General features: G+C 41.3%; 2 protein-coding genes across 3 annotated transcripts; both read right to left on the bottom strand.

Moving 5' to 3' along the window:
- Positions 1 to 35,006: 35,006 nt before the first annotated feature.
- Positions 35,007 to 70,127, bottom strand: LOC115865311 (zinc finger protein 709-like). 2 transcript variants are annotated; one of them, XM_030879976.2, is made up of 5 exons: positions 70,076 to 70,112; positions 45,568 to 45,644; positions 38,749 to 38,875; positions 38,484 to 38,544; positions 35,007 to 38,073 (listed from the first exon to the last, which is right to left on the bottom strand). In XM_030879976.2, the coding sequence occupies exons 2-5, from the start codon at positions 45,568 to 45,570 to the stop codon at positions 36,087 to 36,089; spliced, it is 2,178 nt and encodes a 725-aa protein (XP_030735836.1). In that variant the 5' UTR covers positions 45,571 to 45,644; positions 70,076 to 70,112; the 3' UTR covers positions 35,007 to 36,086. The 2 variants fall into 2 exon arrangements, with proteins under 2 accessions (XP_030735836.1, XP_060152945.1); XM_060296962.1 differs by lacking the exon at positions 45,568 to 45,644 and having other exon boundaries at positions 70,076 to 70,127.
- Positions 65,102 to 70,474, bottom strand: LOC115865312 (zinc finger protein 709-like). The gene is made up of 3 exons (XM_060296963.2): positions 70,352 to 70,474; positions 70,076 to 70,136; positions 65,102 to 68,235 (listed from the first exon to the last, which is right to left on the bottom strand). The coding sequence occupies exons 1-3, from the start codon at positions 70,383 to 70,385 to the stop codon at positions 66,672 to 66,674; spliced, it is 1,659 nt and encodes a 552-aa protein (XP_060152946.2). The 5' UTR covers positions 70,386 to 70,474; the 3' UTR covers positions 65,102 to 66,671.
- Between the last annotated feature and the right edge of the window lie 1,615 nt (positions 70,475 to 72,089).

The raw sequence follows: 72,089 nt of genomic DNA, 5'->3' as shown, positions 1-72,089 counted from the left end.
CCACCAGGGAAGCCCACTCTCGTAGAATTGTGTCAAGCAAAATCATTCTTCAAAAATAAAGAAGAAATTAAGGGGGACTTCCCTGGTGGTCCAGTGGCTAAGACTCTATGCTCCCAATGCAGGGGGTTTGGGTTCAATTCCTGGTCAGGGAACTAGATCCCACATGCTGCAACTAAGAGTTTGTATGCTGCAACTAACGATCCTGCATGCCGCAACTAAAGATCCTGTATGCTGCAATGAAGATCCCATGTGCTGCAACTAAGAACCGACGCAGCCAAGTAAATAAATTTTTTTTTTTTTTTTTTGGTAGGCTGGCCTCTCACCGCTGTGGCCTCTCCCGTCGCGGAGCACAGGCTCTGGACGCGCCGGCTCAGCGGCCATGGCCCACGGGCCCAGCCGCTCCGCGGCATGTGGGATCTTCCCGGACCGGGGCACGAACCCGTGTCCCCTGCATCACCCCTGCCGACTCTCTACCACTGCGCCACCAGGGAAGCCCCTAAATAAATATTTTTTAAAAAAGAATAAGGACCTTCTGAGACAAAAATTGAGGGAATTTGTCATTAGTACACCTACTTTGAATGAATGTTCAAAAATTCATCAGAAAAAATGTAAATGACAACTGTGGAGGATTATAAAAGGAATAAAGGATGGTAAAGTATCTTTGAGATTTACTGTCATTAATGTAACAGATGGTACTTTTTTAAAAATAATATTAGCAACAATGTATTTGGTAATAATAAGCTTATAGATAAGTGAAATAAATGACAGCAATATGACAAGGGACAGGGGAGGGGGAATTGGGAACAATGTGGTATGAGCTACCTGTACAACCAGTGAAATGGTATAATGGTACAGACACACCTTGAAGTTATTTTGGGCGTGGTTCCAGACCACCGTGGTAAAATGAATATTGCAGTGAAGCCATTAACATGAATTTTTTGGTTTCCCAGTGCATATAAAAGTTATATAAACACTATACTGTAGGGAATTCCCTGTTGTCCAGTAGTTAAGACTTGGTGCTTTCACTGCCAAGGGCCCAGGTTTAATCCCTAGTCGGGTAACTAAGATCCCACAAGCTGCATGGTGTAGCCAAACAAACGAACAAATGAAAAACTATACTGTAATCTGTTAAGTTGCAATAACATTATGCCTAGAAAAAATGAACATATCTTAATTAAAGGATAATGGTGTTAGGGCTTCCCTGGTGGCGCAGTGGTTGAGAATCTGCCTGTTAATGCAGGAGACACAGGTTCGAGCCCTGGTCTGGGAAGATCCCACATGCTGCGGAGCAACTATGCCCATGAGCCACAACTACTGAGCCTGTGCGTCTGGAGCCTGTGCTCCACAACAAGAGAGGCCGCGATAGTGAGAGGCCTGTGCACTGCGATGAAGAGTGGCCCCTGCTTGCCACAACTAGAGAAATCCCTCGCACAGAAACGAAGACCCAACACAGCCAAAAATAAAAAAAAAGAAAAAGAAAAAGATAATGCTGTTAGAAAAATGGTGCCAATAGCTTGCCTGCCAGAGTTGCTACAAATGCAATATCTGCAAAGTGCAATAAAGCAAAGCACAGTAAAATGAGGTATGCCTATACTTGACAGAGAATGTGGCTTAGTTGTAAATGTACACTGCAAACTCAAAGGCAACCACAAAAAATATTTTTAAAAAATGTGTTATTGATATGTTAAGAGCAGATAAAAAAAATGAGTCATGCAAATTGCTCAATTAAAGCCAGAGAAGGCAGGAAAAAGGTGGAAGACAGAAACAAAAAACAAGGACAAGGGACTTCCCTGGTAGCGCAGTGGTTAAGAATCCACCTGCCAATGCAGGGGACACGGGTTTGAGCCCTGGTCCAGGAAGATCCCACATGCCATGGAGCAACTAAGCCTGTGCTCTAGAGCCTGCAGGCCACAACTGCTGAGCCTGTGTGCCAAAACTACTGAAGCCTGCATGCCTAAAGCCGGTGCTCCACAACAAGAGAAGCCACTGCAATGAGGAGCCTGTGCACCGCAACGAAGAGTAGCCCCTACTCGCCACAACTAGAGAAAGCCCGTGTGCAGAAGACCCAACACAGCCAAAAATAAATAAAAATTAAATGAACAAACAAACAAAAACAAGGGCAAGAAAGAGAAAACAGTAACAGGTGTGGTTAATATTCACCTGACCTGATCAACAACTTTAATCATCAATGCTCTCAATACAGTTGAAAGACAGATGCAGTAATATCAGATATAAAAAATCACAGTTATATGTTGCCTATAAGAAACCCACTTTAGGGATTTCCCTCGTGGTCCAGTGACTAAGACTCCATGCTCACAATGCAGGGGGTCCGGGTTCGATCCCTGGTCAGGGAACTAGATCCAACATGCTGCAACTAAGAGTTTGCAGGCCACAACTAAAGGTTCCACATGCTGCAACTAAAAGATTTGGCATGCTGCAACTAAAAACTCTCACATGTTGCAACTAAAGACCCTGCATCCCACAACTAAAGATCCCGCATGCTGCAATGAAGATCCCATGTGCTGTAACTAAGACCAGGCGCAGCCAAATAAATATTAAAAAAAAAGAAACCCACTTAATTTTATTTATTTATTAATTTTTTAATTTTTTATTTTTGGCTGCATTGGGTCTTCATTGCTGTGTGCAGGCTTTCTCTAGTTGTGGTGAGCAGGGGCCACTCTTCCTTGTGGTGTGTGGGCTCTAGGTGCGCAGGCTTCAGTAATTGTGGCATGTGGGCTTAGTAGTTGTGGCTCACAGGCTCTAGAGCGCAGGCTCAGTAGTTGTGGCGCACGGGCTTAATTGCTCTGCAGCATGTGGGATCTTCCTGGACCAGGGCTCGAACCCGTGTCCTCTTTATTGGCAGGGGGATTCTTAACCACTGCGCCACCAGGGAAGCCCAAGCAACCCACTTTAAATATATAAAGACTCAGATGAAAGGTAAAGGAATGGAGAAAAATGTCCCACGCCAACACTAATGAAGGAAAGCTGGTGTAGGCGTATGAATTTCAGGCAATGCAGATTTCAGACCAAGGAAAACTCACAGATGAAGAGGGCATTACATAAAGACAAAGGGGCCCATTCTCCATGAAGGCATAGCAATCCCTCATGTGTACATGCATAACAACAGAGGGGCATTAGAATGCAAGGAGAAAGGAGCTGATAGAATGCAAGGAGAAACAGATGAATCCACTACTATAGTGGAAGACTTCAATGCCCCCTTACCATAAATTATAATTTCCAACAGGAGAAAATCAGGACAGTTAAACTGATCAGCACAATAAAACAACTAGATTTAACTGTGATCTATGGAATACTTAAGGCAATAACAGCAGAATATACATTCTTTATAAGTTCACATGGAACGTTCACCAAGACAGACTACATTTTGTAACACAGAACACACCTTAATAAACTGAAAGAAAAGAAACCATATGAAATATGCTCTCAGTCCACATTGACATATTCTAGAGATAAATGACAGGAAGATAGCTGGAAACCCCTAATATACATGGCAATTCAATAACAGAATTCTAATAATACATGGGATCACAGAAGAAGTCTCAAGAGAGACTATTTTGTGACTAAAGGAAATGAAAATACACCTTATTAAAGGCTGTGGGATGCAGCATAACTAATGTAAAGAGGGAAGTTTAGGCTATCAAGTTTCTAGGCTACACGAGAAGTTTCTAGGCTACACTAGAAAAACCCAAAGATCTATATTCAATAACGTAAGCATCTAACTGAGGAAGCAATAAAAATAACAGCAAATTAAAATGGGAGTAAGCAGAAGAAAAGAAACATTTAAAGTTAAAAGAGGAATCAGTGTAATTATGGGAAAGCAATAGAGAAAATTAACAAAACCAAAAGCTGGTTCTTTGAAAGATTAATTTAATAAAATTGATAAACATCTAGTCAAGATTACCAGGCAAAGAGGGAAGACGGAAATTATTAATATCAAAAATGAAAGGAGAGGGAAATAAAAAATGAAAAAAGATTTGATACAATCTAACATCCACTATGATAATAAACTAATAATAGAAGGGAATTCTCTGTTCTTAAAAAAAAAATCTACACAACACTTGTAGTTAATATTGTACTTAATGGTAAGAAACTGGATGCTTCACGGGGAATATAAGAACAGGGCAAGGAAGCATCTATCCAACATTGTACTGGAAGCTCTGGCCAATGCAGTAAGACATGAAAAGAAAATAAAAGGTACATAGACTGGTAAGCAAGAAATAAGACTGTCTTTGTTCTATATGACATGATTTTCTATGTAAAACATCTGATAGCATCCACAACAAACAGACATAACTCTGGGAATTAATAAAAGTGTACAGCAAGGCTGAAGAATATAAATATCAATTGCTTTCCTGTAAACACACAAAAAATGTATTCAACTGATCTTTGACAAAGAAGTAAAGGCAATTCAACGGACACAAGAAAACTTAAAAAAATAGTTATGGAAATAACAGATAGCCACATACAAAGCACACACACACTCACATATGTACATACAAAAGGAAGGTAAACACAAGCTTTTCACAAAAATTAACTCAAAATAGATCAGAGATCTAAATGTGAAATGCAAAAGTAAAAAATCCTAGATATAACATAAGAGAAAATCTAGGTGACCTTGTCTGTAGTGATGACTTTTCAGATACAACACCAAAAAAACAAAAAGTCCACAAAGAAAAAAAAGTTATACTTCTTTAATATGAAAAACTTGTGTCCTGGGAAAGTGTTAAGACAGGTCACAGACAAGGCTAAAATCTTTGTAAATATCTGATAAATGACTGGTATCCAAAATATACAAAGAACTCAAACTCAACAGTAAAAATACCAACAACCCAGTTAAAAATGGGCTAAAGATCAGAACAGACACCTCACTAAAGAAAATACACAAATGGGAAATAAGCAGTATGAAAACATGCTCAACATATGTTCTTGGAGAATTACCAAAAAAGAGAGAGAAAGAGATGTCCCTACACACTTATACATGGCTAAAATGAAAAGACTCAGAACACCAGATACAGCCAAGACGTGAAGCTGCAGGTAATTCTCATTCACTGCTGGTGGGAACAGAATTTGGTATGCCTACGTTTGAATTTAGGAATTTTATGTCAAAACTAATAATACTCTTATATAGTAAGATCCAGCAATCACACCTTGGTATTGACCTAAATGAGCTGAAACCTTATATTCACAAAAAACCTGCATATGAATGTTTGTATGTACTTTATATTCATAATTGCAAGAGTTAGAGGTAAGGAAGATATTCTTCAAGAGTCGAATGGATAAACAATCAGTGGCATATCCATACGATAAAATATTGTTCAGTTAAAAAAAAAAGAAATGAGGTATCAAGCCATGAAAACACATGGAGGAAACACAAAAGCATATTGCTAAGTGAAGGAAGACAATCTGACAAGGCTATATACTGTATGATTTCAAATGTAAGACATTCTGAAAAAGACAAAATTACAAGCTAGTAAAAAGATCTTTGGTTGATAAGGACTTGGGGATTGGAGGGAGGAACGGATGAACCAACAGGTGGAGCTTAAGGGATTTGACGGAAATGAAACTACTCTATATACTACAGAAATGATGGATATATGTCATTAAACGTTTGCAACCCCAGAGAGCATATAACACAAATAGTCAAGAGTAATGTAAACTGTGGACTTTAACACACGAATATGGGTTCAGTAATTGTAACAAATGTACTGTAGTAATACAAGATGTAAAAAGTAGTGCAAACTGTGTGGATGCAGAGGGGTTATTTTTCTACTAAGGAAAAGAAGAATGACAGGAACACAATATTCAATAGATAAAGGAATCCAAAGGAAAGAAAGCAAATATTTGAATCAGCTGAGATAAGCACACCACTTCCCTACAGTTCAAAACAAAAACTCACATTCAGAAAGTTAAACATGTTCTTAAAATTGTGGTCCAGACACTCCTGGCTGAGATAGAAACCCTAGAAGTGAGTCTGTCCCTGGTGAAGAAGAGTAGGGACCCAAAAATAAAACTCTGGCAGCAGTACATACTCTTCTCTTGCCTGGCGGTATGCAAGCCCTTCCTCCCTCAGGCTTCCATTCTCACAAGTGAGGATTTCTCAGCAGGTTCCAACCCAAATGAACTCCCAAATTCCTAAACACTTTGACAAGGAGACAGAACACCAACCTCCACAGACTACCCTGTGCACAAATTACACTGAATGCACCGACATTATGTATGCGACACTCAAAAAAATAATGTCTAAAAATGTCTAGGTCTAAGGAAACCACAACTACAACCCCCTCGCCCCCATGTGCACTTGCTTTCCCAGATTTCCAGGGCTCTGTAGTTTCACTCCTTCCATGGTGGGTGTGACCAGGTAGGAGGTAGGCTCCCCAAGAAGAACCAACTGGACCTTCAAGTACTTCCCTTTGCAGACTTAAGGAGGCATTAACTTGGGTCGCTGACCACAGTCCTCTACACCCCACTGGAGTTGTTTGGGACCTACTTTTACATTTTAAACGACACAAACCCAGTGTTTGAACAATTCAGCAAAATCATTCAAACCCAGTATTTTTGCAGAAAGGAAGGAAGAAAATCATAAGGCACTTTTACTAGTTCAACCAGAAAACTCCAAATATCTATTTATTTATAAAAGAAGATGTCAGTTATTATCATTTTCATGGTAATACACTGTTTTGTAAATAATTAACCACACTTGAACACTTCTGATTTTCAAGTCTAAGTCCTGGAATTCCTATTGAAATCATCCAAAAATAAAGTACGCACCTCAGAAACTTACTACCCATTCTCAGGGGAAGAAAAAAGTGAAACCACAATCCTTTCCTTTTTTGAGAAAAGAAAGCATAAAGCGCTTTTATTGCAATAATAAAACTTGAAACTCATATGTAGTGTAGGGGGTGGGGATAGGGGTGGAGGAGTAGGCAGAAATTTCTCTCACCAAATCGCTACACCGGACAGCAAAGGGGTGAAGGGGGGAAGGCAAAGCCAGGAAACTCTGAGATCAGCAGGCGGAGATGAGCATCAAAAAACAAGAGATGCTGAAGCTGTGATGACCAACATCATTTTCTTAAGACAACACTCAAGGATTTGTCATGATGGCTGGGGTTTCATGGGTGTTAAGTGTCCACAAACAGCAACTTCAATTTAACTTTCAATTAAAGTTCTTAAAATTTACAAGTGGAGCTTGGATAGCTATGAGATTACAAAAATCCTGAATATCCATTAGAAAAACTACAGGATGAAAAAAAAAAAAAGCCAGGCCCTGAAGAAGGCTTCAGAGGTCCCTGCTGGCCCAGGGACAGACACCTGTAGTGTCCAACATCTCAGTGAAAACGATCTGCTTTCAAAAGGCAGAGGGTTTAAGGGGAGGGTGAAGGTGGGGCAGTGGAGGCAAAGACTCTCCCCCTTCCCACTTTAGTGAAACCACAATTCTTAACAAATGGAATGTAATCCTGGGATATTTTCTTTTGGCTTAAATTCACCTCGTTCTTGCCTCTTCGAAAATCTCTTACATTGTCTTTCAAGCTCTATAAATTAGATACATTTCACCTCTATTGAAAGAGAGACTTAAATAAGTGAATAAATCTTTTCAAGGTGACAAACTCAGAGGGGGTAGTTCTTACAGGACAGTTCACCCAGGAAAGTTCTAAAGAAGAACCTCATCAAAGGATTTCCCATAGGATGTTTGTCCCTAGAAAATAAATTTGGAGAAAAGATTTCATACAACAAATTCCAGGTGGTTATTCTCTGCTTTCCTCTCACGTAAAATACCCACAGACAAAAAAAAAAAAAAAAAAAAAGCCAACCATGGCTCAGTGTTAAAGGATATACAGTTAAAATATTGGACCTCTTTGAGATGAACCCCGAAAATGGACAGTTGGTAATGCTGTTGTGAGTCAGTGTGGTGAAGAGTGTTTTGGGAATGCGGGGACTGATCTGGAAATTTAGGCATTTGTTGCCAGCTACTCTGGGGGGACAGCATCGTGGATTTGAAATCTTGCTTCCCAAACAGTTGGAAAACACAGGAGGAAAGTGGTCCCCGTGTCAAAAAGGAGAGGCTGGGAACCCACAGACCACAGATCCTTCCATGCACGAACCCCTGGAGACCTAGTCAGTACTGTCCCCTGATGGCCCTCCCCGTGGTCACAGCACAATCTGAGGGATACGCGGGGCTGCGGGCACAGAGCTGCCCAGAGAAGCCCCGGGGTCAGGGCCCCAGTCGCCGCGCGCAGGCCCCGCTACCGGCCCCGCCCCCACGCTGCGAGCCGGAGGGAATAAGGTCTGAGCGGCGCCGCAGGGGTGGACTCGGTCCGCAGACTCGGGAGTTGACCGCGGGGAGGCCCGGGTCCCGCCACGGCCGGTTCCAACCAGCCTCTCCTCTCCGTCTCCGCACGCCAAGGGGCAGCACACTCACCATTTCTAGGTTTCCTGGGTCCCTCCTAACGACCAGTGCAGATCACAGCGCTACACTGTGGCAAAGGAACTAGCAACGGTGAAGGGCACAGAAGAGTCGACCCTGGGGTGGGCCAAAGCGAGTGGATAAAACCAAGTCGGGAAGCTGTGTAGCACCACTCACCTGGCCCACCGGCGCCCCTGATTGGATAGACGTATGCTGCACCCCTTGGAGAAAGCTTTGCTCTGCAGAATTCTCTGTGGCCTGTGGGGAGAGCCTGTCTCCACCTGGCACATTTGATTTTTTTTTAAATTTATTTATTTGGCTGCCTGGGGTCTTAATTGCCGCATGCGGGATCTTCTGTTGTGGCATGTGGGCTCTTTCATTGCAGCTGCGTGGGCTCTGTGTTGCAGCGTGCCGGCTTCTCTCTAGTTGTGGTGCGGGGGCTCCAGAGCGTCTGGCCTCTGTAGTTGAAGCACGGGCTCTCTAGCTGTGGCATGCAGGCTCAGTTGCCACGCGGCATGTGGGATCTTAGTTCCCGGACCAGGGATGGAACCCGCGTCCCCTGCATTGGAAGGTGGATTCTTAACCATTGGACCACCAGGGAAGTGCGGGTACATTTGATTTTAAACCGAACTTTTATCTGGTCTGGGCTACTTTTGATTGTGGTAATATACATGCAATAAAAATTTACATTGTCATTATTTTTAAAGTATATGGGTAAACATTGTGAAATACATTAACATTGTGAAACCAACCTCCGGAACTATTTTCGTCTTCCAAAACCACAACTCCATACCCACTAGACAACAACTCCTCATTCTCCCTGTCACCCAGCCCCTGGCCAAAAGCCATTCTACTTTATGTCTTTATGAATTTGACTATGCCAGGTAACTCATACAAGTGGAATCATACTGTTTCAACTTTTTTGACAGGCTGATTACAATTAGCATAATGTCCTCAAGGTTCATCCATGTTGCAGCAGGTGTCAGATTTGCTTTCTTTTAAAAGCCTAACAACACTCTGATGTGTGTATGTGCCTCATTTCTTTGATCCATTCAACCATTGATGGATGCTTGAGTTACCTCCACCTTTTGGTTATTGGGAATAATGCTGATATGAACACAATTGGATATGTATCTTTCAATTCTAGTCACTGTTTTCAATTCTATTTCAATTCCCTGAAGTAAATTTGCCAGATGGTAACTCAGTTGAAATTTTTTGAGGAATCGCCTTGTTGTTTTTCATACCATCAACAAGATTTTATATTCTCAATAACAGTGCACAAGGGTTCTGAAGGGTGTTTTCACTTTCTGGATGGTTATCTTTGAAGCACAAAAGTCATTAATTTTTTTCTTCCAGTTTCATTGAGATATAATTGATATACACCACTGTGTAAGTTTAAGGTGTACAGCATGATTTGACTTACGTTCATCTTGAATCGATTATCACAATAAGTTTGGTAAACATCAATCATTACATGTAGATACAAAATTAAAGAAATAAATTTTTTTCTTTGTGATGAGAACTCTTGGATTTACCCTCTTAACAACTTTCATCATATATATCATATATTTATCTATTGTATATTACATTCCTAGTAATTACTTATAACTGGAAGTTTGTACCTTTTGACTACCTTCGTCCAATGACGCCTCCCCCATCCCTACACCCCTGCATCCCCCACCTATGGTAACCACAAATCTGATCTGTTTTTCTGTGAGTTTGTTTGTTTTTGAAGTATAATTTACCTACAACACTATGTTAGTTCCTGTTATGCAACATACTGATAGATATTTCTATACATTTCAAAAGGATCACTGTAAGTCTAATTACCAACTGTCGCCATGCAAAGATTTTACATAATTATTGGCTGTACATTTCATACCAGTGACATTTATTATTACTATTTTTTAAATTATCTCCCCTCTCTCTTTTTTTAAAGATTTTTCTTTTGTGATGTGGACCATTTTTTTTTTAAAGTCTTTATTGAATTTGTTACAATACTGCTTCTGTTTTATGTTTTGTTTTCTTGGCTGAAAGGTATGTGGGATCCTAGCTCCCTGATCAGGGATCGAAACTGCACCCCCTGCATTGGAAGGTGAAGTCCCAACCACTGGACCGCCAGGGAAGTCCCTATACCAGTGATATTTATTTTGTAACTTAAAGTTTGTACCTCTTAATCTCCCTCACCTATTTCTCTCCTCCCCTCACTTCCCTCCCCTCTGGCAATCACCTGTTAGTACCTGTATCTATGACTCTGTTTTTGTTTAGTTATGTTTGTTCATTTGTTTTTTAGATTTCACATATAAGTGAAATCAGAGTATTTGTCTTTCTGTGTCTGACTAATTTCACTTAGCATAATACCCTCTAGGTCCATCCATGTTGTCTCAAATGACAAGATTTAATTCCCTTTTTGGCTGAGTATTATTTCATTTTACATATATATACAGTCTTCTTTATCCATTAATCTATTGATAAGTACTTAGGTTGCTTTCATATATTGGCTATTGTAAATAATGCTGCAATGAACATATGGGTGCAAATATCTTTTTGAATTAGTATTTTCACTTTCTTTGGATAAATACCCAGGAATGGAGTTGCTGCATTGTATGGTAATTCTATTTTTAATTTTTTGAGGAATCTTCATACTGTTATCCATAGCAGCTACACCAATTTACACTCCCACCAACAGCACACAACAGTTCCGTTTTCTCCATGTCATCACCAACACTTGTTATTTGTCGTTTTGAAAATGGTCATTCTGAAAGGTGTGTGGTGATATCTCATTGTGGTTTTGATTTGCATTTCCATGATGATTAGTGATGTGGAGCATCTTTTCATGTGCCTGTCGGCCATGTGTATGTCTTCTTTGGAAAAATGTCTATTCAGATCGTCTGCCCACTTTTTAACTTTTTTTTATGTTGAGTTGATTGATTTATTTTTATATTCTGGATATCAATCCCTTATTGAACATATCATGTGCGAATATCCTCTCTCATTCTGTAGGCGGCCTTTATGTTTAGTGGATAGTTTCCTTCACTGTGCAAAAGCTTTTTAGTTTGATGTGGTCCTATATGATTATTTTTGCTTTTGTTTTCCTTGCCAGAGGAGATGTATCCAAAAAAAATATTGCTGAGACCAATGTAAAAGGTCAGAATGACTATATTTTCTTCTAGAAGTTTCATCATTTCAGGTCTTACATTTAAGTCTCTAATCCATTATGAGTTTATCTTTGTATATGGTATGAGAAAGTAGTCCACTATGATTCTTTTTGCATGTAGCTGTCCAGTTTCCCCAACACCATTTTATTCCCCTATTATATATTCTTTCCTCCTTTGTCATAGCTTATTTGCCTATGTAAGCATAGGTCCACCTCTGGGCTATCTATTCTGACCCATTGATCTATGTGTCCGTTTTTCTGGCAGTACCATTACTGTTTTGATTACTGTAGCTTTATAGTATAATTTGAAATCAAGAAGCATAATACCTCCAGCTTTGTTCTTTTTTTTTTAAGATTGTTTTGGCTCTTCAGGATCTTTTGTGTTTCTATACAAATTTTAGAATCATTTGTTCTAGTTCTGTGAAAAAATGTCATTGGTATTTTGATCGGAATTACATTGAATCTGTAGAATGCCTTCAGTGGTATGGTCATTTAAACACTGTTAATTTTTCCATTCCATGAGCACAGTATATCTTCAGTTTCTTTCATCAGTGTCTTATAGATCTGAGTCAGGGCTTTTCCTCCTTAGTTAGATTTATTCCGAGGTATTTTATTCTTTTTGATTCAGTTGTAAGTGGGATTGTTTTCTTAAATTCTCTTTTGGATACTTTGTTGTTAGTGCATAGAAGTGCAACAGATTTCTGTATATTAATTTTGTAGCCTGCAAATGTATGCATTTATTGATGAGTTCTAGTAGTTTTTTGGTGGTATCACTAGGGTTTCCTATGTGTAGTATTATGTCATCTGCAAACAGGGACAGTTTTATTTCTTCCTTTCCAGTTTGGATTCCTTTTGTTTCTTTTTCCTGTCTGATGTGGCCAGAACTTCCAATACTATGTTGAATAAAAGTGGTGAGAGTGGGCATCTTTCTGTTCTTGATCTTAGAGGAAACTTTCAGCTTTTCACTGTTAAGTATTTAATATTAGCTCTGGGCTTGTCATATATGGCCTCTATTATGTTGAGGTATGTTCCATCTATACCTCCTTTGCAGAGAGTTTCTATCATAAATGGATGTTGAATTTTGTCAAAAGCCTTTTCTGCATTTGATGAGATGATCATATGGTTTTTATTCTTCAATTTGTTAATGTGGTGCATCACATTGATTGATTTATGATATTGAACCATCCTTGAATCCCTGGGATAAATCTCACTTGATCATGGTATATTATCTTTTTAATGTATTGTTGAATACTGTTTGCTAATATTTTATTGAGGATTTTTGCATCTGTGTTCCTCAATGATATTGGCATGTAATTTTCTTTTTTGTGATATCTTTGATCTGGTTTTGGTATCAGGGTGGTGCTGGTCCCATAGAATGAGTTTGGAAGCATTCATTCTTTGAAATTTTTAGAAATAGTTTAAGAAGGTTAGGTATTAACTCTTCACCTGTGAAGCTATCTGGTCCTGGATTTTTTAAAATTAATTAACTAATTTATTTATTTTTGGCTGTGTTGGGTCTTTGTTTCTGTGCGAGGGCTTTCTCCAGTTGTGGCAAGTGGGGGCCACTCTTCATCGTGATGCGTGGGCCAATCACTGTCGTGGCCTCTCCCATTGCAGAGCACAGGCTCCAGATGTGCAGGCTCAGTAGTTGTGGCTCACGGGCCTAGCTGCTTTGTGGCATGTGGGATCTTCCGGACCAGGGCTTGAACCCGTGTCCCCTGCATTGGCAGGCAGATTCTTAACCACTGCACCACCAGGGAAGCCCTGGTCCTGGATTTTTGTTTGTTGGGATTTTTAAAAATCACTGATTCAATTTTTTTTACTGGTAATGGGTCCGTTCATACATTCTTGATTCAGTCTTGGGAGAATGTACATTTCTAGGAATTTGTCCATTTCTTATAAAAATTAGCTTATAATTGTTCATAGTAATCTCTTAGGATACTTCCTTTTTTTTCTGTGGTGTTGGTTATAACTTCTTTTTCATTTCTGATTTTATTGATTTGAGCCCTCTCTTTTTCTTTTCTTTCTTTTTTTAAATTTATTTTTGGCTGTGTTGGGTCTTCATTGTTGCACACGTGCTTTCTCTAGTTGTGGCAGTTGGGTGCTACTCTTCGTTGTGGTGCACAGGCTTCTCATTGTAGTGGCTTTTCTTGTTGCAGAGTATGGACTCTAGGCATGCAGGCTTCAGTAGTTGTGGCACTCAGTCTCAGTAGTTGTGGCACATGAGCTCAGTAGTTGTGGTGCACAAGCTCTAGGGCATTCAGACTTCAATAGCTGTGGCACATGGGCTCAGTAGTTGTGGCATGTGGGTTCAGCAGTTGTGGCTCAGGGGATCTAGAGAGCAGGCTCAGTAGTTGTGGTGCATGGGCTTAGTTGCTCCATGGCATGTGGGATCTTCCTGGACCAGGGATTGAACCCGTGTCCCCTGCATTGGCAGGTGGATTCTTAACCACTGTGCCACGAGGGAAGTCCCACTCTTTTTTTCTTTATGAGTCTTCCTAAAGGTTTATTAACTTTTTATCTTTTCAAGAAACCAGCTCTTAGTTTCATTGATCTTTTCTATTGCTATTTTAGTCTCTATTTCATTTATTTCTGCTCTGGTCTTTATGATTCTTTTCCTTTTACTAACTTTGGGTTCTGTTTGTTCTTCTTTTTCTAGTTCCTTTAGGTGTAAGGTTAGGTTGCTTAGTTGAGATTTTTCTTGTTTCCTGAGGTAGGCCTCTATCACTATAAACTTCCCTCTCAGAACTTCTTTTGCTGCACCCCATAGATTTTGGATCTCTGTGTTTTCATTTTTACTTCTCTACAGGTATTTTTTGTTTCCCTCTTTGATGTATTCAGTGACCCACATGTTGTTTAGCCTCCACATGTTTGTGTTGTTTGCATTATTTTAATTGTAGTTGATTTCTAGTCTCATAGCTTTTTTTTTTTTTTTTTTTTTTTTTGTGGTACACGGGCCCCTCACTGTTGTGGCCTCTCCCGTTGCAGAGCACAGGCTCTAGACGTGCAGCTTCAGTGACCATGGCTCACAGGCCCAGCGCTCTGCAGCATGTGGGATCTTCCCGGACTGGGGCACGAACCCGTGTCCCCTCCATCGGCAGGTGGACTCTCAACCACTGCGCCACCAGGGAAGCCCTCTAGTCTCATAGCTTTGTGGTTGGAAAAGATGCTTGCTATGATCTCAGTCTTGTTAAATTTACTGAGACTTGTTTTGTGGCCTAGCCTGTCATATGTCCTGGAGAATGTTCCATGTGCACTTGAAAGGAATGTGTATTCTGTGGCTTTTGGATAGAACGTTCTAGATATAGCTATTAAGTTCACCTGCTCCAATGTGTCATTAAAGGTCAATGTTTCCTTATTGATTTTCTTTTTTTCTTTTAAAAATATTTATTTTGGCTGTGCTGGGTCTTAGTTGCAGCACATGGGATCTTTGTTGCAGCATGCGGGATCTTTAGTTACAGCATGTGGGATTTTTTTTTTTAGTTGTGGCATGAAGGCTTCTTAGTTGTGGCACGAGGACTTCTTAGTTGCGGCATGTGGACTTCTTAGTTGTGGCATGCGGTCTTCTTAGTTGTGACGTGCAAAGTCTTAGTTGTGGCATGCATGTGGGATCTAGTTCCCCACCCAGGGATCGAACCTGGGCTCCCTGCATTGGGAATGTGGAGTCTTACTCACTGGACCACCAGGGAAGTCCCTTGATTTTCTTTTTGGATGATCTGTTCATTGATGTAAGTGGGGTGTTAAAGTTTCCTACTATGTTTGTGTTTCTGTCACTTTCTCCTTTTATGTCTGTTAATATATTTAAAAAATATATTTAGGTTCTTCTATGTCAGGTGCATATATATTTACAATTGTTATATCTTCTTGAATTGATCCCTTGATTGTTATGTAATGTCTTTCTTTGTCTTTTGTCCAGTCTTTGTTTTCACGTCTATTTTGTCTAAGTATTGCTACCCTTTTTTGTTTGTTTCCATTTGCATGTAATACTTTTCCATCCCCTCACTTTCAGTTCATGTGTGTATTTAGATCTGACGTGAGTCCCTTCGAGGCAGCATATATATGGGTCTTGTTTTTGTATCCATTCACCCATTCTATGTCTTTTTATTGGAGAATTTAGTCCATTTACATTTAAAGTAATTGATAGGTATGTACCTATTGCCATTGTGTTATTTATTTTTGGATTTTTTTGTAGTTCTTTTTTGTCCCTTGCTTCTTCCTTTGCTCTCTCCTCTTGTGCTTTGATGACTATGTTTAGTGTTATGTTTGAATTCCTTTATCCTTTTTGTGTGTGTATCTATTATAGATTTTTGGTTTGTGGTTGCCATGTGGTTTATATGTAGCCATATAAGACTATTTTAAGTTGCTGATCTCTTAAGTTCAAATGCATTTTAACAACCCTGCATTTTTACTACCCCCATCAATGTTTACTGTTTTTGACATCATACTTTATATCTTTTGTTTTGTGTATCCCTCAACTACTTACTGTGAATATAGATGATTTTACTACTTTTGTCTTTTACACTTCCTACTGGCTTTATAAGTAGTTCATCTATTATCTTTACTGTATATTTGCCTTTGCCAATGAGATTTTTCCTCTTGTAACTTTCATATTTCTAATTGTGGTGTTTTCTTTTCCACTAGAGAAGTCCCTTTAACATTTCTTGTAAAGTTGATTTGGTGGTGTGTTGGGGAAGCTAGTAAAGTAGTCTTATTCAGGCTTCAGAGGTGGCACTACACCTCTCTCTGACTGGGCAACAAGCCTAAAAACTGGTTATGTGTCAAGCTACATGCAGGCCAGCAGGGGTGGTGCCAGCACACCTTGTAAATCATTAGATAAGATAGGGAGTAAGTCTGGAGGCTTCTTGAATGCTGAGGGCCTGGCCAGCCCCAGGGGATCAGAGAACACTCCAAGACTTTATGAGTTAAGACCAAGGCATTTATAACAATAACCAGAGCTGCAAATTTGCACGTAGGCCGATTGTTATCACTCTGGGCCTGGTGCCAGAAGTGGGACTCCTTTGAGTAACAAATTGAAGTCTCACCTGTGGGGTAGACACACTGCTTGGGGCTTTTTCCCACATGGGACTCCAGATTGCTCTTCCAGGGACTTCCCAGTGCTGCTTGGATCTGGATGTAGGTGCTTCACCAATTTGGTGATGTATAAACGTCTATTATTCTTTCTTAATTAGTTATAATACTCTTTTCTTAATTGATATACTGTATTCTTGTGTTAATCCAATAAACTCTTTAAATTTTTGCTTAACTTAGTGTGGAGTGGTTATTTGCCAGTGAATCCTATTAACCTGAAATGAAAGTAAAACTTTCAGCAAAACATGGTGCTAAACCCTTTTAGATTTTTCTTCTCTACAAAACTTTCGATCTCTTCATGAAATTTAAATGAAAGCCTTACCAGGTAGAGTATTCTTGGTTGTAGATTTTTCTCTTCAGCACCTTAAATATATTGTGGCACTCCCTTCTGTCCTGCAGAGATTCTGCTGAAAAGTCAGCTGATAGCCTTGTATGCAATTTAGAGCTTTGCCCTTACTGTTTTTAATATTCTCTTTAAGTTTTTCCATTTTAATTACAATATGTCTTGTGATCCTTTTTAGGTTAATCCTGTTTGGGACTCTCTGTGCTTCTTGAACCTGTATGTCTGTTTCCTGTCCCAGTTTATGGATGTTTTCAGCTACTATGTCTTTAAATACATTTCTGCCCCCTTTCACTCTCTTTTCCTTCTGGGACCCCTATAATGTGAACATTAGTAGGCTGTATGTTGTATCTTATACTGTCCTTATTTTAAAAGATTTTTTTGTTGTTTTTCTGTTCAGCTTGAGTAATCTCCACTGCTCTCTCTTCCAGTTTGCTAACCTGTTCCTCTGTATCAACTAAACTACTGTGCCTTCCTTCCAGTGTATTTTTTATTCCAGTTATTGTATTTTCAGCTCTTTTTGATTCTTTATATTTTTTTGCCTTTGTTAGAAAATTCTAACTTCTCACTGTGTTCACCCATTCTTCTCTGGAGTTCTTTGAGCACCATTATGATTATTACCTTGAACTTTTTATCAGGTAGATTGCTTATATGAACTTCACTTAGTTCTACTTCTGGGGTTTTATTTTGCTCCTTCATTTGGAAAATTTTCCTCCATTGCTGCATTTTGCTTAATTCACTGTTTTTATATCAATGAATTTGGTAGGTTGCTTATGTTTCCCAATCTTGGAGAAGTGGCCTTATGTAGAAGACATCTTGTGTTGCCCAGCAGCACACTCCCTTCTGGTCACTAGAGCTATAGGCTCTAGGGGTGCTATCCATGTGGGCTGTGTGGGTCTTTCTGTTTTAGTTGGATGACTACTATGGGCGTGTTGGTAGGTATGGCTGGCCCATGGTCTAGTTGGTTGCCAGGAAAGCCTTGTGCAGAGAGGTTGATAGCTGCTGACGGTTGAGGCCAGGTCATGGCACATCCAGGGGAGTCTTGGTCCTGGCCCATTGGTGGGCAGGGCCAGGTCATGACAAGACTGGCTGTGGAGCCCATGGATTCTGGGGGCTAGTGCTGGCCCACTGGTTTGTGGAGTCATGTCCTGGGGTGCCTGGCTGCGGGGCCAGTGTTCTTGGAGCTAGTGTCAGCCTGAAGGTGGATGGGACTATGGCACAGAGAAGGGGTCCTGGGGCTGGTGTCAGCCTGCTAGTGGTTGGTGCTGGTTCCTGAAACAGCTGGCTGTGTGGTCCAGGGAGTCCCAGAGCAGGTCTTGGCCTTCCAGTGAGTGGGGCCATGGCCCAGGGAAACCCAGAGTGGTACTAGCCTGCTGATTGTAGGCCAGGTCTTCACACAGCTGGCTGCAGTGGTCCTGGGGTTTGTATCTGCCAATTGGTGGGTGTGGCTAGGGCTCAGGGTTTCTCAGTGCTGGTGCCCACCCTCTAGTGTGTGAAGTCAGGTCCTGGGGCTAGTATCAGCCCATTGGTGGGTGGAGCCAGGTCCAGAAATCTCTGGCTGTGAGCCTGTAGGAATCCTGGTACTATTTCCAGTTCACCGGTGCATGAGATTGGGTCTTGGACCCTCTGGTGGGTAGGGTCAGGTCTCAGGGCAGCTGGAGGTTCAGGGGGTCTTAGAGCACCTGGCCTGATGGTTGGTGGGGCTGTGTCCCTGCTTGGCTAGCTGCTTGGCCTGGGGTGTGCTAGGACTGGTGCCAACCAGCTGGTATGTGGGGCCAGGTCCTGGCACTAATAAGCTAGAGGGAGGATTCCAAAATGGTGTTTGCCAACACCAGTGTCGTCATGCTAATATGAGCCCACCAAAATGGCTGCTGCCAGCGCCTTGTCCCCAGCATGAGTCCCAATTGCCTCCTGCCTCTCTGGGAGACTCTCCAATGTCAGTAAGTGGGTCTGACCCAGGTTCCTTTCAAATTACTGTGTCTACCCTGGGTCTTGGAGCATGTAAGATTTTGTATAAGCCCTTTAAGACTGGTCTCTCTTTCCCACAACCCTCTAGCTCTCCCCAAAGTAAGCCCCCATGACTTTCAAAGACAAATGTTCTGGGGGTTCTTCAACCTGGTGCAGTATCCCCGGGCTGGGGAGCCCAATGTGAGGATTGGACCCTTGCTCCTTGGGAAGAACCTCTGAAATTGTAATTATCTTCATGTTTGTGAGTCATCTATCTATGGGCATGGGTCTTGACTATACTGCATCTCTGCTCTTCCTACCCAACGTGTTGTGGTTTCTTCTTTATATCTTTAGTTTGTAGAAGATCTTTTTTGCTAGTCTTCAGGTTGTTCTCATCAATAGTTTCTCTGTAAATACTTGTAATTTTGGTGTGCCCATGGGAGGAGGTGAATTCAGGGTCTTCCTACTCTGCCATCTTTGCCAAACCCCAAAAGTCATTGATTTGATGAAGTCCAAACTACCTATTTTTTCCCCCATTTTTGCTCCAGCACTGCTCCCCTTTGGGGCAAAAGTGCCAATACTGAGAGGGGGGAGAGCACACACTTAGAGGGAATGGAACCAACTTGAACTGGACCCTGAGGGTTTCTGCTCCAGTACCTTTGGACGTGATCCCACCCTGATAGGGCAGTATTGTCTACTCAGCATATGAGAAGCCCTGGCTCACACCCAGCTCTGGCTTCAGCCCCTCTGCCTCTAGCCCCATTGACCACCAAGGTGATAGCTGCCAACACACCCTGAGGTGACGTGATGAGATAAAACTAGTGGTCACTTCAGGTCCAGCTCTCAAACCAAAGCCACTGGGCACACAAGAATGTATAGGGACTTTCCCACACAAGACACACATTTAACCTTGGGATAAGTAACTGTTTCACCCAATATCATAGAGACAGAGAAAGTTAAGCAAAATGAAAAGACAGAGAAATATGTTTCAAACAAAAGAACAACAACAAAAAAGAAACCCCTGAAAAAACAACTAATGAAACAGAGGTGAATAATTTACCAGTTAAAGAGTTCAAAGCATTAGTAATAAGAATGCTAACTGGGGACCTCCCTGGTGGCACAGTGGATAAGACCCTATGCTCCCAATGCAGGGGGCCTGGGTTCAATCCCTGGTCAGGGAACTAGACCCCACATGCATGCCACATCTAAGAGTTCTCACATCACAACTAAGGAGTCTGTAAACCACAACTAAGGAGCCCACTTGCCACAAATAAGACCCAGCACAACCAAAAAAAAAAAAAAAAAAAAGAATGCTAGCTGAACAAGGAAAAAGAATAGATGGACAGATGGACACAGTGACAATTTTAATAAGGAGCTAGAAAATATAAAAAAGAAGCAGTCAGAGCCAAAGAATACAATAACCAAAATGAAAAATACACTAGAAGGAATTAACAGCAGACCAGGTGATACAGAAGAATGGATAAGGGATCTGGAAGATAGAATAATGGAAATAATCCAGAACAGCAAAAAGAAAAACAAATTAAAAAAATAAGAACAGTAAAAGGGACCTCTGAGACAACAAAAAGCATACTAAAATTTGCATTATAAGAGTCCCAGAAGGAGAAAAGAGGGAGAAAATGGCCAAATATGTATTTGATAAAATTATGGTTGAAAATATCCTGAACCTGAAGAAGGAAACAGATACCTAGGTACAGGAAGCACAAAGAGTCTCAAATCAGTTGAACCCAAACAGACCCGCACAAAGACATATCATAATTAAAATGGCAAAATTTAAAGATAAAGAGAGAATTCTAAAGGCAGCAAGAGAAAAACAAAGAGGGGACTTCCCTGGAAGTCCAGTGGTTCCACTGCAAGGGGTGTGGGTGCAAACCCTGGTCAGGGAACTAGGATCCTACATGCCACACAGCATGGCCAGAGAGAGAGAGAGAGAGAGAGAGAGAGAGAGAGAGAGAGAGAGAGAGAAACAAAGAGTCACATAAAAGGAAACCCCTGCAATGCTATCAGCTGATTTTTCTTCAGTAACTTTGCAGGCTAGAAGGGAGTAGCAAGATACATTTAAAGTACTGAAAGGAAAAAACCTACAACCTAGAATACTCTACCCAGCAAGATTATCATTCAAAATGAAAGGAGAGATAAAGAACTCAGACAAGAAAAAACTAAAAGATTCATCAATATTAGACTGATTCTAAAAGAAATGTTAAAAGATCTCCTCTAAGTGGAAAAGAGAAGGCTGATATAAGAAGTAAGAATTCATAGAAAAGGAAAAATCTCTGCAGTAAAAACAAATATACAGTAAAGGCTGTGGATCAACCACTTAAATAAGCTAGTATGAAGATTAAAAGAACTTAAATGACTATCAGTTTAAAACAAGTAGATCTAGTTAGCAGTCAACATATATAAACTCCATGGTAACCACAAACCCAAAATCTACAAAACACAAAAGCTAAGGAGAAAGGAACACAAGTATACCATTAAAGAAAATCATCAAACCACAAGAAAAAGAAAAGAACAGAGAAGAACTACAAAAACAACCAGAAAACAAGGAACAAATGGCAATAAGTACATACTAATCAATAATCATTTTAATAAAATAATGATTTAAACGTCAATGGACTAAGGCTTCAGTCAGAAGACATGTTATCTGATTGGATAAAAAAACAAGACCCATCTATATGATGCTTACAAGAGACTCACTTAAGATCAAAAGACACACAGGACTGAAAGTGAAGGGACAGAAAGATATTTCATGCAAATGGAGACAACAAGAGAGCTGGGGTAGCAATACTCATATCAGACAAAATATACCTGAAAACAAAGTCTATAACAAAAGACAAAGGAAGGCATTATATAATGATAAAGGGTTCGATACAAGAAGAGGATATAACACTGGTTAACATATATGCACCTAATATAGGAGCACCTAAATAAATATAGCAAATCTCAACAGTCATAAAAGGAAAAATTTACAGTCATACAATAATAGTAGGGGACTTTAACATCCCAGTTACATCAATGGACAGATCTTCCAGAGAGGAAATTAATATGGAAACAGTGGTCTTAAATGACACATTAGACCAATTGAACTTAATAGATATCTACAGGACACTACATCTCAAAATAGCAGAATACACATTCTTTTAAGTGCACATGGAATGTACTCCAGGATAGATCACATGCTAGGCCACAAAACAGATCTCAACAAATTTAAGAGAACAGAAATTATATCAAGCATTTTTTCCTGACCACATGGTATGAAACTAGAAATTACAGGAAGAAAAATGGGAAAAACACAAACACATGGAGACTAAACAACATGCTACTAAAAAAAACAATGAATCAATGAAGAAATCAAAGAGGAAATCAGAAAATACCTCAAGACAAATGAAAATAAAAAGACAACTTGGGAATTCCCTGGTGGTCCAGTGGTTAGGACTCCACGCTTTCACTGCAGGGGGCACGGGTTTGATCCCTGGTTGGGGAATTAAGATCCCACAAGCCATGTGGTGTGGCACAAAAAAAAAGAAAAGAAAAGAAAAAAAAGACAACTTTCCAAAATCTATGGGAGCGGCAAAAAGAGTTTTAAGAGGGAAATTTATAGTGATATAGGCTTACCTCAAGAAACAAGAAAAATCTCAAATAAAAAACCTAACCTACCATCTAAAGGAATTAGGAAAAAAAAACACCCCAAAGTCAGCAGGAGGAGAGAAATGATAAAGATCAAAGAGGAAATACATAAAACAGAGAGAAAAAACAAGAGAAAGAAAAATCAAGCAAGAGTTGATTTTTTGAAAATATAAATAAAATTGATAAGCCTTTAGCCAGGCTCATCAAGAAGAAAAGAAAGGTGACCCAAATAAAATAAGTAATAGGGCTTTCCTGGTGGTGAAGTGGTAGAGAATCTGCCTGCCAATGCAGGGGACACAGGTTCAATCCCTGGTCTGGCAAGATCCCACATGCCGTTGAGCAACTAAGCCCATGCACTACAACTACTGAGCCTGCATTCTAGAACCCATGAGCCACAACTACTGAGCCCACGTGTCACAACTACTGAAGCCCACATGGCTAGAGCCTGTGCACTGTAACAATAGAAGCTACCACAATGAGAAGCCCACACACCACAATGAAGAGTAGCCCCCGCTCGTCGCAACTAGAGAAAGTCATGCGCAGCAACGAAGACTCAACACAGCCAAAAATAAATAAATTTATTTAAAAAATTAAGTAATAAAAGAAGAGAAATTACAACTGATATCACAGAGACACAAAAATATCATAAGAGAACACTACAAACAGTTATATGTCAAAAAATTGGACAACACAGAAGAAATGGATAAATTTCTAGAAACTTACAATCTTCCAAGACTGAATCAGGAAGAAACAGACAATCTGAACAGACTGATCACTAATTGTGAAATTGAATTAGTAATTTAAAAAACTCTCCTAAACCAAAGTCCAGGACTGTGCAGCTTTAAAGGGAAATTCTACCAAACATATGAAGAAAAGCTAATAACTATCCTTCTCAAACTATTCCAAAAAATTGAAAAGGTGGGAACACTCCCAAATTCATTCTGTGAGGGCACCATTACCCTGACACCAAAATCAGAAAAAGACATTACAAAAAAATTTACAGGTCAATATCACTGAGGAATATAGACACAAAAATCCTCAACATAATATTAGCAACTGAATTTAACAATGTATAAAAAGGATCAAACACCATGATTAAATGCAATTTATTCCAGGGATGCAAGGATGGTTCAATATCTGCAAATCAATCAGTCTGATACACCACATTAACAAAAGGAAGGATAAAAATCATGTGATCATCTCAATGGAAGCATAAAAAGCATTTAATAAAATTCAACATCCATTCATGATAAAAACTTTACCAGAGTTGGTATAGAAGGAAATATCTCAACATAATAAAGGCCATTTATGACAAACTCACAGCTAATATCAAACTCCGTGGTGAAAAGCTGAAACCTTTTCCTCTAAGATCAGGAACAAGACAAGGATGCTCACTCTCACTACTTTTATTCAACATAGTACTGGAAGTTCTTGCCACGAAAGTCAGAAAAGAAAAAGAAATAAAAGGCATCCACACTGAAAGGGAAGAAGTAAAACTGCTACTATTTGCTGATATGATACTTTACTTAGAATACACTAAAGTCTCCACCAAAATCTATTAAAACTAAGAAATAAATTTGTAAAGTTGCAGGATTCAAGATTAATATACAGAAATTTGTTGCATTTCCATACACTAATAATGAAATATCAGAAAGAGAATTTAAGAAAACAATACCATTTACAATTGCATCAAAAAGAACAAAATACTTGAGAATAAATTTAACCAAGGAGGTTAAAGACCTAGAGTCTGAAAATGATAAGACAGTGATGAAGGAAATTGAAGACAATACAAATAAATGGAAAGATACCACATGTTCAAGGATTGGAAGAATTAATATAGTTAAAATGTTCCTATTATGGCAAGCAATCTACAAATTTAATGCAACCCCTATCAAAATACCCATGACATTTTTCACAGAACTAGAACAAATAATCCTAAAATTTCCTAAAATTAATAAACTATTAATAGAATAAACGTTAAAATCTAAATGATCATCTCATTAGATGCAAAAAGCTATTGACAAAGTTCAGTACCCCTTGACGAGGAAAATGCAATAAACTATGACTAGAAGAGAATTTCCTCGACATGAAAAAAGGCATCATTAGAAAGCTCAGAGGTAACAACATACTTCACAGTGAGCCTGAACACCTTCTCTGTAAGATCAGAAGCAAGACAAAGATGTCTGCTCTAACCAGTTCTATTTAACATTGTAAGGGAAGTGCTACCAGGGAAATTAGGCAAGAATATGAAATAAAAGCATTCCAGATTTCATAGGATATATACACATAACTCCACAGGCAGACACACAAAATCATACGGATGTTGTCAAGGCACATACAGGAGGACACACGCAGACACAGACCCAAAATCCTCAGAGTCAATGGCTCAGACACACAGATGCTCCCATAGACACATGGATCTCAAGCCCTCTGCACTCCTCCCCAGTTTTCTTTTTCTGTTTAGGACTAATCACAATCAGATATGCTATAATTTTACTTAGATATCTTCTTTCTTCTCTATTAGAATGTCAGCTTTTAAGCACACAGGGATATTTCTTTGGCTTTGTTCACCACACCACCTACTAGTAGGGCACCCACGCTTCTATAATCACTTCCAGAAAAGCACCGGTCACAATGTGACCGTTCCTCACTTTATTTTCCCATTGGAAGCTCATGAGGGCGACAAAGGTTTCTGTGTTCTCACTCGGCCTCCATGTCCTTGTCCTCTGAGAGGTCTCCTCCGTACGGTATCCATCACCCCCCAGGTCTCACCTGCCCACTGAGGTCGCTCCGGTCCGCCTCACAGGCCGTCCCCACCGAGCCCTTGATCGCTGTCCACTACTTGAACTTCCACTGATGGGGAGAGAGGCGGCCTCCAGACCTCGGACCCCAGGTTTCCCAGCCACACAGAGAGCACTTTCTGGGACCCTGGAAAGCACTGAAAGCTGTTGCAAGAGCAGGTGGGGACATGGCTCCGCCCATTTCTGCCTCTTGAGAAACCTGGAGCTTGTCCTCCGATTAAGGAGGAGGCACCACCTCCGGCGCCTGTGCACTTCAGGGATCCCGGGCGTTTCGCGCATCTTATTTGGAGACAGTGTCGCGTTGCATTCTAGAGTTCTGGGAAGCAAAGGGGCCCCAGAGGCGGAGGGTCTGGCTGAGATCACTATTTCCCACAGGCCACGGGTCAGGAGTTCTGCAGAGATTTTCCTGCACCAGGAAAGGGTAGACACCAGCCTCAGCAGCAGAGAGCCAACTCTCTGTGGAGGCAGACACTGAGGTGAGGAAGCCGCGCGTGGTCGGTGCATACGCTGCCGAAAGCACGGGGTAGTATGTGCCAGAGAACAAAGCGAGGGTGGTTTGCTGACAGTGGGGTCTGCCTGAGTGATTACTAGACTTAGGACAAGGCAGGGTGTCCCTTTATGACATTATTGTTTTGAGACTATTGTGGAACCATGCTTGTTGGTGCAACGCTGTTGTTTATGTGACAACGGGGAATATTGTGTCTGAGGGTGCTGAGCTTCATGACATGGGTTCTGGGTTTTGTCACTGCTTCACCTCACAGTCACCTGGAGTTACAACAAAGAAAACTGCCAGAGTGAGACAGTGTTGCATTTAAACGTGTTTACTGGTAAGAAGGTGCAGAGTATGCTAGAGATGGGAAATATAAGCTGGAAATGGTCTCAAGACCAGCTCTGGGAACACGTGATGTTGATGTCCAAGGATTAGATTAGGACACACCCAGCCATATTCCACTTGGGGAGGTCTGTTACATGCACCTTTCTGTCAGGCCACAGCATTGCCAAGATATGACTCGAGAAACCTGGAGTCAACTCAGAGGTGGACTCCGAGAGCTCTATTACTTTCTCACCAGTTATGTGAATGACAGCGAGAGCAGACGTAGCCCTGGAGCGATTTTCCTAAATCAGATTTGGTACCAAGAAAAGTCCTGTTGTGGCCCATTCCTTTCCTAGTCCTTCCATTCTTCTGAAGAACGATCCCAGAGGGTAGAAGAAATTGTGGAACATGTAAAAATCATGGTTTCGGAGAGTTTAACATTCTCCTAGCACGTGAAAGCGTTTTTGTTGCTTTCTATTAGTTATTAAGTAGTATACACTGTTGGGGCCAAAATGTGCCTCAATTTTATATTGATTAATTTGGATTTTTTTTTTTTTGGCCACACCATGCAGCATGCAGATCTTCCCCAGCCAGGGATCGAAGCTGTGCCCCCTGCATTGGGAGCAGGGAGTCTTAACCACTGGACCACCAGGGAAGTCCTAATTTGAATTAAAGTTACTTAAGAAATGGATAGGGGCCTCCCGGGTGGCACAGTGGTTAAGAATCTGCCCGCCAATGCTGGGGACACGGGTTCAGAGCCCTGGTCTGGGAAGATCCTGCATGCCGCGGAGCAACTAAGCCCATGTGCCACAACTACTGAGCCTGCGCTCTAGAGCCCGCAAGCCACAACTACTGAGCTCACGTGCCACGACTACTGAAGCTTGCGGGCCTAGAACCCGTGCTCCGCAACGAGAAGCCACCACAATGAGAAGCCTGCGCACCACAACAAAGAGTAGCCCCCGCTTGCGCACAACCAGCTCCCCCCACAGCAACGAAAACCCAACGCAGCCAGAAATAAAAAATAAATTAATTAATTAAAAAAAAGAAAAAAGAAAAAAGAAATGGATAACGCAAGAGGGATACTCTGACTCTTCCTTAAAGCAGGAAAGAAATCTCTTACGTGAAGGGTCTACTGCTTGCATATGGAGGTAGCAGGATACCCTTATGACCCAAGATAGAGAATTCTGGTGAAGAAGCCTATAGAAATGAACCCTGTTACTTCTTTAATTCCCTACCCCAAGCCCAAACTCTGTTTAGATTCTTCACTAATTGGGCACCCAAAACCTAAGTTTCTTTGTCCTGTCAATTCCACACAAGTTTATTATTTCTTTGTCTAAAAAGTATAAAAGCTGCCTGCTTTGGCTACTTCTTAGGGCCCATTTCTATGGGACTTCCATGCGCGTGAATTAAAATGTTTTCTTTTCTCATGTTAATCTGTCTGCTATCAATTTTATTATTAGTTTAGCCACAAGAACTCAACACAGGTAGAGGGAGAAATTTCCCCCTCCTAACAATATATATACTATGTTAAGTGTAGTTGTTAGTTTTCACAAATGTATAGTTATACCACCATCAAGATGGAGGACACTGTCACCCCAAAAGAACTCTCCTGTTTGTACTGAACCCTTCCCACCCTTAACCACTGATCTGTTTTAGCTTCCTATACCTTTGCCTCTTCCAGAATGTCATACAAATTGACCAGCATATTGCCTTGAGTCTTAATGGAAAATTTGACTCTGTTATCTGTAAAACTGCATATTGATACAAACTTTGTGTTCTTCTGAGTTTGCGATTTTTGGCATTGCCCAGAAGAGTGGCACACATTATGCTTTCAAAACTGAGAGATTTCATTGTTATCAGCTATATGAATTAAGTTAAGACCCCATGCTTAACTTTCTTCATTTGTATGTGGGAGGAATGATGGGGACAGATCAAATGAGATACTAGTAATTGTAAAGTCACATGTCAACACTGCTAAGAAAGCATAAATTAGTACTGAAAAATAAGGGGAGCAAGTTTGAACTTCCACCGCTGTCTAATGAAACCAAACTCACCTTTTACCCTACCTTCCATAACATGTGAAAATGTAAACACGGATATGATCCCTGAAAACAGAAAAAAAATGAGCTTTGAGGGCTTTGTGCATAAACCTCCCAGCTACTCCTCTTATAAGAAGGCATAGAAAATATCCTAGTTTGAGGACGTCAAATATACCTCTTTTCCCACTCCATTCAGATATTACTCAAAATGATACCTCTGATTGCAGCTTACCTCATTTACTCCTTGGATAATTGCCCTCTAAACAGCCATAGCTATTTTTGGTGTTTCAACGAGGAAATCATATTGGACTTGCACAGATATCACTCTACTCATAGGAAAACTAATGATGAGCTACAGCTGTGCAGATGACCTTTACTCAAACCCAAAGGAACTCGGAAGTTTCATGGGGTACAAATTGTGTCCCTCGGTCTAAATAGCAGCAAAATGATAATGCCAAATCAAAAGGCAATTTCAATTCCCTTCAAATGCTAATCAGAAACATAAATACTATGAAAACTGATAGCCAAAAGCAAAGGGGAAACTCACATCCCAGATACCCATGTCCAAACTCATGATCAAACAGCACATGCACTAAAACTTTTAACCATGGCTAAAATGAAGATGAACCATGTCTATACCAACCATTGCTGCTAATCCCAAGAACGCAGGACTGAAGTATTGTTTACATTCACATCCAAGCAGTTCCTCAGCATTTTAAGATGTTAGATGGTGGAAAAATGATCAGTGGTGACATCCTCACTCACTGAAGCCACTACCCTCCATAAAAAAGATACACAACATACCCTCCCTTCCCTATCATCTCACCTGTCATCCTTTCCTTTCCTTTCACACACTTATATTCTTTTATAAAAGCAAAGGTTTCTTATTTAACCATCTCTCTTTTCCCACAAAAATATAAGCACCCAGAAGTTCAAGAACTTCTTTTATACTTCCATATCCAGAGCCTAGAGTGCCTGGAAAATTTTTGCTAAACTGGATATGTTTTCAGTCTACACTGCCTGGCATAGGAGGATGTTGAAAAATTAGCATCAAGAGATTAGTCTCTGAGCAAGAAGGTTTCACTGGACCAGGTATCCTGACTTTTTCCTTTGCTTGGTTTGTGTTCTCTGGAAATTTGTAAGCTTCACTTGACTCATAAAGGAAATAACAAAAGAAAATCTAATTTGCTAAGGAGTTTGTCATTACAAATACATATTTTAAGTGTGTACTTCTTTTAAAATCATCCAGTACACTGCAGGAAATATTTCAGTATTTAGACAAGAAAGGCAAAACCTGTTTCAGATGACTGGGAGCTGGCCTCACACTCCCCACATAGGCCTAGATATATCCTGTTGAAGAGAAAAATGTGACACACATCCATCATCAGACAAAGCTACTCTGTGACCATGATGGATCAAAATGAAAACCGTATCTCTATAAATAATAAAAGAGAACAGATTCTAAAGTTTTTGTTTTGTTTTTTGCTTTTTCTGGCCACACCAGAAAAACAGGATCTTAGTTGCAGCTTGCAGGATCTTAGTTCCCCAACCAGGGACTGAACCGGGGCCCTCTGCAGTGAGAGTGCGGAGTCATAACCACTGGACTGCCAGGGAATTCCCTAAAGATTTTAAATGACCCAAATTCCCCTCTTCTCACTAATGATCGGTACTTCTTAAAAATTAACTTCAGGGCTTCCCTGGTGGCACAGTGGTTGAGAGTCTGCCTGCCGATGCAGGGGACACGGGTTCGTGCCCTGTTCCGGGAAGATCCCACATGCCGCGGAGCGGCTGGGCCCGTGAGCCATGGCCACTGAGCCTGCACGTCCAGAGCCTGTGCTCCGCAACGGGAGAGGCCACAACAGTGACAGGCCCGCGTACCGCAAAAAAGAAAAAAAAAATTAACTTCAGCATCACGCCATTCTTTCTGCCTTGTTAGATAATAACTATTATGATTACCCATGACAGAATTTGGCTCACTTCCTCACAGCATCCAATGTAGAATAATGCCTTGCTTCCTTGAATAGCAATCAAATCATCTAACACAAGTCAAAATCCAATAGGAAGTCCTCAAGTGCACATTTACTGTTACAGCCCACATTTTGTGGTCATTCCTAGTATGAGAACTCATTACACCCCCCCTTCTCCTTGACAACAGACGTGATCATGGTGGTCTTGGCAAAACGGGACAGAAAACACCATGATTTAAGTGCTTGGTGTTATGAATGAATAAGAAACTAGTCTCATGACAGAAATTATAAGTATAAAAGAATAAAAAATAAAAAGTGCCTGAGGTAAAAAGACCTGCCCTTGTATGCACAATAATATTGACTCAATGTATAATGATTAGGTGGAGAAAATTACAAGTTGATCTGAAATTCCATAATTACAATGGGATATTTAATATACCCTCTCAGGAAATGAAAAACACAGTTATTTCCTAGCAGATGAGTGCTTGTTAAACAGCTAATAAAATATTTCTAAGAAAAAGCTACAAAAGCACTCATTACAGAAATTAACGCACATGCTTTGAATCATATACAATCAAAGAGAACTGAAAACATATTCAGGGATTACACTCAGATATGAGTAAAAGGAAACACTGAGAATCTGCCTGATATGAGGAAGGTGCTGATTCTACATGGAAGGACTGGGTCTGAGCAGTCACTGCACAGTGAAGAACAGGAACAAACTCACAAGCAGTTCTTTTGGACTGCAACACAAAGGGGAATCAGGAGCACAAAGTCAACAGCAGTATTAACAGACCAAGGTGTTATTACAAATTAGAGCTTATATGAATACAGTCTAGAGAACAGTGTTCAGAGGATATTCTCAACCACGACAGTCTAAATTTCTTGCCAGATGGACACAGTGGGCTTACAGGAAAATCCAAACTGTGCTGAATCTTCCATGTTGAACTTTGGAAAACACTGTGGAAGCCTACAGCTCTGATCAAATGGAAGTCAAACAGTCTGTGGTGGTTTTGAGGATATTCTCTTTTTTTCCAGTTTTATTGAGAAATAATTGACATACAGCAGTGTATAAATTTAAAGTGTACAGTATGATTTAACTTATATACATCGTGAAAGGATTATCACAATAAGGTTAGTGAACATCCTTCACTTCATATAGATACAAAATTTTAAAGAAATAGAAAAAATTATTTTCCTTTTGATGAGAACTCTTAGGATTTACTCTCTTTAACAACTTTCTCATGTTGTACATTATGTCCCTTGTACTAATTATTTTATAACAGAAAGTGTGTACCTTTTGACTGTCTTCCTTCAATTTCCCCTTCCCCCCACACCTTGCCTCTGGTAATCAGAAATCTGATCTCTTTATGAGTTTGTTTTTGAAATATAAATGACCTACAACACTGTTAGTTCCTGTTACACAACATGGTGTTTTGATATTCCTATACATTTCAATATGATCACTAATATAAGTTTAGTTACAATCTCTCACCATACAAAGATATAATTATTGACTATATTTCCCACACCTTACACTTCATACCTGTGACTCATTTTGCAACTCTAAGTTTGCACCTCTTAGTCTCCCTCACCTATTTCTTTCCTCCCCTACCTCTTCTCCCTTTGCCAACTACCTGTTTGACACAGTATCTGTAACTCTGTTTCTGTTTTGCTATGTTTGTTCGTTTGTTTTTTAGATTCCAAAAGTAAGTGAAATTATACAGTATTTGTCTTTCTCTGTCAGACTTATTTCACTTAGGATAATACCTTCTAGGCCCATGCACAATGTTGCAAATGGCAAAATTTCATTCTCTTTTATGGTTGAGTAATATTCCATAATATATTATAATATAAATATATACAATAATACATATATATATATATATATATATATATATATATATATATATATATATATATATATATATATATGGATTAGATTGGTCCTTTTGGGACTGTAATTCCTGAACCTGGATGTCTGTTTCCTTACCAGGTTACGGAAGTTCTTGGCTATTATGTCTTCAAATATGTTTTCTGCCCATTTTCTCTCCTTTCTTTCTGGGACTCCTATGATGAGAATGTTAGTATGCTTCTTGTTGTCTCAGAAGTCTCAAACTGTCATTTAAAGAAAATTCTTTTTCCTTATTTTCTGTTCAGATTGAGTGATTTCCACTACTCTGTCTTCCAGTTGCTGATTCATTCCTCTGTATCATCTAATCTACTACTGATTCTTTCTAGTGTATTTAAAAGTATCACTTATTGTATTCTTCAACTGTTTGGTTCTTTGTATTTTTTAAATTTTTGTTAAAAATGACAAATTTCTCACTCTGTTCACCCATTCTTCTCCCAAGTTCTTTGAGCATCTTTATGATCATTACCTTGAACAAGCAGATTGCTTATTTCTGCTTCCTTAGTTCTACTTCTGGGGTTTTATCTTGTTCCTTGTTTGGAACATATTCCTGTCACCTCACTTTGCCTAATTTGCTTTTTAAATTTCTATGTATTTGGCACATTGCTTGTTTCCAGACGTTGGAGAAGTGGCCTTTTGTAGGAGACGTCCTATGTGTGCCAGCAGTGCTCTCTCCTCTGGACACCAGAGGTATATGCTCTAGGTGTGCCCCCTATGTGGGTCCTTCTCGTGCAGCGGGCTGACTAGGTGTGGCTGCCCCTTGGTCCACTTGGTTGCCAGGTCCTGCCTTGTGGGGAGGTTGCTGACTGTTCGTAGGTAGGGTCAGGACATGAGGTGGCTGGCTATAGAGCCCCAGGGGGTCCGAGGGCCAGTGCTGGCCCACTGGTGGGTGGAGCTAGTTTCCAGGGTGGGAGGTCATGGGTTCGGGACCCCCAAATCTACTGTCAGCCTGGTGCTGACTGGGGCCAAATCCCAGGGTGGCTGGCTGAAGGGTCCAAGGTGTCTTAGAGTTGGTAGGTGGGGCTGAGGCCCAGGGGGTCCTGGGGTTAATGCCAGCTCACTGGTGGGTGGAGCCAGATCCTGAGGTCTTTGGCTACAGTAAGCTGGGGGTCTCAGAGTTGGTGTCAGCCCACTGGTGAGCAGGGCTTATTTCTGTCACAGATGGCTACAAGGTCTGGGGTGTCCCAAAGCTGGTACTGGCCCACTGGTGAATGGGGCTGGATCCTGGTGTAGGCCCACTGGTATATTGGGTTGGGCCCCAACAGCTGGCTGTGGGGCCTCAGGGGTCCCAGAGCCAGTGCCAGGGCAACTGGGGTCTCAATGTATCTTAAGGCAGCTGGCCATATGGTGGGTGGGGCTGCATCCCCACCTGGCTAGCTGCTTGGCCTGAGGTATCCCAATACTGGTGCCAACAGGCTGGTGGGTAGTGCAGGTCTCTTGTGCTAATAAGCTAGAAGGACAATTCCAAAACCACACTTGTCAGCACCAGTATCCTTGTGGACAGCCCCAAAAGGGCTGTCACAGTGTCTATGTCCTGAGAGTAAACACCAGTTGCCTCCTGCTTTTCTAGGAGTCTCTCCAAGATCAGCAGGTGGGTCAAACCTAGGCTCCTTTTAAATTACTGCTTTTGCCCTGGATTTTGGAGCACATGAGATGTTATGTGCATCCCTGAAGAGTGGCGTCTCTATTTTCTACAGCCCTCTGACTATCCTGAAAGTAAGCCCTGCTGGTCTTCAAAGCCAAATGTTCTTGGGGCTTGTCTTTCCAGTGCAGGGCCCTTAGGCTGGGGAGCAAGATGTGGGGTTTGGACACCCTTGCTCCTTGGGACAACTTCTGCAATTGTAATTATCCTCCTGTTTGTGGGTAATGGGTCTTGACTGTAACATTTCTCCACACTTCCTACTGGTCTCATTGTGGGTCCTTCTTCCTATCTTTACTTGTAGAAGATCTTTTCTGCTAGTGTTCAGGTCTTTCTCATCAATAGTTGCTTGGTAAACAGTTGTAATTTTGATGTGCCCATGGGAGGAGGTGAGCTCAGTGTCTTCCTACTCCACTGCCTTGGACTCTCTTCAGTTTTGAGAATATTCCTGACTGGCAGAGCAAAAAATGAGGAAAATGAGCTGGAAGCAAGTGTCTGCAAAGGCCCTATGCTTCTTGTGTGTCTCTTTCCATACAAGTGGCTCCAAAATCTACCTAATCCTATTTCACATCTGCATTTCAAGTTACCTGTAAATTAGGCTTTGGTGAATTCTAACATGGGGCCATAAAAGCAACAGAGTCTAGAAAATGTAATTCACAACATTACTCACATTGACGTAACAGAGTCAAAAAGGGTCATCTCCAACTCTAAATTTTATTGTCCTCTCACAGGTCTCTCTTTTTTTTTTTTCAGTACGTGGGCCTCTCACTGCCGTGGCCTCTCCTGTCGCAGAGCACAGGCCCCGAACATGCAGGCCCAGTGGCCATTGCTCATGGGCCCAGCCGCTCCATGGCATGTGGGACCCTCCTGGACCAGGGCACGAACCTGTGTCCCCTGCATCGGCAGGTGGACCCTCAACCACTGCGCCACCAGGGAAGCCCTCACAGGTCTCTCTTAATGCAAATTCCATAGCCCAAATCTCAGCCAGAAGGAATGACAAATAACAAAGGACAAAAGATGAAAACAATAATTCACATGAGAGTATATGATGAACTTTGCATACTTACAAATATATGCCAACTCATTGTTAGCAAAGAAATGGAATAAAGCTCTTCAGGCCAATGAAAAGTTAGTTTTCTCTTAAAAAGTAAAGGTGGAATATGTATATAACGTATAAGGGATGTTGAGGACTTGCCGCAGGAGGCCAGTACAATAAACAAACAAGTACCAAAGTGTCATTTTTCAGTGTTCTCTTATTTGCAGAAGAGTTTTATATAAAAATTAACCCCAATTACATATTAGAAATGCACTTCAATTCACCCATGGATCAAAGAGTCTTCAAAATAAAAAAAATTTTACTGAGTAAAGGATAAAATTACCTATTAAACTTAGGAACAATTGCCTAAAGAGTACCTACAGAATTATCTTACCTCAATATTTACTTGCAAAAGTAAGTACTACTCCATACTACAGATAATAACTTTAAGAATGTGCCACTGATAAGGACAATATATGTTTAAAGTTTGTAACACTTCTTCCATACTGTAACTTTGAGTATTCTACATGAATTAATTTGTACCAGGCTTACCCATATTACTTACATTAACATGAGTTTTTTCCAGTGCAGTTTTCACATGACTACAAAAATATTTGTTTCAACTGAATAGTTTGTTTTACTTTTCAGTTACTTGGTAGTATCCAGTGTACATTCTCACATGGTTTTGTAAGGATGTAGGGCAAATGAAGGTTTTCATATATTGTTTATATTTAACAGAATTCTCTCCAGAGTGAGTTCTCTCCCAAGAAAATGGGACTGAAAACTTCCCCAATTCCTCATCCTTACATGGTGTGCACCGTCTTGTGTCCTTAAAATGTTGTGTGATAAAGGCTTTCCAATATTCCTTACGTTCAGTTTCTGGTAAGGGTTCTTTCACATATTTGAACGTAATAGGAATTGTTGAGGGCTTTACCATACAGTTTGCATTCACAGGGTTTCTCTCCAGTGTGAATTCTTTTTTTGTATTCAGAATGAACTGGGACTACTGAAGGTTCTCCTACATTCCTGACATTCATAGGCCTACTTTCCATTATGAGGGTTTTCATGGTTTTGAACAGAACTGGGACAATCAAAGACTTTCCTATAATTTTCACATTTGTGTGGTTTCGCTCCAGTGTGAGTTCTTTCATGATTTCATAATGAACTGAAAAAAAAATCGAAGGCCTTCCCACATTCCTTACACTATTAGGTCCATCTCCAGTGTGCTTCACCACATGTCTTGGAATTTTAGTGACAGAACTGAAGGCTTTCCCAAGTGCTACTCTCCAATATGAGTTCTTTCATGGTTTCGTAAAGAACGGAGATGACTGAAGGCTTTACTACAATTCTTACATTCATACGGTTTCTCTCCAGTGTGAGTTCTTTCATGGTTTTGTAATGAACTGGGACAATCGAACGCTTTCCCACATTTCTTACATGTATAACGTCCAACTCCAGTGTGCTTTATCATGTGTAAATGAAATTTTGAGAGAAAAATGAATGCTTTCCCACATTCCTTACATTCATAGTGTTTCTCTCCACTATGAGTCCTTTCATGACTTCGAAGGGAACTGAGATAACTGACGGCTTTACCACATTGTTTACACTGATAGGGTTTCTCCCCAGTATGACTTCTTTCATGTTTTTGAAGGAAACTGGGATAACTGAAGGCTTTACCACATTCCTTATATGCATGAGGTTTCTCTCCAGTATGAGTTCTTTCATGTCTTCGAAGGGACCTAGGAGTACTGAAGGTTTTACAACATCCCTTACATTCATAGGGCTTTTCTACACTGTGAATCTTTTCATGACTTTGAAAGTAATTGGGACAATCAAAGACTTTCCCACACTCCTTACATTTATAAGGTCCATCTCCAGTGTGCTTCATCACGTGTCTTTGAAATCTGATGAGAGAACTGAAGGCTTTCTCACATTCTTTACATTCATAAGGTTTCTCTTCACCATGACTTCTTTCATGTTTTCGACAGGAATTTGGACAACTGAAGGCTTTACCACATTTTTTACATTCATAAGGCTTTTCTCCACTGTGTCTCCTTTCATGGCTTTGAAAGGATCTGGGACAACTGAAGGCTTTACCACATTGCCTACACTCATAGGGTTTCTCTACACTATGACTTTTTTCATGTCTGCGAATGGAAGTGGGCCAATTGAAAGTTTTCCCACATTGTTTACATTTATAAGGCTTCTCTCCTGTGTGAGTCCTTACATGTATTTGAAATGAACTGGGAGTAATGAATGCTTTCTTACATTCCTTACATTTATAAGGTCCATCTCCAGAGTGACTTATCATGTGTGCCCGAAGGCTTGAGAGAAAAATAAAACCTTTTCCACAATCCTTACATTCATAGGGTTTCTCTCCAGTATGATTTCTTTCATGTTTTCGAAGAGAACTGGAATAACTGAATGCTTTACTACATCTTTTACATTCATAGAATTTCTTTCCATTGTGATTTCTTTCATGGTTTTGTAATCCTACACGGGAAATAAAAGCTTTACCACATTGCTTACATTCATAGGGTTTCTCTCCTGTGTGAGTCCTTTCATGTGTTTGAAAAGTTCGACGATATCTAAAGGCTTTTCCACATTGTTTACACTGATAGGGTTTCTCTCCCATGTGGGTTTTTTCATGTATTTGTAGTGCACTTAAAAAAGTAAAGACTTTCCCACATTCCTTACATTTATAAGGAGCATCTCCAGTGTGTGTTATCATGTGTCTCCGAAAGGTTGTGAGCCACTTAAAGGGTTTCCCACATTCCTTACATTTATAAGGAGTATCTCCAGTGTGCGTTATCATATGTCTTTGAAAGGTTGTAAGCCACATAAAGGATTTCCCACATTCTTTACATTCATAGGGCTTTTCTCCTGTATGAATCCTTTTATGTGTTTGAAAGGATGTGCGAAAACGAAAAGCTTTCCCACATTCCTTACATTTATAGTTCTCCTGTCCACTGTGTTTTCTTTCATGTTTTTCAAAACACTGAAGATAACTGAAGGCTTTACCACATTCCTTACATTTATATGGCTTCTCTTCATATTTCTGATACTCATACAGTTTGTGCCCACTATGACGGTTGATATGCCTATTAAGGGATGAATGATGCATAAAGACTTTTCCACATGCACTGCATTCATGTAGTTTCACTCCAGTAGTTTTCTTCTTCAGACTGAGTTTTGGAATAAGGCTGAAGTTTCCTGCACATTGACTACCCTCTTTACTTTCACAGAGTCTCTCTACAACATGACTTCTGTAAAAAATGAGAATCACGTTAGTAATGATTTCTTTACCAACAATTTAATATTTATTAGTAGGATATTTGAACTACATTTTTATGATCTATAGCAAAACTGTAGGTTATCTCCCTTGTCTGAATTGTTTTTGATTGAATATAAGAAATGCCCTGCAAGAAGACTTCCCTCTTGGAATTATCAAAACACTGATATTCACATACAGGGCTTGTTAATACTGTTTCCAAGAGAACTATTTTCCAAACACTAAATATCTATGTCACATATTAGAAAGTATTTGGGGGAAAGTTTTTCTGAGAATAAATAAATGTCAAGCAGGCATTATGTGTTTAGGTCCCTTCTTTTAAAATTTCATCACGTACCAGGACCCTCATATAAGGCACTACTTTCTGTTGTGAGTGTGACTTACCTTAGTTTTCTCCCCTGGTTTTTGTACTGATCTTCAATGTCATGATCCTCCCATTTTTTCCCTAAATTGCAGATGCAGAAAAACGATTCCAAAATATTAGAAATTATAGAACAATTATTAGATTCTATATTCATTGTTGGTTGTGACCAGGCCTAGTTTATATACCAACATCCTCCCTTCCACATAGGACATCTTAGAAGACCATCAATGAGCAAGAAACATTTGTTCCCTAATTGACAAAGTAAAGGAAAGCTGTCACCCTTACCTACTGAGGCCAGGTTTCTGAAGGTTTCCCGCATCACATCTCTGTAGAGTTTCTTCTGTGAAGGATTCAGTAAAGCCCACTCCTCCAGGGTGAAATTCACAGCCACATCTTCAATGGCTACCGAGTCCTAAAATACCCCAAATATGTGTATAGCAGGATGAATGACACTGACAGGACTAGACATCTATACACCATTTTTGTTTTGTTTTGTTTTGTGTTTATTTTTGGCTGCTTTGGGTCTTCCTCTAGTTGCAGCAAGCAGGGGCTACTCTTCATTGCAGTGCACAGGCTTCCCATTGTGGTGGCTTCTCTTGTTGCAGAGCACAGGCTCTAGGCGCGTGGGCTTCAGTAGTCGTGGCACGCGGGCTCTAGAGTGCAGGCTCAGTAGTTGTGCCGCACGGGCTTAGTTGCTCCATGGCACGTGGGATCTTCCTGGGCCAGGGATTGAACCCGTGTCCCCTGAATTGGCAGGCAGTTTCTTAACTGCTGTGCCACAAGGGAAGCCATATACACTATTTATATGAAGGTTATGTATGATCCTGTCATATCCAAACATTTATTCTATGACTTGATCATCAGGAACTTACTCTGTCTCTACTTCCTCACAAATTTAGCAGCATAATGAACATGGAAATATTTACTCTGATCACATTACATCTCATTTCTCACTAACAGCAGGGTCCAGAACATGTTGGGAAATGACAGACATGATATACAAATGAAACGAATGTTACCATTTTAAGACCATCAATACCTTGTGAGGAAAAACTCTTTCATCTCCTTTCTTTTTACATACCATTTATAGCACTTATGAGGCAGAGGGCCAAATCTGCACAAACTTTTATGAATAAGAACATAGTGATGAACTGGAAGCTTTTTCTTCTATTCCCATCACCAAACAAGAGTCCAAGAAAACTGTAAAACTTTTAATAGGATCCAACTGGCCAATTTGGCCGTAAAGTAATCCAGGCCTTTATAAGTAGTCAGATGTAGATGACAGAATAAAAAATATTCTTGTGGGGAAATAGTGCTGTTAACTTGTGTAGTATTTACCACAGATTCAGTTTTTCCTTTCTCTTTGTTTGATCTGATGCACTAGAAAGTTAATTGGCGCCTACAGTTAATTGGTGCAGACGGTAGGAAGACAGCATGAAAACACAGACCACAAAATTCCTATAGTCATGTGCCTCAGGGCTGCTTAAGAGGCATACATAGGCACACAGAGTGAGACAATATGCCAGAAGAGCTCTTTATGGCAGATCTAAAACACAGTGCCCTGTGCCTTTCTAACCTTGAGGAACAGATTAAGAGTTGTAGATGGCAAGTGCATTCACTGAAAATCACAAGGGTTTGATGGTGAATCTGCCCAAAAGTATGAAATACACAAAGGATTCAACAGTGCTTTCCTCCTAAAGAACATAAAATCTCCATTTTCAAATTGCAGGAGGAAGTTATTTCCTGACCAGCCACTCTAGAGGCTGCCCTGCCAACTTCTCTAAGTTCCAAGCTCCCACAAGGTTTACAGGAACATGACAGCTTGACCCCTGGGGATAGGAATCCCTTTGCTGATGACAGCACACATTGCCAATAGTGTATGAAAGGTTTTATTACCTAAATAATTGAGGTATCTGAGGAAAGTAAGGCAGGCCTCTCCAGAGCTTTCAAGAAATGGCTTCACAAGCAAGGAAAGGTAATTGGACTTTTTAAAAACTGAAGTTAGGGGCTGGGTTAGGATGAGGGTTCACACACAAGAGCAGGATCTTAAGAGGATTGAATCTCTTGCCACTGCCAATGGAAGAAGGACTAAGGCTTTCTGATCACTTTGTATAGATGTGGGTAAAAGTGTAAAGAGGATGAATGAGGTTTTAAAGCAGTCAGCAATCACCAAAAATTGAAGACAGAGACTTACAGGTTCTAACCTGGCATTTAAGGAACTTAGAAGTCATCATTCCTGGCCTCAAAGAAAAAAAATGAAAAAAACTTGAACAAGTCTTCTTAGACCCATCAGAGCATTGAGGTCACAGGCAAAACACTCTCTCTAAAACTGGGAAAGAAGAAATAAAGATGGCATGTAAAAATAAGCACCAGGGACTTCCCTGGTGGTCCAGTGGTTAAGACTTCACCTTCCAATGTAGGGGTGCAGGTTTGATCCCTGGTTGGGGAGCTAAGATCCCATATGCCTCCCAGCCAAAAAACCAAAACATAAAAATAGAAATAATATCATAACAAAATTCAATAAAGACTTTTAAAAATGTCCACATCAAAAAAAAGTAATAATAATAAAAAATACCAAATACTCTGTTCTTAACAAGGCCTGTACTGAAAACAATATATTTCACCAGAGGCTAAAACAAAGCCAAAAAAACAAAAACAAAACAAACAAAACAGAACACAATATCCATGAACTGTACAATGACAGGTTTAAAATACACAAAATGGGAATATCTGGGGAAAAAAAGATACACAGAAAGGAACAGAAAAAATGAAGTAATAATCATTGAGATTTTCCTAAAATTAATCATAAATGGCATGCTGTAGATCCAAAAAGCTTAAAGAACACTAAACGTCAAAAATGCATACCAAGGGCTTCCCTAGTGGTGCAGTGGTTGAGAGTCCGCCTGCCGATGCAGTGGACACGGGTTCGTGCCCCGGTCCGGGAAGATCCCACATGCTGTGGAGTGGCTAGGCCAGTGAGCCATGGCCTCTGAGCCTGCACGTCCGGAGTCTGCGCGTCCAGAGCCTGTGCTCCGCAAGGGGAGAGGCCACAACAGTGAGAGGCCCGTGTACCGCAAAAAAAAAAAAAAAAAAAAAAAGCATACCAAATATATCATATTCTAACTAGAGAAAAATCAAAGAGAAAGAGAATATAGTGAAAAAAAGCCAGAGGGGAAACCCACCTTACTTATAGAGAAAAATGATTAGAATTAAATCAGACTTCTTTTCAGAAACCATGCAAGCAGGAAGAGAGCAGAGTGAAATATTTAAATTTTTGAAAGAAAAAACTACTCTTCTACTTTTCAAAACCAAAAGCTGGTCCGCAGAAAATATTAATTATAATAAAATTGATTGACGTCTAGTCAAGATAACGGAAAAGAGAAGGCAAAACAGAAATAATATCAGAAATGAAAGAAGGAGGAAATGAACATAAAAAGATTTGATACAATTCAACATCCATTTATGGTAACAAACTAATAATAGAAGGGAACTCTCTGTCCTTGAGAAAAATATCTACAGGACACCTGCAGCTAACATCATACTTAGATACAACACCAAAAACAAACAAACAAACCATGAAGGGAAAAAAATGATAAGTCTCACTTTATTAAAAGGAAAATTCCTGTGCTGGGAAAGTGTTAAGAGAATGAAAAGACAAGTCACAGACTAGGAGAATGTCTTTGTAACACACATATCTGATAAATGACTGGTATCCAGAATATACATAGAATTCTTGGGGACTTCCCTGGTGGTGCAGTGGATAAGACTCTGTGCTCCCAATGCAGGGGGCCCGAGTTTGATCCCTGGTCAGGGCACTAGATCCCAAATGCATGCCATAATTAAGAGTTCACATGCCACAACTAAGGAGCCCATGTACCGCAACTAAGGAGCCCTGGAGCCACAACTAAGAAGCCCTGGAGCCACAACTAAGAAGCCCATGTGCTGCAATTAAGGAGCCCACGAGCTGCAACTAAGACCCAGTGCAACCAAATAAATAAATAATTAAAAAAAACCCCAAACTATATATATATATAATTCTTAAAACTCAACAGTAAGAAGACAAACAACTCAATTAAAAGTGGGAAAAAGATCTGAACAGACACCACACCAAACAAGATATACAGATGGGAAATAAGCAATATGAAAACATGCTCAACAAATGTCTTTGGGAAATTATAAAAAAAAAACAATGATATGTCACTACACACTTATCAAATGGCTAAATTCAAAATACTCAGAACACCAGATATTAGTGAAGATGTGAAGCTGCTGGTAATCCTCATTCCTTGGTGGTGGGAATGAAATTTGGTATGCCTACATTGGAAGATAAGAATTTTCCATCTATACTTAATATACTCTTATACATATAGTAAGATCCAGCAATCACATTCCTTGGTAGAGACCTAAATTAGTCTCTACCAAGCCTACACATTAATGTTTCTAGGTGTTTTATTCATAATGGGCAAGAGTTAGAGTTAAGCATGATGTCCTTCAAGAGTCGAATGGCTAAACAATCAGTGTCATTCCCACTGTAATAAGATGAAATATTGTTCAGTGAAAAAATGAAATGAGGTATCAAGCCATAAAAACACATGAAGGAATCTTAAAAGTATACTGCTAAGTGAAAGAAGTCAATCTGACAAGGCAACACAAGATTCCAAGTATTTGACATTCCGGAAAAGACATTATTATGAGCCAGAAAAAGATCTTTGGTTCTGAAGGATTTGGGGGTTGAAGGGAGAGATGAATGAATAGATGAAGCATAAGGGACTTTGAGGGAACTGATACTACTCTACAGGACAGAGAAATGATGGATACGTTTCAATAAACATTTACCAAAACCCATAGATCCTGCAACACAAAGAGTCATTGATAATAAAAACTGTGGACTTTAGAGCATCACTATTGGTTCAGTAATTGTTATAAATGTACTGTGGTAATACAAGATGTATAAAACAGTGCAAACTGTGTGGATGCAGAGGGGTTATGTGGGAACTACTAAGGAAAAGAATTACAGGACCACAATATTCAAGAGATAAAGGAATCCAAAGGAAAGAAAAGCAAATATTTGAATCAGCTGAGATAAGCACACTGCTTCCCTACTGTTCAAAACAAAAATCCACATTCAGAAAGTTAAATACATTCTTAAAATTGTGGTCCAGACACTCCCAACTGAGATAGAACCCCTAGAAGTGAGTCAGTCCCTGGTGAAGAAGGGTAGGGACCCAAAATAAACTCTGGCAGCTGCACATACTCTTCTCTTGCCTGGCCACGTGCGAGCCCTTCCTCTCCCAGGCTTCCATTCTCACAAGTGAGGAACTTCTCAGCAGGTTCCGACCCAAATGAACTCCCAAATTCATAAACCCTTTGTCAAGGAGACAGAACACCAACCTCCATAGACTTTCCTGTGCACAAATTACACTGAATGCGCCAACATTATGGATGCAACACTTAGGCATACATCTGCACCTGAAGAAACCACTATTACAACTGCAGAAAGAAATCACCGTGTCTCCTCCACCAACCCAGGTGCACTTGAACCCCCATCTTTCCAGGGCTCTGCACCTTCTCTCAGCATAAAGGCTCCTTCTGTAGTGGGTGTGAGCAGGTGAGAAAACCTACAAGGAGAGGTTCCCCAGGAAGAACCAATTGGCCTTCACTTCTACCTATCTGTGCACGCTCAGAGAGGGCCTTGGTTTGGCTCACCCACCACAAGCCATACTCAACACTGGAGTTACTGGGCACCACTATTACATTTTAATGACACAAACACACTGACCAATCCAGCAAATTCACTCAGACTCAGTGTTTATGTGGAAAGGAGGAAAGAAAACTGGAACGTACTTTACTAGTTCAACCAGAAAATCCCAAATATATATTCCTTTCAGCAAGGAAGATGTCAGTTAATTATTATTTCATGGCAAGACTTGTTTTGTAATTAATTAATCATACTTGAACACTTCTGGTCTGCAAGTCTAAACCCTGGAATTTCATTTGAAATCATCCAAAAGTAATGAACAGCCCTCTGAAACAACTACAGTCAGGGTAAGAGGGAGTGAAACCAGTATCTTAAGTGAAATGCAATACTGGAACCTTTCTTTTCACCCCTGAAATTCACCTCTTTTTTTTGCCTCTTTGGAAATGTTTTATGCTATCTTTCGAGCCTATTGATTAAATAAAAATGTATTTACCCCTACTGAAAACGAACACTTAAATAAAGCAATAAATCTTCTCAGGTCAACAAAAGCAGGGAGGGGCAAGGCTGACAGAACAGATCACCCAGGAAAGTTTCAAAAAGGAACCTCCAACCAAAGGGTTTTCCGTAGGATGTCTGGGCCCAGGAAAGATCCTGGGACGAGAGGCACAAGGATTCCATACAACATAGTTCCAGGCAGTCATTCTCGGCTTTCCTTTCATATAAAATACACACAAAAAAATAAAGCTTTCAAAATCAGCCCATCCGTGGCTCTACTTAAGAAGGATAAACAATTAAAATATTGAGGCTATTTGAAATGTACCACGGCGGACAAACAGTAGAATATGTTGTGAATCAGAGAGGAGAAACTGGCGTTTGGGAATATGAAAGGGATTTGTAAATTTAGGGATTTATCGCCAACCCTAGGAAGGGCTACGCTGGTAAAACAGGGTTGTGGATTTGAGACCCCGCTCCCATCAAATTTGAAAAACTCAAGAGAAAACGTGTCGCGCTGGGGAGAAAGAAGGGAATGGGGACCTCACACACCACAGCTCCTCCCACGCATATAGCCCTGACTCCGAGTCTAACGACCCTCCCGCGGTCACCGCACAACCTAGGGGAGACGCGGGGCTGCGGGCGCAGAGCTGCGCAGAGAGGCTCCGGGGTCAGGGCCGACGTCGCCGCGCACCAAGGGACGGGACAGGACGCCCGGAGTCCCGGCTGCCGGCCCCGCCCCGCCCCCACGCTGCGAGCCGGAGCAGACTGAGGTCCGAGCGGCGCCCCGGGTGGACTCGGGCCAGCGGACTCCGAAGTTGACCGCGGGGAGGCCCGGGTCCCGCCACGGCCGCTTCCGGCCGGTTCCCACCAGCCCCTCCTCTCCGTCTCCACATCCAGGGAAGCACACTCACCATTTCTAGGTTTCCTGGGTCTCCCCGAATCCTTCCTACGACTCCCACGACCCGTATAGATCACAGCACAACACAACCTGCGGCAGAGGAAGAAGACGACTAGGGGAAGATAAGCATCCGGAGCAAAGCCAGAGCGATTAGCTACAGCCCTTCCGTTGAGGGGCGTCACCCCACCCACAGGCCCCAGCGACCTCCCTGATTGGGCAGTTCCCAAGGCCTCGCCCCCTCGTGCCTGAGTGACAGCGGGGCGGGAGGACGCTTGGCTCAGGCGAACAGGCTTCAGCCGTTGGTGGGTGACCTGTCCCCGCGGGAATATTTGAATTTAAACAGAGCTTATTCCTGCCCTAAGGCTGACTCTGTAGTCTTCCCGCAGCTTGGTCGGAACGCGAGGTCACAGGTGTGCACAGGGACTTCCTCATTCAGTTTGAAGATGAAGCAAGTATAGACAAGAGGGCGCCCAGACCAGGACAAACTGCAACAAGAAGGCTTGGTGTAACTGGAACTGTGACCTTTGTTTAGAAACGTAGCCACTTCAGTGTGACATCACTATCTGTAATAAAGAGTCAGGCTCCGTTTTTGTTTTTTTGTTTTTTTTTGCGGTACGCGGGCCTCTCACTGTTGTGGCCTCTCCTGTTGCGGAGCACAGGCTCCGGACGCGCAGGCTCAGCGGCCATGGCTCACGGGCCCAGCCGCTCCACGGCATGTGGGATACTCCCGGACCGGGGCACGAAACCGTGTCCTCTGCACCGGCAGGTGGACTCTCAACCACTCCGCCACGAGCGAAGCCCTCAGGCTCCGTTTTAATCTTTGAAATTTGACAGCCTTGAGACTTCTACCCATCTCTTCCCCACCCCCCACTCATTTGAGAAGAATCCCAGAGCGTTTGGCTCTAGTGGGGAGTTGCAACCCCACAGTCCTAGCTGGGGGAAGGGCCTCTTCTCTAAGCAGACGATGTGAGATGTGTCATTAAACTATCAGGTTTCATTAAATTCACATTTTACACTGGAAGGAAATTTATTTTAGATCAATGTTAGCTTGTGTCCCTAGAGAATTTTGAAATGTAAAAAGCTATAAGATCCCTAAGGCAACTGAATTCCTATTTTCACTAAAATAACAAAAACAACAATAACAAACCGTAATGTAAATGTGAGATGCACCTGGAAATTCTTTTTACCCCTCCAAGCTCTACTTTGAGGTATAACTGACTAATAAAATGGTCTAATTTGAGGATGACAATACAATGATTTGAGATACTTATACTGTATTGTATAAATGAAATTTGCTAAGAGAGTGGATCTTAAGAGTTCTCAACACACACACACACACAGACACACACACACACGATAACAATTTGAGGTGATGGATGTGTTAAATAACCCGGAAACTCTTAGATGTCTAAGAGCCTGAATTGCTTGCATTGCAAAACCTTAACGCATTTATCCACTTATTTGAACGCTTTATTGAGATACAACATACATACTATACAATGGACCCTTTAATGTCTAAAACTCACTGGTTTTCAGTGAAACCGAATTCCCCTAAAACAAAGTTCCCTTACTGAGTTTATGATTAATCTCTTTATCCAAAACTTTATTCCCTTTCTTGTCCCCTCTGACCTAATCAACTAGAGTCAAATTGCTGTTGTAGATAACATCGTTAATGTACTAAAATTGTTATTACAGATATCATCATTAACGTACAAACAGAGGTTGTTTCTCCAGGGCAAGATAAGCTAACAGACCTCCAAGCCATGGACCACCTGGGCTGGGAATCATAAAGGAGAGACATCCTGACTCCTGAAGCTATCATTAAGAAATGTCACAAAAGTGTCACAAGATGATGATTAATCCCAGCCTCTTTATTCTTCCCCTTAAAAAAACCCTTAACTCAAAGACCAAGCTGGAGTGGATCTGAGACTTGCCTCCCACTCCCTTGCTTGGAACCCTGTAAATAAACCCTTACTTTGCTGCAAACACCCACTGTCAGAGCTTTCTGTGCTGTGGGCACATGAGCCCTTGTTCATAGCATCAGTATATTCACAGGTAGATTCAATAATCACCACTACAGCCAATTTCTGAACATTTTCCTCACCTTAAAAAGAAACTCCTCATCTCCTATTCCCTAGTGGGAACAAATTAAACAGCTATCTATCCAGTGATTTATATACAGGAAGGGTCTCTGGGGAAAAAAGAATGCAGGTGACCAAGTGTAATCTCCTTGTAAATATACTGAAAACTGAGCTCTTGGTAAATAGACTAATAACCTTTGATAGAGAAGAGTCCTCACCAAAAGAATACTTTTATTAGGACATTTCTGGTTGAGTATTTTTATGGTAAATAAATCGTAATCACAGATTTATAGAAGAGCATGACTACTTAGAAAATGCCACATAAACTACTCAACTGAGTGTAAAATGGAAATTTATAGTAACCTGAGTTAAATCAATCACATTTTCACTCTGGAAACTGGGCTCAAGGGACACACAAAAAAAGTTGACAATGAGATATAAGTTCCCTGATCACTTGACTTAAAATTGCAACTCACTGCCAAACCCATTTCTGATTCACCCTAGTCTTCTCTAGTATTTTTCATAATGCTCACGATTTCCTTATGTAGTGTGTAATTTATTCTTCATTGTTTATTGTTTATTGCCTGTCTCTCTTCATTGGAATATAAGATGCATGAATAAAGGAATCTATTCTTGCTTCATTGATTTATACTAAACCCTTGAATAGTGACAAGTGTGCAACAAAGTGTTAACTGAATGCAGACTGGAGCTACTATGTGTCATGTGCAAAATGAAGCTATGGGAATTCAGATTGGGGTTAAGAGATTGCATTTGTATGCATTATAGAAGTTAAGAAGGAGAGAGAGGGTTTCCCTGGTGGCGCAGTGGTTAAGAATCCATCTGCCAATGCAGGGGACACAGGTTCAAGCCCTGGTCCAGGAAGATCTCACATGCTGCGGAGCAACTAAGCCCGTGCGCCACAACTACTGAGCCTACGCTCTAGAGCCCGCGAGCCACAACTACTGAAGCCAACGCGCCTACAGCCTGTGCTTCCCAACAAGAGAAGCCACCGCAATGAGAAGCCTGCACACTGCAACGAAGAGTAGCCCCCACTCACCACAACTAGAGAAAGTCCGTGTACAGCAATGAAGACCCAACACAGCCAAAAATAAATAAATAAAATTAATTAATTTAAAAAAAAAACCCTCTGTGAAGAAGGAGAGGTGGGAGGAAGACAAGAGATAAGACAATATGAAAGAAAAGGAAAAAGGAATTGATGGGAATGAGGAAAAGGAGAGGAAAGAGTAAAGAAGAGTATAGGATTAACTCATCTCTAGAGATCTTTTAGTTCTTGTCCTTATAATCATTGGTTGTTTATCTTCTTGGATCTCTAAGGAATTCTCAGGCGTTCCACCACTGGTCAGGGAAAAGAAAATTTCCAATTTGCAGTTATATATATATATATATGTTTCCATCATGGTTACCTCTACTGAGTAGGACTGTGGGTGCTGAAGAATGGTTAACTTTCTCCACACTTTGAAATGTTTATTATGTATGACTTTTTACACTTAATTATTATTTTTTTAATTTTAATTTATTCATCTTTTGGCTGTATTGGGTCTTTGTTGCTGCACGTGGGCTTTCTCTCTAGTTGCGGCGAGCGGGGGCTACTCTTCGTTGCAGTGCGCGGGTTTCTCATTGCGGTGGCTTCTCTTGTTGCGGAGCATGGGCTCTAGGTGCGCAGGCTTCAGTAGTTGCGGCGCGTGGGCTTAGTTGCTCCGAGGCATGTGGGATCTACCCGGACCAGGGATTGAATCTGTGTCCCCTGCATTGGCAGGCAGATTCTTAGCCACTGCGCCACCAGGGAAGTCCCTACATTTAATTTTTAAATGTTTAATTAAGCAGGTAATTCATGACTACCAAAAATAAAAATAAAATAATAAATTAGTCATTTGACTATAAAGTATTAAAAATAAAATATGGGTACTTTTTTTTGTTTAGCATGAGTTGTTTATTTTGTATATCAACTTTCAAAACCTCAGCCTGAGACATAGAAGTATGCCTGAAGACTCACTCCTGGCATGTCTTCTACCATTGGCGACTAAATTCCCCATGCTCCTGTAGATAATGATGTGAGTTGTTGCTTATAAGTCTTTTCAGCACTTACGTAAAAAGAAGCTTAAATTGTTTCTTTTAAATTATTTAAATTATATATATTTTTGTTTCTTCCTCTTGAAATGCAAAGGTAATGTGGTTTACATTTTGAAATATGCTTGCTTTCTTGTTCATTTAAAATAAATCCTGGAAGTTCCCTGGTGGTCCAGTGGTTAGGACTCTGTGCTTTCACTGTCAAGGGCCTGGGTTCAATCTCTGGTCAGGGAACTAAGATCCCTCAAGCCAAGCAGCTCCACAAGCAAGCAAGCAAGCAAGAAATAAATAAATAGATAGAGAAAAAAAATCCTAAATAAATAAATAGATAAATAAAATAAATCCTGTACATGTTTTCCTATCAATGGTGGTGTGCTACCAGCACATGTGAGCAAGAACACTGGAGAGCTGCTGCTACAATCCCTAACCAGGCCACTCCTAGTCTGCAATGGCACCCAATGGGCAGCAGGATTAGTTAATCTCCAGGCAGTCATGCTAGAGGATGCCCTGGGCAACAGTTGACCTCATCAGCACATTTTTACAGACTTTTAGGCTATTATCATGGTGTAGGTACTTGGTACCAAGAACAATGTTAACCAAATTTTTCTAAGTGGAGATCTGATTGAAATTAAAAACTATTTATTTGGGGTTTGTTAGGACTGCAGCCCCGGAGACACGGATTCAAGAAGCACTTGAATTGTGTTTTGCTAGACTACAGAATAGGGGTGGTTTATAAAGGTAAAAAGCTGCAAAGCTACGGTCAGTTACATAAATTGTTTGTCAAGAATTATAATTGGAGCTGACAGAAAGTGAGGGTACTTGTTATGCAAGGATTGGTTTGGGATGTGAAATGGTTGCATAGTTACCAGGGGAGACCTTGAGACAATGAGGTTGTAGCTGGCAGGTGTTGTTCTGGATATGGCTGGTGGTCCCTGGGTCTGGTTCAGTTCAAAGAAAGTTCAAGTTCTCAGTGGTAAAGAGATGTCTGAGATTAAATCCGCAGTGGCCATCTGACTCCGTTTTAGTATGCCTGAATTGTGATTACTCCATTATAATTTCAATTTGTCATCAACAACAACTCCTTATCCAAGGGCATCTCTTCGGGATAAAGCACTCTGGGATGATCTTGCCTCATAATCACACAAACACAAAGGTCACGTATCTCTGCACTTACTAAAAATCAAACTTCAGTGCTTCATTGCAATCCTCAGGCTGGTAAATTAGTTCAAATTTCTGAAACACATACTGACACCTCAGTTGCACTCAGGAACCCAGAGAACAACCTGGGTGAGGGAGGCAGACTTTGCAGTGTCAAGAGGGTGAGGTGCCCTGTGTTCCCACGGGAGGATGTGAGTGACTTATTTGATTGCTTTTGTGGACAGACATGGAAATTATACTATACTACAGACTGATAAGACTGTAATACAGTCATCCCTAGGTAACCAGGGGGGATTGGTTCCAGGAGACACTGACTATACCACAACCCACCGTTGCTCAAGTCCCATAGTAGGCCCTCTATATCCCCAGGTTCTGCATCCACAGATTCATCCAACGTCCAATGGAAATTTCAGTCTGAGTTTGGCTGAATGCTCCAACGCTAAACACGGGACTAGAGAGAACCGACTCTATATATGTTGAAAAAATCCGCATGTAAGTGGACCCTCGCAGTTCAAACTCATGTTTTGCGAGGGTCAACTGTACTATTCTGTAAAAGTACAATACTATACACTATAAAGTAATTATGTATATGCTAATTATATATAATATATTCTATTTGCATATAGTATAAGCTAATTACATATAATGCTATACTACATACTACCTATGCTATGTACAGGTAATATACTACATTTTATAGGTAATATACTACATTACAAAGTGTAATATACTACACTTTACTTTTTTTAGCTTTTTAAAATTTTTTTAAATTTTTATTTATTTAATTTTGGCTGCGTTGGGTCTTCATTGCTGCTCGCGGGCTTTCTCTAGTTGTGGCGAGCAGGGACTACTCTTTGTTGCAGTGCGCGGGTATCTCACTGCAGTGGCTTCTCTTGTTGCGGATCACGGACTCTAGGCGCACGGGCTTCAGTAGTTGTGGCTCACAGGCTCTAGAGCGCAGGCTCAGTAGTTGTGGTGCAGGGGCTTACTTGCTCTGTGGCATGTGGGATCTTCACAGACCAGGGCTGGAACCCGTGTCCCCTGCGTTGGCGGGTGGATTCTTAACCACTGTGCCACCAGGGAAGTCCTACGCCATTTTATATAAGAAAAAATTCTCAGGAGCGTGAAGAAGTGAGGGTCAGGGTCTGCAATGCCAGGAGTTATCCTGTTCCAACCACTCACGCTGCTATAATCACTTTCAGAAAAGCACCCCTCACGATGTGACCCTTCCTCACTTTATTTTCCCATTGGAAGCTCAGTGAGGGCGACAAAGTTTTCTGTGTCCTCACTTGGCCTCCATGTCCTCTGGGAGGTCTCCTCCGTACTGTATCCATCACCCCCCAGGTCTCACCTGCGCACTGAGGTCGCTCCGGTCCGCCTCACAGGCCTTCCACACCGAGCCCTTGATCGCTGTCCCCTACTTGGACTTCCACTGATGGGGAGAGAGGCGGCCTCCAGACCTCGGACCCCAGGCTTCCCAGCCACAGAGAGAGTACTTTCTGGGACCCTGGAAAGCACTGAAAGCTGTTGCAAGAGCAGGTGGGGACATGGTTCCGCCCATTTCTGCCTCTTGAGAAACATGGAGCTTGTCCTCCGATTAAGGAGGAGACACCACCTCCTGCGCCTGCGCACTTCAGGGACCCCCCGGGCGTTTCGCGCGTCTTATTTGGAGACGGTGTCGCGCGTTGCATTCTAGAGTTTTGGAAAGCAAAGGGGCCCCAGCGGCGGAGGGTCTGGCTGAGATCACCATTTCCCACAGGCCACGGGGTAGGAGATCTGCAGAGATTTTCCTGCACCAGGAAAGAGTTGTCACCAGCCTCGTTAGGGGAGCGCCAAACTCTGGAAGCGGTTGCCGAGGTGAGGGACCTCCCGGTGGTAGGCACATGTGCCACCGAAATCATAGCGTGCAGGGTTTTAGAACAAAAGGAGGATGATTCGGTAACAGTGGGGTCTGTCAGAGGGACTCTATAGCTAGGACAAGGCAGGGTGTCTCTTTTCGACATTATTGGTGGTTTTGAAAGTATTGTGAAACTGTGCTTGTTGGTACACAGCTGACCTTTATGAGACAGCGGGTAATAAATGTCTGAGGGGCCTAAGCCTCGCACTCATGACATGGGTTCTGGGTTCTATCACTGCTTCACCTCACAGTTACCTGAGGTCACAACAGAAAATTTCCAGAGTGGGATAGTGTTTGATTTAAACATGTTTCCTAACAAGCGGTCACAGAGCACACTAGAGATGGGAAATTTATAAGTTGGAAATGGTCTCAAGACCTTCTCTGGGAACACGTGATGTGTGATGCGCAAGGATTAGATTAGGATACACCCAGCTGTATCCCATTGGGGAGGTCTGTGACATGCACCTTTGTGTCAGACCACAGCATTGCCAAGATATGACCCAAAAAACTTGGAGTCAACACAAAAGTGGACTCCAAGAGCCCTATCACTTTCTCACCAGTTATGTGAATGGCAACGAGAGCAGGTGTAGCCCTAGAAGGTACCTCTTTCCTAAGTCAGACTTGGTACCAAGAAAGTCCTGTTGTGACCCATGACCTTCCTCCATTCTAGTCCTTCCATTTCTTCTTATGAAGGATCACAGAAGGTGGAAAGAAGGGTTACACGTGTAAAAATCAAGGTTTGGGAAAGTTTAACATTCTCCTAGCATGTGAAAGCATCTTTGTTGCTTTCTATTACTTTTTAGTATATACACATACTATTTGGAGTGTAGTTGTGAAATTTTACAAATGTATAGTTATACTACCACCAAGATAGAGTATACTTCATCATCTCAAAGGACCACTCTAGTGGTGCCTGGTTGTAGTGAACCCTCCCTACCCTTAATCACTGATCTGTTTTAGCTTCTTATACCTTTGTCTCTTCCACAATGTCATATATATGGAACACCATGTTGTCTTATGTTCCCTGCTGGAAACTCTGATTCTGCATTTGTAAAAGTACGTAATTATACAAACCTTATAGTGTCCTTCTGAGTTTGCAATTTTTGACATTGCCCAGAAGAGTGGCACACATTATGCCTTCAAAACTGAGAGATTCCACTGTTATCAGCTATGGGAATTGAGGTAAGACCCAAAGCTTAACTTTCTTCATTTGTATGTGACAGGAATGATGGGGACAGGAGATCAAATGAGATACTAATAATTGTAAAGTCACATGTCAACACTGCTAAGAAAGCATAAATTAGTACTGAAAAAAAAGAGGGGAGCAAGTTTGGACTTATTTTGCTGTTTAATGAAACCCAAACTGTCACCTTTTACCCCATCTTCCCTAACATCTGCTGAAAGTGTAAACATGGAAATGATCCCTGAAAACAGAAAAAATGAGCTTTGAGGGCTTTGTGCATAAACCTCCCATCTGCTCCTCTTGTAAGAAGACATAGGGACTTCCCTGATGGAGCAGTGGTTAAGAATCCGCCTGCCAATGCAGGGGACATGGGTTCAAGCTCTGGTCCAGGAAGATCCTACATGCCGCAGAGCAACTAAGCCCGTGTGCCACAACTGCCGAGCCTGCGCTCTAGAGCCTGTGAGCCACAACTACTGAAGACCGTGCGTCTAGAGCCTGTGCTCCGCAACAAGAGAAGCCACTGCAGTGAGAAGCTCGCACACCACAACAAAGAGTAGCCCCCGCTCGCCACAACTAGAGAAAGCCTGCGCACAGCAACGAAGACCCAACACAGCCATAAATAAATAAATAAATTTATAGAATAAAGTTGTTAAAAAAAAAAAAAAGAAGGCATAGAATATTTCCTGCTCTGAGGAAATATACCTCCTTTGCCACCACATTCAGATATTACTCAAAATGATACCCTCTGTCTGCAGCTCACCTCAATTATTCCTTGGATAATTGCCCTCTAAACATCCATAGCTATTTTTGGTGTTTCAACCAGGAAATCATATTGGACTTGCACAGATATCACTCTACTCATAGGAAAGTGCAGGATGAGCTACAGTTGTGCAGATGACCTTTACTCAAACCCAAAGGAATACCTTTAAAAGATGTATTCACTTGATGTTAGTCTGTGTTCAATTAATACATTTTATTTAATCAATAAAACTCGAAGCACAGTATGAAATTATATCTAAGATACAATAAAGAGATAAATATCAGAAAGAAATAAAAATATTCCAATATAATACTCTATGTATTAAAAATTGTTTTTCATTTCCAGATCGTGTGCAGTAATAGTCATGAGGTGTGTTCTTTTATTTCAGGTGAGTTCAAATCGATTTCCAGGGCTTAGACTTGCACTCCAGAAGTGTTCAAGTATGATTATATTCAAAACAATTTTTTTTGCCATGGAAATAATAATTAACTTTTTTCTTTTTATGGAATGTAATATTCAACAGATACTTGTGGGTTTTCCTGTTGAGCTAGCAAAATTCCTATAATTTTCTTTTCTCTTTTCCACATAAACACTGGGTTTGAGTGAATTTGCTGGATTGTTCACTTGGTTTGTGTATTTAAAATAGCAGTGGTGGTCCTAGCAACTCCAGTGGGAGTAGAGGCCCTGAGGCCAGTGACTTCAAGCTAAGGCCCCCTTGAGCATGCGAAGGGAACTGCTTGAAGGCCTAGTTGGTTCCTCCCAGGGAGCCTCTCCCTGCAGGTGTCCTACCTGCTCACACCCACCCTGGAAGGAGCCTTTAGGCTGAGAGAAGCTACAGAGCCCTGGAAACTGGGGATGCACATGCACTTGCGGGGATGGGGGCTAGGGGGTGAGAGAGGAATGGAAAGGGAGGAGGTGCCCCTTCTGAGGTTTTAGCTGTAGTTCCCTTGGGCCTTCTTGTAGAAAAAGGTTGGAGTTTTGCAACCAGTGTAGCTGCACTCAGAGTGTAACTTGTATACGTTAAGAAAGTCACGGGGGCTTCCCTGGTGGCGCAGTGGTTAAGAGTCCGCCCGCCAATGCAGGGGACATGGGTTCCAGCCCTGGTCCGGGAAGATCCCATATGCCACGGAGCAACTAAGCCTGTGCGCCACAACTACTGAGCCTGCACTCTAGAGCCCGCGAGCCACAACTACTGAGCCCACGTGCCACAACTACTGAAGCCCATGCACCTAGAGCCCATGCTCCGCAACAAGAAAAGCCACCGCAATGAGAAGCCCGCGCAACGCAACGAAGAGTAGCCCCTGCTCGCCACAACTAGAGAAAGCCCATGCGCAGCAACAAAGACCCAATGAAGCCAAATTAAAAAAACAAAAAAAAACCTTTAAAAGAAAAAGATTAGTAAATAGTAAAATATAGTCTATATAAATTTCTGTTTTACATACAGAGTTTAATTAAATCTGTAAGATAGTAAAGTCTAACTTAAGACCTTAACCCACATATCCTGGTCCCCTCCAGTGCTCTTCCTCCTGTCACCGCGAAATACAGTTTTGAAAATTTCTTGAGCATCCTGTGTTTCTTTTAAACCAAGCAATTGCGAATGCATATTTATCTTACCCAGGTTTGTCCGTGCAGTGAGCAGTCAAGACTCCACATTTTTAGATGTTTGACTGCTCACCCCTTAAGGCTCACCCCACCCTCTTCCCCTTGTGCCCCTACGTGGACAAGCTGAAGAGGAAGCCTGGGTGGTCTCTCCTGTAGAGCAGGCAAGAGATTCCAACCATAAGCCCTGCCAGTGCGCAGGGACTCTCGCCCTAGCCCCATGCCCAACCACAATGAACACCCAGGCCAGGCTCCTCACCTTGCTTTCTGAAGCCATTTCAGAGCTGCTTGAGAGGAGCCCTCCCTCCTCCCCCAAGACCTGAGTCAGAAGCTTTTTCCTACCTTCTTGGTGTGTGTGTGTGGGGGGGCACTTTGGCATCAGTCTCAACAAGGAAACCACATCTCTGCAGGTGACAATAATAACTGTCGTCGTGAGCAGCATATCCACACATGACCGCCACCTGTGGGTCTGTCTTCTCTTGCTCACCTGCTCTGCTGCCTGATGGTTGCCAGCGCTGTGGGCTGCTGGGCGCTGGGGAGCTTGTGCCGTGAGCTGTGCTGCCCTTGCACTGTTGACCCCACCAGGTCTCTGTTCTATGGTTGGCTGACCAGAATTGAAAGTTTCAAGAATTTCTAAGCCTTTGGGAGCAGGGGTGTGGGATTGGGGCTCTCCTTAAAGTAGTCCTGGGTTGATGTCTGTGCCAGGATTTATCTGTGTGTTATAGAGAAACTGTGACAGAGGCTGGGTTGACCCCAAAATGCCATGGGGATGGGGTTGGGAGAAAGGGACTACACCCTGTGAAAGAGGTAGCCTCATTGTGTGAGGGGGTAGTCCTGAAAAAGCAGTCACTTAAGAAGAAAAGGAGGGCTTCCCTGGTGGCACAGTGGTTAAGAATCCACCTGCCAACACAGGGGACATGGGTTCGAGCCTTGGTCCGGGAAGATCTCACGTGCGACGGAGCAACTAAGCCCGTGCAACAAAACTATTGAGCCTGCTTCCTAGAGCCCGTGAGCCACAACTACTGAGCCTGTGTGCCACAAGTACTGAAGCCCACGCACCTAAAGCCCATGCTCCACAACAAGAGAAGCCACTGCAATGAGAAGCCCGTGCACTGCAAGGAAGAGCAGCCCCCTCTCACCGCAACTGGAGAAAGCCCACGCACAGCAACGAAGACCCAACGCAGCCAAAAATAAAAATAAAAAAATAAAAAAAAGAAAGAAAAGAAAAGAGGAGAGGGGGAAAGGCAGCCACTAGGTTGCAGGCTGAGCTCACATTCCTAATACCAGAAGGCTCACCAGGACCCTTAAAGACTTCTGTTGCTGCACACCCATGGCATCCTTGTGGCACAGCCAAGGGATTAATTCAAAACTGACTTAAGCCTGGGTTCCTTAAACCCTATAATGCAACCAGTTGTCATGGGGAAGACTCCTAACCTTGATGGCACTGTTTTGAGGCTCTTGAGAGGAAAAAATATTATAAATACAAGGGTAGAGAGACACCCCTTCCCCAAAGTATATCCAGTGAAGAAGGACACGAAACAGAGTAGATCAGGAGGAAGGAAATAATAGATACAATACTAAAACAAAGGTCCACAATTTGATGCAACTGGAAATCCAAAATATACTAAAATAATTTATACAACAAAACAGATGAAAGTACATTGCTTAGCTTTTGGGCCTCTACAACATAGGTTCAGAATTAATTTTGCTCTCTGATATAAAGTACTAATTCAGATACCTTCAAGCAGTTAATAAATACTAGGTCTCAAAGTACAGATCTACCTGAGTTCTCACTAAATTTAAGCAAGATACCTCTGATAATCTTAGGAGCACTAATGAATATAGAGGACAAGTAGGACAATGTTTCTCCTTAACCATCAGAACCACGGTTGTGCCTAAATTCTCCATGGTCACAACACCCATTGTCCTAAAATATCCCATAACGAGCTGGGAAGCTCTGAACCAATGATTCATAGATTAAAATTAAAGTTTTTGCCACTTAAAAATTGCCTTGGATTTCCCTGGTGCTCCAGTGGTTAAGACTCTGCACTTCCAGTGCATGGGTTGGATCACTGGGTGGGGAAGTTCTGCATGCTGCGTGGCACGGCCAAAACAAAAAAAGAAGAAAAATTGGACCTCACAGACCTTACTCCCCAAATAAGTTAGTTAATATGGCCCAACATAAATTACACAGGGCCTTGATGGACTGAAAACTGTATATAAAACCTAGTTAGTGAAGGGTTAATTATTCTCCATCCTCCTTCTAACAGCCCAGTTTATCCCATTAAACCAGGAAAGAATGACACCTTACAGTGAATTAAGGCAACCTCAAGGCTGTGGTCGTACCAAACAGAACCCTATTCCTAGTCTCCAACATTATAGAAATTACCGACTCCATCTAATAAGCAATTGATAAATATTCTGATATCACAGATTCGGCTAAGTCTGTTGTGTTCAGTGCCTAGTTCAACAGCCTCTCAGCTGCACTTGGCCTTCACCGCTGAAGGGATGTGTGATACACCTTCACTGGGTTATCCTCATGGATCATTAACAGCTTTGCCCTCCCACACAATCATTGCAGCCAAGATCTGAACAGCATGCTGGTTTCTCCAAGAACACAGGCAGAACATTATATTAATGACGTCTCCTCTAAGGACATTAAGGACACACAAATATTGAAAAAAGAAGCTCACAGAAAGCAGATGGGACAAGGCCATGCATATAATGTGAGTCCCTGATAACTCTGTTAAATTTCTGGAAATTATTTGATAAGCTGAGGCCAGCTCCCTCCCTGACACCATGAAGAAACGGCTATCGTTCCCCACAGCACCTACAACATCTACATGGTTCTTTTGATGTTCTGGAGGCAACATATTCCGTGTTTATAAATTTTACTTGAGCTCATTTTTTTTGTTATTTGCAAGTTTGCCACCTTGTATGGGTACCCTGTCACAAAAGGCTAAAGACTCTCTTCAATTACAAGTGGCACTCCAGTTAGTGCCCTTAGAGAATCCTTCACTAGAGGCAGTATGTGAATGACTTGCCTCTTTGCTCTCCTTCTCAGGCCTCCTCACAGGAAGATAGCAGCCACCTCCTAAAGCTTTTAGCCTTAAAGGAACATAAGGTCGCCAAAGAAAAATTGCAGTTTGCCCGAACCCAGGTTCAATATTTAGGGCATCTGATATCAGAACATGGGTGACACATAGATCCAGATAGACTTCATAGTTTCCTAAGTTTCATGGTTCCCAAAGTAAGCACCAATGGTGAGGTTTTCTCAGGCTAGTGGGTCACTGCCAAAACTGGATTCCAAATTTCTCTCTTATGGCTAAATCTCTGTATGTTTTACTCAACAGTAACAACTCTGACCCAATTTTATGGAAAGAACCGGACAACAAAGCTTTCAAGGCCTTAAAGAAGGGTTTGATGGGGACTTCCCTGGCGGTCCAGTGATTAAGACTCTGTGCTTCCAATGCAGGGGGCAGAGGTTCAATCCCTGGTTGGGAAACTAAGATCCCACATGCCATGTGGCGCAGCTAAAAAGAACAAAAAAGAAAAGAATTGCAAAGAAAAGAGGTGTTTAATGAACCCACCTACCCTTGGCATTCCAATTATCAGATTCCCTTCATCCTTTTGGTATATGAAAAGGAATGGAATGCCCTTGGGGAACTCACCCCAAAACATGTACCACCATCCACCCATAGCATAGGGTTTTATAGCCAGCCAACTGGGCCCTGTGGCATGGGGACACACCCCTGCCTCAGCTTAGAGCCATTATGGCCACTGCCCTTTTGGTTATGGCCATGCATAAAATCATTGTGGGATCCCCTTTAGCCATTTTTGTACCTCATGCATTTGAAGCTCTCCTAAATTTTCATCACACTCAACATTTCTCAGGCAGCCGCCTCACTTCCTCTGAAGTCCCTTGTTAACTGCCCCTCACATAACTCTTTTACACTGTAATAACTTTTAACTCTGCTACTCTTCTCCCTTCCATCACTGATGAAGTACTCACAACTGTTTTAACACTGACGGACCACCTCCTGACTTGTAATGATGTGCAGGAAATTCCATTGGGTTCTGGACGTGCAGGCCCAGCGGCCAAGGCTCACCGGCCCAGCCGCTCCGCGGCATGTGGGATCTTCCCGGACCGGGGCATGAACCCGTTTCCCCTGCATCGGCAGGCGGACTCTCAACCACTGCGCCACCAGGGAAGCCTTCACTGATGGTTCTTATTTAAAAGGTGACAATGACAAATACTGTGCTGGGTATGCTATTACAACTCCTTTTGATGTCGTTGAGGCAGCATCTTTACCTATGGCTGCTTTGACCCAACAGGCTGAATGAATTACGTGCTCTTACACAGGCTTGTACATTAGCCAAGGACAAAACTGCCAGTGTTGGTACTGATAATAGATACGCTTTCACAGTAGCTCGTGATTTTGCAATGCTGTGGAAGCAACGTGTCTTCCTTACTTCCGATGGAAATAAAGTTAAAAATGGCCTCTATGTTCAGGAATTACTGAATGCAATAATTCCCCTTCCGCATTAGCTATTAAGATTCTGAGGGTTTTTTTTTTTCTTGGCTGTGATGCACGGCTTGTAGGATCTTAGTTCCCTGAACAGAGATTGAACCCATGCCCCCCAGCAGTGGAAGCGTGGAGTCCTAAACACGCCAGGGAATTCCCCAAAGGCATTTTAAATTTGACTCTCTGAAGCTAGGGAAAATCACCTTGCTGATATTTCTGCAAGGAATGCTGCCCTTAAAGGGATCTAGAGCAGCCAAATGTCTGTCATAGACCAAAGGGATATTTGCCCAAATAATTTAGAAAAACTGGCTAGACAAGCCCAACAATTGGTCTCAGAAAAGGAAAAACAAGATTGGAAATTCAACAACTTTTGGTTTGATAAAAAGAGAAAGCTCTTGTTTGGACCAAATACCAATCCATTCCTACCAGAGATTCTAAAATTCCCACTCCTTACCACTATCCATGCATTAAACCATTGGTCAACTGACCAAATGATATCCTTCATCACTCAACATTGGTGGGGAAGCATTAACAAGTCCACAAAAAGTGCCTACCTCACTTGTCCCACTTGTCCAAAGCATAGCCCAGTGAAGCCTGTCTGTTTCGCCAATAAACATTTAAAATTGCATAATAGGGATTTCCCTGGTGGCGCAGTGGTTAAGAATTCACCTGCCAATGCAGGGGACACGGGTTCAAGCCCTGGTCCGGGAAGATTCCACATGCTGCGGAGCAACTAAGCCCATTTGCCACAACTACTGAGCCTGTGCTCTAGAGCCCACGAGCCACAAGTACTGAGCCCGAGTGCCACAACTACTGAAGCCCACGTGCCTAGAGCCCGTGCTCCGCAACAAGAGAAGCCACTGCAATGAGAAGCCCGTGCACTGCAATGAATAGTAGCCCCGGCTCACCACAACTAGAGAAAGCCCACGTGCAGCAACGAAGACCCAATGCAGCCAAAAATAAATAAATAAATAAATTTATTAAAAAATAAAAATAAATAAAACTGCCTAATGAACCATTTGAGGCCAGCAAATAGATTTCATGCAACTTCTTGTCTAATGGATATAAATATGTTTAAGACATGGTCTGTTATGTTTTCATACTGGACTGAAGCCTTCCCTTACAGACATGCTACTGCCTCTACTGTGGCTAAAATCCTTTTGGAAAAGATTATCCCTACCAGGGGAACTCCTCAAATTTCACAGTGATTGAAGAACCCACTTTACTGGTTAGGTGCTTTGACAAGTCTCTGCTGTTTGACAGGCAACACTGTCACTGTGCTTACCACCTTCAATCGTCTGGTTTAGTCAAACACACTAATGGTATTAAGACTCAATTGGCAGAATTTGTTGAGGTCCTACAAATACCTTGACCAAACGCACTGCCGTTAGTTCTTCTAAATCTCAGACCCACCCCTTTTGGAACTCATAAACTCTCACCCTTTGAGACAGTCACAGAACACCCAACGCACTTGACCTACTGCTTCTTTTGACCCACAACTCATAAAAGGGGAGATGCTCCAACATTGCAAAGGCCTAATTTTTTCTATGAAAAGTAATCATGTTTTGGTAGAAGAGTCTTTTCACAGTGTACCCTTGGGAAACAAAGACCTTTAAGTATCACATCTTGCAACCTGGAGATTTCATTTATTCAAAAATACACCTCCAGAAGAACTCTCTTCAAGCTCATTGGAAATACCCCTATCAAGTACTGCTGACCAACCCTTGTGCCATCAGATTCCAAGGAATGGACTCTTGGATTCACGTGACACATCTATGACACACCTAAAGAAAACATCAAACCCTGACTGGAGCTGCACATCATCTGGTGACCTGCAAGTAAAGATCTCCCAGAATTGAAGCAGACAAGATTTGATGAGACAGCTTTCCCAAGATATCAGGACCAAGTCTGCTGGAAGTTTGTTGCCAAACCCTTGATGATGACATAACTCTTCAGATGATAGCCAATGCTTATTATCTTAATAACATATGGACTAGATAAAAAGTGCCTGAAGGTTCTCTCTCTTACCCCTTCTTGTTACTCAAATGTGACCTTAGTATCTGGTCACTTTCCCTTTGACATGAGATACTAAACCCAGGAAACCCTGACATTGAGGGAAAAAAGCTGCTGAAACTATATAGAAAACCTGACTCTTGATCAATGATGCTTTCAGAGAAAGATTTTCATCAAAAGGGGAAAATAGAAAAAATGAATACACAGAAACCTCAAATAGAGTGGGCAGACCACAACGGGGAGCTCTCACATCCTGCAATGACAGTAGAGCCCAACAGGAAAGAAGAAAGATACCTCTTCTTTCCTGGCAAGGACTCAGCCAATGAAAAGTCACTGATGCTCTGTTTATTACAGCCCTTCCAACTTTCTTTTCTGCTCTACACAAGCGTTCACCTTCCCTTGCTGTGCAGGAACCTGCAATGTGACTCACCATGTTGCAGACCACGAGTTGCAGTGCTCTGCTGATCCTGAATAAACTCACCTTGGCTAGAGTAGTATCTTGTAGTCTATTTGTTTCAGGTCAAGAAGGTAAAAGGTTAGGTTATTGATTTGCGATCTCTTGTTAACATAGGCATTAATGGCAAATAGAAACATTTCTATGTACTATTTTAGATGCAAACTATAAACTTTGACTCCTTAGGCATGATATAATTTTCCTCATTATCTCTAATTATATATTTTTTGCTTTAAAGTCTATTTTGGGGGCTTCCCTGGTGGGGCAGTGGTTACGAATCCCCTGCCAATGCAGGGGACATGGGTTCAAGCCCTGGTCTGAGAAGATCCCACATGCTGCGGAGCAACTAAGCCTGTGCACCACAACTACTGAGCCTGCGCTCTAGAGCCCGTGAGCCATAACTACTGAACCTGCGTGCCACAACTACTGAAGCCCGTGCGCCTAGAGCCCGTGCTCCACAAGAGAAGCCACCACAACGAGAAGCCTGTGCACCTCAACCAAGAGTAGCCCCACTTGCCGCAACTAGGGAAAGCCCGTGTGCAGCAACCAAGACCCAACACAGCCAAAAGTAAATAAATTAAATAAATAAATAAAAAATAAAATCGATTTTGCTAGATATTTTTATAATTTCTCCAGTTGTGGAATCATACTCCCCTAGACCTCATTGATTCCTCCCATGGTGGTTCCACCTTCTTAACTGAACCCTTTCTCCTTGACATCAGTGTCTAATTTGCACCCATGAGATTTTAAATTGTGGAGATGACTGGCAACACTGCTGGTGGGTGGGCTGAGTCCTGACATGACAAAAAGTCCTGACTTTTTTTTTTTTTTTTTTTTGCAATATGCAGGCCTCTCACTGTTGTGGCCTCTCCGCCGCAGAACACAGGCTCCGGATGCGCAGGCCCAGCAGCCATGGCCCACGGGCCCAGCCACCCCGTGGTACATGGGATCCCCATGGACCGGGGCACGAACCCGCGTCCCCCGCATCAGCAGGCAGACTCCCAACCACTGTGCCACCAGGGAAGCCCCACACTTTAAATTAAATACAATAAAACATGACTGAAGACATATTAGGGATTACACTCAGCTATGAATAACAGGAAACACACAGAACCTGCCGGATATGAGGAAGGTGCTGATGCTACACAGAAGGACTGCATCAGAGCAGTCACTGCACAGTGCAGTAGAGGAACAAACTCTCATGTAGTTCTTTTGGACTGTACCACTGTAACTGTCATAGTGGAATGGGGAGCACATAGTCAGGAGCAGTATAAACAGAACAAGGTGCTTACAAATTAGACCTTATACAAATAAGATCTAGAGAACAGGGCACTCAGTGCTTCAGAGAATATTCTTAACCATGACAGTCTAAATTTCTTACAAGGTGGACACATGAGAGCTTGCAGGAAAATCCAAACTGTATTGGATCTTTAATGTTGAATTTGGGGACAACTGTAGAAGCCTACAGCTCAGATCAAGTGGAAGTCAAGCAGTCTACGGTGGTTTTGAGGATATACTTGACTGATAGGGAAAATAATGTGGAAAACGGGCTGGAAGCAAGTGTCTACAAAGGCCCTGTGCTTCTGTCTCCTTCCATACAGGTGACTTCAAAACCTGACTAAATCATACTTCATTTCCGCATTCCAAGTTTCATGTAAGTTAGGCTTTGGTGACTTCTCACATGGGATCATAAGGCAACACATTCTAGAAAATGTAGTTCATGTTACTCACATTAATACAACAGGATCAAGGGACATTGCCAAATCTAAATTTTATTGTCCTTTCACACGTCTCTCTTCTTTTTTTTTTTTTTTTTTTCAGTATGCGGGCCTCTCATTGTTGTGGCCTCTCCCGTTGTGGAGCAGACTCCGGACGCGCAGGCTCAGTGGCCATGGCTCACGGGCCCAGCCGCTCCGCGGCATGTGAGATCCTCCCAGACCGGGGCACGAACCCGTGTCCCCTGCATCGGCAGGTGGACTCTCAACCACTGTGCCACCAGGGAAGCCCCGTCTCTCTTCTTAACGTAAATTCCATAGTCCAAATCCCAACCAAAAGAAATGACAAAGTGTAAAGGACAAAAGATGAAGATAATTCACAAGAGACTGCACTATGATAAACTTTGCATACTTACAAGTATATAGCAATTATATATTCCATGGAAAATAGAATAAGGATCTTTAAGCAATAAAAAGTTAGTTTTCTGCTAAATAAGGTGGAATATATATATATATATATAAAATGAATAAGGCATATCCAGTACTTGCCACAGGAAGCCAGCAGGAAAAAAAAACCAAACCGGCATTTTTCAATGTTGTTTTCCTTACATATAACTTACAAAATTAGGTAAAAATTAAACCTACTTGCATACTAGAAATAAACTTCAATTCATGGTTCCAATAGACTTCAAAATAGACACACAAAAAATTACTAAATAACTAAAAGAAAAGACTACCTATTAATTTTTAAGGAACTCTTGCTTAATGAGTATCTACAAAATTATCTCACTTCAATGTGTACTTTGAAAACTAATTAGAAATCCATACTAGAGAGAATCACTTTAAGAATGAGTCAATTACAAAGAAAATTTATAACATTTCTTTCATGTTGTGAATTTTCAGACAGCGTACCCATAGTACTTACATGGAGATAATTTCTCTTCAGTGCAGTTTTCATATGACTTTGAAAATATTTGTTAAAATTGAAAAGTTTCCCTAATTTTTCAGTTACAAAGTTTCTAACGCGTGTACATTTTTTTTTTTTTTGTGGTACGCGGGCCTCTCACTGTTGTGGCCTCTCCCGTTGAGGAGCACAGGCTCCAGATGCGCAGGCTCAGTGGCCATGGCTCACAGGCCCAGCTGCTCCGCGGCATGTGGGATCTTCCCGCACCGGGGCATGAACCTGTGTCCCCTGCATAGGCAGGCGGACTCTCAACCACTGCGCCACCAGGGAAGCCCCGCATGTACATTTTCACGTAGTTTTGTAAGGATGTGGGGCAAGTGAAGGTTTTCCTACATAGTTTACATTCAATACAATTCTCTCCAGTGCAAGTTCTTTCGTGGCTTTCCAAGGAAATGGGACTGAAGGCTTTCCCACATTTCTTACATATATACTGTTTCTCTCCAGTGTGCACTCTCATGTGTCCTTGGAAACGTGTGATACATGAAGGCTTCCCCACATTCCTTACATTCAGTTTCTGTCTAGTACGAGTTCTTTCATGTATCTGAATATAACAGAGAGTGCTGAAAGCTTTGCCATACTGTTTGCAAAAATATGGTTTCTCTCCAGTGTGAGCTCTTTTATGTATTTGGAATGAACTGGGAAAAATAAAGGCTTTCACACATTCCTTACATTCATAGTGCTATTCTCCATTATGAGTTTTTTCATGGCTTTGAAAAGAACTGGGACAACTGAAGGCTTTACTACAAGTTTTACATTGATAGGGTTTCTCTCCAGTGTGAGTGTTTTTATGTGCTTGTAAAGAACTGGGACAATCAAAGGCTTTCCCACAATCCTTACATTTGCAAGGTCCATCACCAGTATGCATTATCATGTGTCTTTGAACATTTGAGGGATAAATAAAGGCCTTTCCACATTCCTTACATTCATAGGGTTTCTCTCCAGTATGAGTTCTTTCGTGTTTTCGAATGGAACTGAGATAAGTGAAGGCTTTACCACATTGCTTACATTCATAGGGCCTCTCCCCAGTATGACTTTTTTCATGTATTTGACGACAACATAGAAAACTGAAGGCCTTACCACATTCCATACACTTATATGGCTTTTCTCCACTGTGAGTCCTTTCATGACAACGAAAGTAATTGGGACAATCAAAGACTTTCCCACAGTCTTTACATTTATAAGGTCCATCTCCAGTATGCTTCATCATGTGTCTTTGAAATTTGGCAAGATAACTGAAGGTTTTCCCACATTCCTTACATACATAGGGTTTCTGTCCAGAATGAGTCCTCTCATGTTTTCGACAGGAATTTGGACAACTGAAAGCTTTACCACAATTTTTACACGTATAGGGCTTTTCTCCACTGTGTCTCCTTTCATGACTTCGAAAGGATCTGGAATAACTGAAGGCTTTACCACATTGCTTACATTCATAGGGTTTCTCTCCAGTATGAGTTCTCTCATGTTTTCGAAAGGAACTTGAACAACTAAAGGTTTTACCACATTTTTTACATTCATAGGGCTTTTCTCCAGTATGTGTCCTTTCATGTCTTCGAATGTAACTGGCACAACTGAAGGCTTTACCACACTGCTTGCATTCATATGGTTTCAACCCACTATGAGTTCTCTCATGTTTTATAAAGTAACTGGGACAATTGAAAGCTTTACCACATTGCTTACATTTATAAGGTTTCTCTCCAGTGTGCGTTATTTCATGAATTCGACAGTATCTGAGAGAACTGAGAGCTTTACCACAGTGCTTACATCTATAGGGTTTCTCTCCAGTATGAGTTTGTTCATGTTTTTGAAAGTTGTGGTGATATCTGAAGGCTTTTCCACATCTTTTACACTCATAGGGTTTCTCTCCAGTGTGAATCCTTTCATGCCTTTGAATAGACTGGCGAAGCTTGAAGGCCTTCCCACATTTCTTACAATCATAGGGTTTCTCCCCAGTGTGAATCTTCTCATGGGTATGTCTGGACTGACGATGCTTGAAGGCTTTCCCACATTCCTTGCATTTATATGGCTTCTCCTCATATTCCTGATACTCACGTGGTTTGGGTGTAGTGCGAGATGTCATGTGCCTATTAAAGGATGAATGACGCATGAAGATTCGTCCACATACACTGAATTCACATAGTTTTATTCCAGTTTTCTTTTTCTGATTATGATTTGAAATTTGGCTAAATGTTTCCCCATACTGACTACCTTCATTATTTTTACAGAGTCTCTCTACCATATGACTGCTGTAAAAAATAAGAAGGATATTATTAATGAATTGTTTATTAATTATATTTAGTAATAGTTATGACAATGAAAATTTTACCATTTTAAAGGAAAGTGCACATTTTCTGCACATTCTGATTGAAAGTGAATTTACTAAAGTTCTGCAAGATAATCATAGCAATTATCAAAACAGTAATATTCATAAATGGTGATTCTGAATACTGATTCCAAGTGTACTATTTTTCAAACACTCAACATTTAGGACACATTTGAGAAAAAAGGTTTGATGCAAAAATTCTAAGATTCATTAATTTTAAGGCTGGAATGATTTATTTTATTTCTTTGTTTTACAATGTCATGGCATAAACAATCTTGAGAGAGAAGAAAGAAGCTAGAGGAATCAGGCTCCCTGACTTCAGACTATACTACAAAGCCACAGTAATCAAAACAGTATGGTGCTAGCACAAAAGCAGACCATAGATCAATGGAAAAGGATAGAAAGCCCAGAAATAAACTCATGCACTTATGGTCAATTAATCTATGACAAAAAAGGCAAGAATATACAATAGAGAAAAGACAGTGTCTTCAACATGTGGTGCTGGGAAAACTGGACAGCCACATGTAAAAGAATGAAACTAGAACATTCTCTAACACCATATACAAAAATAAACTCAAAATGGATTAAAGACCTAAATGTAAGACTGGATACTATAAAACTCCTAGAGAAAAACATAGGCAGAACACTCTTTGACATAAATCGCAGCAATATTTTTTTTGGATCTGTCTCCTAGAGTAATGGAAACAAAAGCAAAAATAAACAAATGGAATCTAATGAAATTTAAAAGCTTTTGCACAGCAAAGGAAACCATAAACAAAATGAAAAGACAACCTACTGAATAGGAGAGAGTATCTGCAAACGATGCAACTGACAAGGGATTAATTTCCAAAATATACAAATAGCTCATACAGCTCAATATCAAAACACCAAAGGACCCAATCAAAAAATGGGCAGAAGACTGAAACAGACATTTCTCCAAAGAAGACACACAGATGGCCAACAGGCACATGAGAAGATGCTCCACACCACTAATTATCAGAGAAATGCAAATCAAAACTACGAGGTATCACCTCACACCGGCCAGAATGGCCATATTAAAAAGTCTACAAATGCTGGAGGGGGTGTGGAGAAAAGGGAACCCTCCTACACTGCTGGTAGGAATGTTAATTGGTGCAGCCACTCTGGAGAACAGTATGGAGGTTCCATAAAAAAGTAAGAATAGAATTACCATATGATCCAGCAATCCCACTCCTGGGCATATATCTGGAAAAGACAAAAACTCTAATTCGAAAAGAAACATGCACCCAGTATTCATAGCAGCACTATTTACAACACCCAAGACATGGAAGTAACCTAAATGTCCATCACGGATGAATGGATAAAGAAAATGTGGTATCACTTGCACGTGGAATCCAAAAAAATGATACAAATGAACTTATTTATAAAACAGAAATAGACTCACAGACATAGAAAACAAACTATGGTTACCAAAGGGGAAAGGGTGGGGGAGGGATAAATTGGGAATTTGAGATTAACAGATACACACTACTCTATATAAAACAGATAAACAAAAAGACTTGCTGTATAGCACAGGGAACTATATTCAATATCTTGGAATACCCTATAATGGAAAAGAATTGGAAAGAGAATGGATATATATATATGTATAACTGAATCACTTTGCTGTACACCTGAAACTAACACAACATTGTAAATCAACTGTACTTGAATAAAACAAAAAATATCATGGCATACTAACATTCTGTCACGGGACATTGCTTTCTCATGTGAGTATAACTCACCTTAGATTTGTCCCATGATTTTCATACTGATCTTCAGTATCAGGGTCTTCCCATTTTTCTCCTAAAATGCAGACCAACAACAACAAAAATCATTATAAGTTATAAAATATCAGAGAAAAGTTGTTACATGACAGGTCCATGATGAACTATGACCATGCCTGGTTTATTTACTAATGTAGTCCCTTTCCACATTTCACCTCTTGAAAATGTTGATAAGCAAGCAACACTGGTTCTCTAATTGACTAAGTAATTAAGTAAGAATGTCATCATCCCTACCTATTGAGGTCAAGTTCTTAAAGGTTTCCTGCATCACATCTCTGTAGAGTTTCTTCTGGGATAGATCCAGCAGAGCCCACTCCTCTGTGGTGAACTTCACACTCACATCCTCAAAGGTCACTGAATCCTAAAACATCCCAAATACGTATGTGAGAGAATGGACAGAATGAAGAGCACCAGCAATCTATACTCAATTCATAGGAAGTTCACATATGACTCTGCGGTCTCCCAACATTTGTTCTATAACTTTGTCATTAGAACTCTCACTCTATGGTGACACTCCCTCATGAATTCAAGAGCATCATGAACACAAGGAATTTACTGCTACATTTGTACTGTGATCACTTCAAGGCTTTATTCCTCTCTGTCAAGACATAGAGCACCTTGGAGAAATAAGAGAAACTTGCTATACAGATGAAAGAAATAATCCATTTTAAGCACACCAGTTCATTCTGATAAAAACTTTCTCATTCCCTCTTTAGTACCCACCATATCGTGCAGCACTATACGAGCACAGGTTCACATCAGCATGAGGTTTTAACAAATAACAACACAGTGAAGAACTGGAAGGTTTTCTTTCTATTCTCATCATCAGACACGAGGCCAAAAGTCCTGTGGAAATCCAACCTGTAACAAGATCCAGCTAGTCATATTGTCCTGAAGTACTCCAGGCTAACAGAAGTAGTCAGATCCAGGTGGGTGAATGAAAATATTCTTGTGGAGGAGTATAAATTAAAATTTATATAATATTTATCACATACTCAGTTTTGCTTTCCTTTCTCTGTCTCATTTCATGGGGCTAGGAAGTTATTCAGAGTCAGAGCCGAGACATGAGGAGGAAAACAGGACAACTCACACCTCCACAAAATCCCTACATTCATGTGCCTTGGGATGGCTTCTGAACAATTTTTAGAACACCCATACTGAGATGATAAGATCACAGAAGACCTCATTTTGGCAGAATCATACAACTATAATCTGGGCCTTGATGACCTTGGGGAACAGGTTAAGACAAAGTTTGCAAGGGCTTCATTAAAATCTTCAATGGTTTCATGGTGAATTTGCACAAATTATAAAAATACATAAAGAGTTCAACAGTGCTTTCTCAAAAAAAACCACAAAACCCTTTTCTCTTATATCAGCAAGTGATACCTGACCAGCCACTCTAGAGGCTGTCCTCCCACCTTCTCTCATTTCTGAGCTCCCAGGTGGGGCACAGCAGCATGACAGCCCATCCTAGGTATAGGAATTCCCCAGTGGCATAATTTCCTAAATGCTGGTCCCTGAAAGAGACCAATTACCCGTTGATGTCCATGTGAAGGGAACAGAAAAAAGGCTCCCATCCATCAATTCTGATGCTAGAATTAGCTTGTTTGGTAGAGCAACATTAACGAAGGAACACCTCTCTTGTTGTGGGTCCAGGGAGTAAGAGGAGCGGCCTAGGGCAGCCCTAATTACTCTTTCTTCACTGGAACAACAGCACTTGCTCATAACAAAATCCAACTACCCAGTGTGCAAAAGACAGTGAACATTAGCAGGCCCAAGAATGCTTAGCCTTAGAAATGCTTGCTCACAAATTTCATCTTTCACTAGTATCTGGGATCTGTGATTTTTGGGAGTAAGCTGACCAACCTTACAGATAAAAGTGCCTCAGTGAGCCTGAAGTGTATATGGTAAACTCCTGTTTTCCTTTGGAGAGTGGCAATTTTGTGTCATGTTCAGCAGAAGATGCCTACCT

Source organism: Globicephala melas, chromosome 3 (assembly GCF_963455315.2).
Source record: "Globicephala melas chromosome 3, mGloMel1.2, whole genome shotgun sequence".
Lineage (NCBI taxonomy): Eukaryota > Metazoa > Chordata > Mammalia > Artiodactyla > Delphinidae > Globicephala > Globicephala melas.
The sequence above is the reverse complement of the archived record's forward strand: the minus strand, read 5'-3'. Positions and strand labels throughout refer to the sequence as shown.

Coding starts and splice junctions, on each gene's coding strand:
- LOC115865312 (XM_060296963.2), bottom strand. CDS start 70,385: ATGCAGGAAACCTTTAAGAACTTGACCTCAATAG. Junction 70,137..70,351: donor TAAGAACTTGACCTCAATAG/GTAGGGATGATG, acceptor TCTGCATTTTAG/GAGAAAAATGGGAAGACCCT. Junction 68,236..70,075: donor AATCATGGGACAAATCTAAG/GTGAGTTATACT, acceptor TATTTTTTACAG/CAGTCATATGGTAGAGAGAC.
- LOC115865311 (XM_030879976.2), bottom strand. Junction 38,545..38,748: donor CAGAAACCTGGCCTCAGTAG/GTAAGGGTGACA, acceptor TCTGCAATTTAG/GGAAAAAATGGGAGGATCAT. Junction 38,074..38,483: donor AACCAGGGGAGAAAACTAAG/GTAAGTCACACT, acceptor CATTTTTTACAG/AAGTCATGTTGTAGAGAGAC.